General features: G+C 45.0%; 1 protein-coding gene and 1 long non-coding RNA gene across 2 annotated transcripts; both read left to right on the forward strand.

The window, feature by feature from the left end:
- The first annotated feature begins 26969 nt into the window (after positions 1-26969).
- Positions 26970-31339, forward strand: LOC125544168 (ATP binding microtubule motor family protein). The gene is made up of 12 exons (XM_048707759.2): positions 26970-27264; positions 27353-27523; positions 28184-28375; positions 28480-28581; positions 28672-28749; positions 28837-28918; positions 29000-29159; positions 29252-29554; positions 29638-29856; positions 29937-30393; positions 30474-30539; positions 30629-31339. Exons 1-12 carry the CDS (start codon positions 27166-27168, stop codon positions 30806-30808), a joined length of 2109 nt encoding a protein of 702 aa, XP_048563716.2. The 5' UTR covers positions 26970-27165; the 3' UTR covers positions 30809-31339.
- A 2329-nt stretch (positions 31340-33668) lies between these two features.
- On the forward strand, positions 33669-45056 carry LOC147979933 (uncharacterized). The gene is made up of 5 exons (XR_015619057.1): positions 33669-34093; positions 35195-35272; positions 36592-42127; positions 43230-43307; positions 44621-45056. It is a non-coding gene; the product is annotated as an uncharacterized LOC147979933 (long non-coding RNA).
- The last annotated feature ends 27033 nt before the right edge of the window (positions 45057-72089 follow it).

Consider the following 72089-nt stretch of genomic DNA (forward strand, 5'->3'; position numbering starts at 1 on the left):
CATCTTGCAGCATGTAGAAGAGAGCAGAAGGTAAGTTCACCAAGTAACATCGTGTAGCATAATTCTATCCGGCGATCCTCTCCTCGTCGCCCTGTTAGAGAGCGACCACCGGGTTGTATCTGGCACTTGGAAGGGTGTGTTTTATTAAGTATCCGGTTCTAGTTGTCATAAGGTCAAGGTACAACTCCAAGTCGTCCAGTTACCGAAGATCACGGCTATTCGAATAGATTAACTTCCCTGCAGGGGTGCACCACATAACCCAACACGCTCGATCCCATTTAGCCAGACACACTTTCCTGGGTCATGCCCGGCCTCGGAAGATCAACACGTCGCAGCCCTACCTAGGCACAACAGAGAGGTCAGCACGCCGGTCTAAATCCTATGGCGCAGGGGTCTGGTCCCATCGCCCGTTGCACACCTGCACGTTGCGAGGGCGACCGGAAGCAGAACTAGCCCCCTTAATACAAGAGCAGGCTTACGGTCCAATCCGGCGCGCGCCGCTCAGTCGCTGACGTCACGAAGGATTCGGCTGATACCACGACGTCGAGTGCCCATAACTGTCCCTGCGTAGATGGTTAGTGCGTATAGGCCAGTAGCCAGACTCAGATCAAATACCAGGATCTCGTTAAACGTGTTAAGTATCCGCGAACTCCGACCAGGGCCAGGCCCACCTTTCTCCTAGGTGGTCTCAACCTGCCCTGTCGCTTCGCCACAAAGATCCACTCGTGGGTACTCCTACGAGCCGACCCGTCTTTTAGTCACCACATGTATCATGTATAAAGTATATAGTATATACCCGTGATCACCTCCCGAGTGATCATGGCCCGATAGTATAGCATGGCAGACGGACAAGAATGTAGGGCCACTGATGATAAACTAGCATCCTATACTAAGCATTAGGATTGCAGGTAAAGATAACATCAGTAGTAGCAAGGACAGGCTATGCATTAGGATAGGATTGAAGGAAAGCAGTAACATGCTACACTACTCTAATGCAAGCAGTATAGAGGAGAGTAGGCGATATCTGGTGATCAAGGGGGGCTTGCCTAGTTGCTCTGGCAAGAGAGAGGGGTCGTCAACACCGTAGTCGTACTGGGTAGCAGCGGCGTCGGTCTCGGTGTCTAGCGAGAGAAGAGGGGGAAGAAACAATAAATATAATGCAAACAAATGCATGATGATGCATGACATGACAAGGCATGATGCTAGGTGTGCCCTATCGCGGTACGAGGTGGTACCGGTGAAGGGGGAAAACATCCGAGAAAGTATTCCCAGTGTTTCACGTTTTCGGACAAAGGAGCTGGAGGGGGGAAAGTTGCGGGGCTGCTATGCTAGGGATGTGTGGTGGATGAACGGGCTGCGTATCCGGATTCGTCTCGTTGTTCTGAGCAACTTTCATGTTGAAAATATTTTAATCCGAGTTACGGATTAAAAGATATGATTTTCTAAAGATTTTATTAATTTCCGGAATTTAATTAATTATTTAACCTAATTACGAAAATAGATTTATGACATCAGCATGATGTCATGCTGACGTCAACAGTCAACAGGGTTGACTGGTCAACCTGGCCAGTGGGTCCCGTGGGACCCACCTGTCATACACTGTCAAGTTAATTAGGGTTAGGTTAAAATAATTACTGCTTAGTTAGACTAACAGGTTAATTAGATTAATTAAGTAGGATTAATTAACTTAAATAATTATCTTAATTAATTTTAATTAATTAATTATTATTTTTAATTATTATTATTTAATTTCTTTCCTTTTTCATTTTTTTTGCAACGTTCCAGGGGCGTGGGCCCCTGTGGTCAGATGCCCAGGCTAGCCAATCGGGCGCTGGGCGAAACAGGGGGCAGACGTGGGTGTGGGCGCCCATGCCTGAGGCCACGGGCGAGGGGACGCGCCAGCGAGCGCCGGCGCCGGTCGCCGGAAGTAGTTGTGCGGTGAATCGGCAGCGTGCGGCCGCGACGGTTGAGGGCGGCGGCCAGCGACCGGAGGGGCCAAGCAGGTCGCGGCAGGGGATGCGGCGCAGGGGTGGGGAGCACCGTGGGCGCGGTCGGCAGAGGCGAGTCGCGCGCGCATGGGTGGCAGTAGGCACGCGTCCAAGGGCTTGCCGGCGAGAGGGAGCGGGGGCGGCCGAGCGGGAAGGCAGGGTGTGGCCCGCGGCGGTGGCGGTTCGCGGCGCGGGACGGGCGCGGTCGTCGCGTGGCGAGAGCGAGCGCACGCGCAGAGGGGGGGCGGGGGGCGCAGCGACAAGGGGACGCGCGGCCGGAGCGACAGGGGCTCGGCCCCAGGCATGGCGAGGGCGGTCAAGGCCACGGAGCAGGGCAGCGCACGAGCGGGGACGGGTGAGGCGGAGCGGACAGAGAGGAGGGAGGCGCGAGTTCACGGGGCCGGTAGGGTTTGGGCAGCGGTGCTCGGGGCGGTGGTCGGAGACGACGGTGAAGAACGACACAGGCCGTCGAGGTCGTCCTCCAGTGGGGTGGCGATGCGGCGAAGAGGAGGCAGGCCGGTGGGGAAGCTCCGGCGAGGCTCGGGCGGGGAGGGGGCGACGGCATTCGGCGGCGACGTCGGGCGTCGAGGGCGCGGTCACCCTGATCCCGATCCAGATCGGGGGAGCGAGGGGGGAGCGAGTGGGGGGCGAGATGGGGCGACGGGGTGGACGGCTAGGGTTTCGGGGGGGTTAAGGAGAGGGAGTGGGCCGGCTGGGCCTTTGCCCAGTTGGGCCGGTGGCCTGGTGGGCCGAAGCCCAAGGGGCCGGGGGGTCTTTTCTTTTATTTTTGCTTTCTGTTTTGTTTCTTTTCCTTTTCCTTTTATTTATTTTCTTTTACTATTTTAATTAGTTTAAAGCACTTAGGCACTTTGTAAAAATATGTTTATTATACCATAATTAAATATGCGAATTATGGCACTGCCCGAACATTTTTGTTTTAAGTTTTGAAAACTTTTATAATTTAACTTTATTTTAATTTTTGAATTTGACTCGGTTTTGGACTAACGGTAGATTATCAATAGTAACCGTGGTGACGTGGCATGATTAGTGTTGGATTACTGTAGCATGATTATCCGGGCGTTACAAATCTCCTCCACTACAAGAAATCTCATCCCGAGATTTAGGAGGTATGAGGAAACAGTGCGGGGTATTCATCACGCAGGCGGTCCTCGCGTTCCCAAGTGGCTTCGTCTTCAGAGTGATTCGACCACTGGACTTTGAGGAACTTGATCGCCTTCTGACGTGTGCGGCGTTCAGCTTGGTCGAGAATGCGGACCGGATGCTCTTTATAGGAGAGGTCCTGTTGCAATTCGAGCACTTCATGATCCACTGCTTGGATTGGATCCTCGAAGCAACGGCGGAGCTGTGACATGTGGAACACATCGTGAACCTGAGAAAGGTTCGGTGGAAGCTCCAGTTGATATGCCACTTTTCCATGCCTTTCGAGAATAGTGAAGGGACCGATATAGCGAGGAGCTAGCTTGCCCTTGATCCTGAAGTGGTGAGCACCCTTCATTGGTGTAACTCGAAGATAAGCCTTTTCGCCAGGTTGATAGACCATGTCTTGGTGATGACGGTCATACTGAATTTTCTGACGTGACTGAGCAGTCTTGAGATTCTCGCGAATAATGTGAACTTGTTCTTCGGCATGTTGGATAATATCCAGACCGAAGAGTGGACATTCCCCAGTTTCTGACCAGTTCACAGGGGTTCGACACTTTTGTCCATATAGCACTTCGAAGGGGGACATCTTCAGACTAGCTTGATAGCTATTATTATAAGAGAACTCGGCATATGGAAGAGACTCCTCCCGTTTCTTGCCGAAGGAAATTACACAAGCTCGAAGCATCTCTTCGAGAACTTGGTTGACACGTTCAACCTGTCCTTGCGACTGAGGATGAAACGCCATACTGAACGACAGGTGAGTTCCCATAGCTTCTTGGAAACTTGCCAAAATCTTGAAGTGAATAAGCTACCATGGTCTGAACTGATAACCAGTGGAATACCGTGAAGTGAAACAATTCTGGACATGTAGAGGGTAGCAAGCTGACTAGCAGTGATTGTCTCTTTGACCGCCAAAAAATGTGCAACTTTAGAAAGCCGGTCAATGACGACAAGAATAGCATCATTACCTTTCTGCGATTTGGGAAATCCAGTGACGAAGTCCATTTCAACATGGTCCCATTTCCATTCAGGAATAGAGATAGGTTGCAGAGTTCCAGCAGGCCTTTGATGCTCTGCTTTGATATGGTGGCAAACATCACACTCAGCAACATATCGAGCAATGTCTTGCTTCATATTAGACCACCAGAATCTTTGACGAATGTCTTGGTACATCTTTGTACTACCAGGATGAATAGACAAAGGCGTATCATGAGCTTCTTTCATAACCTCTTTAGTCTGATCCAGGTTTTTCCTCGAACGTGGTACCACTAGGCGGCCTTTGAAGTACAAGGCGCCATCATCGGCGATAGAGAAGAAGGAGGGCTTTCCTTCTGCTAGATGACGTTTAATCTTATGGACTTCAGAGTCATAACCTTGAATAGTCTTTATACCAGCTACGAGATCTGGTACGACAGCCAGGGTATTTAGAGAACCCTTAGTAACAACACGAAGATTCATCTTCTAAAACTCTGGGGGAGGGGGAGCGAGTGCACCAGGAGGAACAATATGAAGGTTCAGCTTTCTAAACTCTTCGACAAGCGAGGGCTAAACTTTGTGAACCTGGAGGTGATTGCAGTAAGACTTGCGGCTCAAGGCATCAGCCATTACATTAGCCTTGCCGGGGGTATAGGATATACCCACGTCAAAGTCTGCAACAGTCTCCATCCATCTCTGCTGACGGAGGTTCAGATCTGGCTGAGTAAACAGATACTTCAGACTGGTGGTCGGTGAAGATCTCGCAATGATTACCGAGAAGGTAATGTCGCCACTGCTTCAGTGCATGAATGACAGCAGCAAGCTCGAGGTCGTGAACTGGGTAGTTTTCTTCGTGAGGGCGCAGTTGACGAGAGGCATAAGCAATCACTCTGCGCTCTTGCATTAGGACACAGCCTAATCCTTAATGGGAAGCGTCGCAGTAAATGACGAAGTCCTTCTTAGTATTAGGTGGAGCAAGCACTGGGGCAGAAGTCAACTTGTCTTTGAGCGCCTGGAAACTTTCCTAACACTTGTCTGTCCATTCGAACTTGACACCCTTATGCAACAGATTAGTCAGAGGCCTGGCAATCTTGGAGAAGTTCTCGACGAATCAATGGCAATAGCTGGCAAGACCGAGAAAACTTCGGACTTGCTTGACATTCTTCGAAGGAGTCCAATCGAGAATAGCCTGAACTCGTTCAGGGTTGACGGCAATACCATCCTTGGAGATGACATGCCCAAGATAGGTTACTTCAGGGAGCCAGAATTCACACCTGGAATACTTAGCATACAGTTGATGCTCTCGAAGCTTTTCCAGCACAAGACGAAGATGTTCAACATGTTCTTCCTCGTTCTTGGAAAATACAAGGATATCGTCCAGATAAACCATGACGAACTTGTCGAGGTAATCCATGAATATATAGTTCATCAGACGAGACAAGGTGGCGGGAGCATTCGTTAAGCCGAATGACATGACGGTGTACTCGTATGATCCATACCGAGTCACGAAGGCGGTTTTTGGGATGTCCTCTTCACGAACACGGATCTGGTGGTAACCCAACCTCAAGTCGAGTTTGGAGAACACTGATGACCCAGCCAGTTGATCATAAAGATCATTGATCCGAGGAAGAGGATATTTATTCTGAATGGTAGCTTGGTTTATAGGACGGTAGTCTTGGACTAATTGGTTTGTCCCATCCTTCTTCTTAACAAAGAGAGAAGGTGCTCCCCAAGGAGAGCAACTTGGGCGAATGAAACCTTTGACAAGAGATTTGTCGATTTCCTCCTTAAGCTCAATGAGTTCATGCGGCGGCATCTTGTAGGGTCGTTTAGCTATAGGGGTGGTGCCTGGTTTCAAGTCGATAATGAATTCGACAGCTCTAGCAGGGGGAATCCCTGGAAGTTCTTCCGGAAAGACGTCTTGGAATTCACGAACGATGGGAATGTTTTCAATGCCCTCGAGTGGTGCAGCATTCAACGCATTCAAGGCATAAAGGCATGCCTCAGCGTTCTGAACTAGATGAGCTTGGTAAGCAATTATTTCATCAGAAGGGTGTAGCAGATGGACGACCTTAGTGGCGCCAACTATAGAAGCAGTATGCGCTTTCAACCAATCCATTCCCAAAATGAGGTCGATGCTACAAGACTTCAGTATGATGGGAGAGGCAAGGAATTCCAGACCTTCGATTTCAACGGGGACGTCGTTACAAATCATGGAGGTCCGACATTGGCCCGCGGGAGTGTGTACTAATAGCGAAGTGTCCAGGTCCTCGCTTTTAATGCCATGCATGAATGCAAAATCCTCTGACATGAATGAATGTGATGCACCTGTATCAAATAAAACAGATGCTGGTGCTGAATTTATGAGTGTACCCATCACGGTAGCGGGCTGGTCTAGAACTTCATTGAGATCAACGTGGTTGGCATGAACACGACCATAAGGCTTGGCATTGTTGTTGCGGGGCTGGTTGCTTCCACGGCCAGTTGCTGGGAGGGCCAGTTGATTCTGGTTCTGATTGCAATCCCTAGCACGGTGACCTAGTTGACCACACTTGTAGCTCGGACCATTATTGGGAGTGGGTACAGGAGCTTGGGGTGGCGGAGCTGGGAGCCTTGGCTGCCTAGTTGGAGGAGTAGGCAGACGAGGGGCAGCATAGGACAGCCTTGGGGCAGGTGCAGTTGGCTGGTACATGCTGTTGGGAATCCATATCTTACGCTTCTACGAGGACGGGCCCGAAGATGAGCCCATGTCACGGTTGCGCCTGTGAGAGCTCTGGTATTCCTGCATACCAGTTTCGACATTGATGGCCTTGTTCACCAGGGTGGCGAAATCAGCAAAGTCATGCACTAGAAGTGCGAGCTTGATGTCAGCTTGAAGGCCATCACGGAACTTCTCCTGTCTGCGTGCCTCAGTTGCAATGTCTTCTTCAGCATAGCGGGACAAGTCAAGAAACTCCCGTTGATAAGCTTCAACAGCCTTGTTGCCTTGGGTGAGGCTGCGGAACTCGCGCTTCTAACGGTCCATGACTCCCTAAGGAATGAAGCGGGCACGGAAAGCAGCTTGGAAGTCTGGCCAGGTGATGATTGTTCCAACTGGCAGAGTACGCCTGTGGTTGTCCCACCGTTGAGCTGCGGGTCCCTTCAGGAAGAAGGAAGCAAAGGTGACATAGCTAGCAGGGGCTACATCAGTAGACTCCATCTCATAGGTGATGTCACAGAGCCAGTCATCAGCATCCAGAGGCTGAGTTGAGCTGCGGTACACAGTTGGGTTCAGGCGCATGAAATCCTGCAGAGTTACTGGGGTTGGCTGTTGGTTCATATTGGGGCGAGGAAACTGAGCCATCATATTCTCCATGAACTGGCGATTCATCTCAAGCTGTTGGATCATACCAGCCATGTACTCAGGCGGTGGTGGGGCGTTGCCACCACGACCACGACCACCTGGTCTAACCATCCTGCTAATATATAACAAGGGTAGTTCAGCATTGAGAAATTTGCAAAGACAAGAATCATTCATGATGAAACATGCACAACGAAAGCAGCACGGTAGATACTACATAGTAGTCGGCATATCTTACAAAAGAGATCATGCATAGAGTTCGGCACACAGAGTTCAGTACATAGACTAAGGCATCATAGGCGGCACGCAGGCTCACGGCGAATGCATCTAACACTAACAAGCAAGTCTACATCAGTCCCACGCGGTACTGCGGAGGTAGCTGTAGCCTGAAAGTTGGTAGTGTGGCATCGGGAACTCCACGTCGGCAACCTGGGGTCCGCGGGTACTCTGGTGCAGAACCCGACGCTCAAGTGGCAGAAGAGGACCAAGTGCGAGAGAGTAGCCTCCCACATCTGGCCAACCGACGCCCTGGGGCATCACGGTCCTGGCAGGGTAGATCGCAGAATGCGATAGATCACCAGATCGGACAGAGGGGTGTAACAACGTCAGAGCACGATACAGGCGCTGAAGGGTGGTGTACAACTCGTGGCGAAGAGCTCGCTTAGCTCTATCCATCCCATCAGCATACAGAACCAGGTTCTAATGGTAGAAAGGCTCTCGGGTGACAGTGGAGTAGGCAGTAGTGTAGTATCCCTCCGCACCAATATCGGATGTGATAGCAATGTGCCTGAAGGGGGAGGTGTCCAACTCCAGATACTCTCCACGAAGACGTGTTAGAGCAGCATAAGCAGCATCGTGGACCGCCATATCGATAGTCACTCCAACACCATGAGCAGTGTGCAGCATGGTAGTGGAGTCATACTCCCGAGAGTAGAGATGGACGATGGCATGGTACTGCTCCTGGTTGAAGTCCTGGTACTCGTCATAGACGGTGTACTCAGGGTGCTAGCGATAACCCAAATAGGTCATCATCTCAACCAACACAGCAGGTGATCCTGAGGCACCAATGGCCGTCATGTGGCGCACGACCTATCGCGTGGGTTCCATCTGAAAACAAAGATGTTTCAAAAGAGTCAACTGACAATGTGGATAATGTTCAATACACTACTCTAAAGAATAGCTAGGGCTTATCCAACTTTGGGGTGAACGTGGTCACAGGATCCTAGTGTTAGAGTTAGTAAAATTGTTTAACCCGAGTAGGAGAGAGTTTAGAGTCCCAGAGTAAGGATCGAGGAGTAAAAGATCCTAATACCACCCAGATGGCGACGTGGGCCCGTAAGGCACACAGCCATGTTAGTAAAAGTTTTTGTAATGTCTAGACTCAACTTCGGCCAAGGAGTGTGGAAGGGGGATTCCTACAGGCAGTCGGCTCTGATACCAACTTGTGACGCCCCCGATTCAATCGTACACTACTCATACATGCAAACGTGTACGATCAAGATCAGGGACTCACGGGAAGATATCACAACACAACTCTACAAATAAAAATAAGTCATACAAGCATCATATTACAAGACAGGGGCCTCGAGGGCTCGAATACAAGAGCTCGATCATAGACGAGTCAGCGGAAGCAACAATATCTGAGTACAGACATAAGTTAAACAAGTTTGCCTTAAGAAGGGTAGCACAAACTGGGATACAGATCGAAATAGGCGCATACCTCCTGCCTGGGATCCTCCTAAACTACTCATGGTCGCCGTCAGCGGGCTGCACGTAGTAGTAGGCACCTCCAGTGTAGTAGTAGTCATCATCGACGGTGGCGTCTGGCTCCTGGGCTCCATCGTCTGGTCGCAACAACCGGGTATAGGAAGGGGGAAAGGGGGGGAGCAAAGCAACCGTGAGTACTCATCCAAAGTACTCGCAAGCAAGGAGCTACACTACATATGTATGCATTGGTATCAAATGGAATAAGGCTATCATATGTGGACTGAACTGCAGAAAGCCGGAATAAGAGGGGGATAGCTAGTCCTATCGAGGACTACGCTTCTAGCCACCTCCATCTTGCAGCATGTAGAAGAGAGCAGAAGGTAAGTTCACCAAGTAACATCGTGTAGCATAATTCTACCCGGCGATCCTCTCCTCGCCGCCCTGTTAGAGAGCGACCACCGGGTTGTATCTGGCACTTGGAAGGGTGTGTTTTATTAAGTATCCGGTTCTAGTTGTCATAAGGTCAAGGTACAACTGCAAGTCGTCCTGTTACCGAAGATCGCGGCTATTCGAATAGATTAACTTCCCTGCAGGGGTGCACCACATAACCCAACACGCTCGATCCCATTTGGCCGGACACACTTTCCTGGGTCATGCCCGGCCTTGGAAGATCAACACGTCGCAGCCCTACCTAGGCACAACAGAGAGGTCAGCACGCCGGTCTAAATCCTATGGCGCAGGGGTCTGGGCCCATCGCCCGTTGCACACCTACACGTTGCGAGGGCGACCAGAAGCAGAACTAGCCCCCTTAATACAAGAGCAGGCTTACGGTCCAATCCGGCGTGCGCCGCTCAGTCGCTGACGTCACGAAGGCTTCGGCTGATACCACGACGTCGAGTGCCCATAACTGTCCCCACGTAGATGGTTAGTGTATATAGGCCAGTAGCAAGACTCAGATCAAATACCAGGATCTCGTTAAACGTGTTAAGTATCCGCAAACGCCAACTAGGGCCAGGCCCACCTCTCTCCTAGGTGGTCTCAACATGCCCTGTCGCTTCGCCACAAAGATCCACTTGCGGGTACTCCTACGACCGACCCGTCTTTTAGTCACCACATGTATCATGTATAAAGTATATAGTATATACCCGTGACCACCTCCCGAGTGATCACGGCCCGATAGTATAGCATGTCAGACGGACAAGAATGTAGGGCCACTGATGATAAACTAGCATCCTATACTAAGCATTAGGATTGCAGGTAAAGATAACAACAGTAGTAGCAAGGACAGGCTATGCATCAGGATAGGATTAACGGAAAGCAGTAACATGCTACACTACTCTAATGCAAGCAGTATAGAGGAGAGTAGGCGATATCTGGTGATCAAGGGGGGGGCTTGCCTGGTTGCTCTGGGAAGAGAGAGGGGTCGTCAACACCGTAGTCGTACTGTGTAGCAGCGGCGTCGGTCTCGATGTCTAGCGAGAGAAGAGGGGGAAGAAACAATAAATATAATGCAAACAAATGCATGACATGACAAGGCGTGATGCTAGGTGTGCCCTATCGCGGTACGAGGTGGTACCGGTGAAGGGGGAAAACATCCGGGAAAGTATTCCCGGTGTTTCACGTTTTCGGACAAAGGAGCCGGAGGGGGAAAGTTGCGGGTCTGCTATGCTAGGGATGCATGGCGGACGAACGGGCTGCGTATCTGGATTTGTCTCGTCGTTCTGAGCAACTTTCATGTTGAAAATATTTTAATCCGAGTTACGGATTAAAAGATATGATTTTCTAAAGATTTTATTAATTTCTGGAATTTAATTAATTATTTAACCTAATTACAAAAATGGATTTATGACATCAGCATGATGTCATGCTGACGTCAGCAGTCAACAGGGTTGACTGGTCAACCTGGCTAGTGGGTCCCGTGGGACCCACCTGTCATACACTGTCAAGTTAATTAGGGTTAGGTTAAACTAATTACTGCTTAGTTAGACTAACAGGTTAATTAGATTAATTAAGTAGGATTAATTAACTTAAATAATTATCTTAATTAATTAATTAATATTTTTAATTATTATTATTATTTAATTTCTTTCCTTTTTCATTTTTTGCAACGTTCCAGGGGCCTGGGCCCCTGTGGTCAGAGGCCCAGGCTAGCCAATCGGGCGCTGGGTGAAACAGGGGGCAGGCATGGGCGTGGGCGCCCATGCCCGAGGCCACGGACGAGGGGACGCGCCAGCGAGCGCCGGCGCCGGTCGCTGGAAGTAGCTGTGCGGTGAATCGGCGGCGTGCGGGCGCGACGGTTGAGGGCGGCGGCCAGCGACCTGAGGGGCCAAGCAGGTCGCGGCAGGGGATGCGGCGCAGGGGTGGGGAGCACCGTGGGCGCGGTCGGTAGAGGTGAGTCGCGCGTGCATGTGTGGCAGTAGGCACGCGGCCAAGGGCTTGCCAGCGAGAGGGAGCGGGGGCGGCCGAGTGGGAAGGCAGGGCGTGGCCCGCGGCGGCGGCGGTTCGCGACGCGGGACGGGCGCGGTCGCCGCGCGGCGAGAGCGAGCGCGCGCATGCAGAGGGGGAGCGGGGGGCGCAGCGACAGGGGGACGCGCGGCCGGAGCGACAGGGGCTCGGCCCCTGGCACGGCGAGGGCGGCCAAGGCCACGGAGCAGGGCAGCGCACGAGCGGGGACGGGTGAGGCGGAGCGGACAGAGAGGAGGGAGGCGCGAGCTCACGGGGCAGGTAGGGTTTGGGCAGCGGTGCTCGGGGCGGTGGTCGGAGACGACGACGAAGAACGACGCAGGCCGGCGAGGTCATCCTCCAGCAGGGTGGCGATGCGGCCAAGAGGAGGCAGGCCGGTGGGGAAGCTCCGGCGAGGCCCGGGCGGGGAGGGGGCGACGGCGTTCGGCGGCGACGTCGGGCGTCGAGGGCGCGGTCACCCCGATCCCGATCCGGATCGGGGGAGCGAGGGGGGAGCGAGTAGGGGGGCGAGTGGGGGGAGGGGCGAGTGGGGCGAGTGGGGCGACGGGGTGGACGGCTAGGGTTTCGAGGGGGTTAAGGAGAGGGAGTGGGCCGGCTGGGCCTTTGCCTAGTTGGGCCGGTGGCCTGGTCGGCTGTGGCCTGGTGGGCCGAAGCCCAAGGGGCCGGGGGGTTCTTTTCTTTTATTTTTGCTTTCTGTTTTGTTTCTTTTCCTTTTCCTTTTATTTATTTTCTTTTACCATTTTAATTAGTTTAAAGCACTTAGGCACTTTATAAAAATATGTTTATTATACCATAATTAAATATGCGAATTATGGCACTGCCCAAACATTTTTGTTTTAACTTTTGAAAACTTTTATAATTTAACTTTATTTTAATTTTTGAATTTGACTCGATTTTGGACTAACGGTAGATTATCAACAGTAACCATGGTGACATGGCATGATTAGCGTTGGATTACTGTACGGGCGTTACATCTATCATTTGACATTAAGACAATAATACTTCAAGCATACTAACCAAGCAATTATGTCTTGTCAAAATAACATAGGCAAAGAAAGCTCATCCCTACAAAATCATATAGTCTGGCTATGATCCATCTTCACCACACAAAGCATTCAAATCATGCACAACCCCCATGACAAGCCGAGCAATTGGTTCATACTTTTTAACGCGCTTCAGCCTTTTCAACCCTCACGCAATACATGAGCGCAAGCCATGGACATAGCACTATGGGTGGAATAGAATATGATGATGGAGGTTTGTGTGAGAAGACAAAAAAGGAGAAAGTCTCACATTGACGCGGCTAATCAACGGGCTATATATGGAGATGCCCATCAATTGATGTCAATGTGAGAAGTAGGGATGGCCATGCAGCGGATGCACTAAGAGCTATAAGTGTATGAAAGCTCAAACTGAAACTAAGTGGGTGTGCATCCAACTTGCTTGATCATGAAGACCTAGGGCATTTGAGGAAGCCCATCATTGGAATATACAAGCCAAGTTCTATAATGAAAATTCCCACTAGTATATGAAAGTGATAACTCAAGAGACTCTCTATCTGAAGAACATGGTGCTACTCTGAAGTACAAGTGTTGTAAAAGGGTAGTAACATTGCCCCTTCTCTCTTTTTCTCTCTTTTTTTCTTTTTTTCTTTTTTTGTGGGCTTCTTTGGCCTCTTTTTTTATTTGGGCTTCTTTGGCCTCTTTTATTTTTATAACCTCACATGGGACAATGTTCTAATAATGATGATCATCACACTTTTATTTACTTACAACTCAATATTACAACTCGATGTCTAGAACAAAGATATGACTCTATATGAATGCCTCCGGTGGTGTACCGGGATGTGCAATGATCTAGCATAGCAATGACATCAAAAAACGGACAAGCCATGAAAACATCATGCTAGCTATCTTACGATCATGCAAAGCAATATGACAATAAATGCTCAAGTCATGTATATGATGATGGAAGTTGCATGGCAATATATCTCGGAATGGCTATGGAAATGCCATGATAGGTAGGTATGGTGGCTGTTTTGAGGAAGATATAAGGAGGCTTATGTGCGATAGAGCATATCGTATCGCGGGGTTTGGATGCACCGGCGAAGTTTGCACCAACTCTCGAGGTGAGAAAGGGCAATGCACGGTACCGAAGAGGCTAGCAATGATGGAAGGGTGAGAGTGTGTATAATCCATGGACTCAACATTAGTCATAAAGAACTCATATACTTATTGCAAAATTTTATTAGCCCTCGAAGCAAAGTACTACTACGCATGCCCCTAGGGCTATATATTGGTAGGAAAAGACCATCGCTCGTCCCCGACCGCCACTCATAAGGAAGACAATCAATAAATACCTCATACTCCAACTTCGTTACATAACGGTTCACCATACATGCATGCCACGGGACTTGGAAACCTCAACACAAGTATTTCTCAATTTCACAATTACTCAACTAGCATGACTCTAATATCACTACCTTTATATCACAAAACTATTGCAAGGAATCAAACATATCATATTCAGTGATCTATAAGTTTTATGTAGGATTTTATGACTAACCATGTGAATGACTAGTTCCTGTCATCTCTCTAAATAGATATAAGTGAAGTAAGAGAGTTTAATCCTTTCTACAAAAGATATTCCCATGCTCTAAAAAATATAAGTGAAGCAAAAGAGCATTCTACAAATGGCGGTTTTCTATGTGAAGAGAAACAGGCAATCCAAACTTCAAAAGATATAAGTGAAGCACATGAAGCATTCTATAAATCCATACTCAAAAGATATAAGTGAAGTGCAATGATAATTCTATAAATCAACCATGGACTATCTCATACCAGCATGGTGCATAAAAAATGAAAACTAAATGCAAAAGACGCTCCAAGATTGCACATATCGCATGAACGAAACGAATCCGAAAACATACTGATACTTGTTGAAGAAAGATGGGATGCCTTCCGGGGCATCCCCAAGCTTAGACGCTTGACTCTCCTTGAATATTTACTTGGGGTTCCTTGGGAATCCCCAAGCTTGAGCTCTTGCCTCTCCTTCTTCTCCTCACATCGAGAACTCCTCGATCTTCGAATACTTCATCCACACAAAACTCAACAGAAAACTCGGTAAGATCCGTTAGTATAATAAAGCAAATCACTACTCTAAGTACTGTTGAAAACCAATTCATATTTTGTTTTTGCATTGTAGCTACTGTAATATAACTTTTCCATGGCTTAATCCACTGATATAAATCGATAGTTTCATCAAAACAAGCAAACTATGCATCAAAAACAGAATCTGTCTAAAACAGAACAGTTTGTAATAATCTGAACATTCACCATACCTCTGGTACTCCAAAAATTCTACCAAAATTAGGAAAAATAAACAATTTGTATAGAAATAAATTTCAAAAAGTTTCAGAATCGTTTGACATTCCAGTAAAAAATGTAAAATCGTGCACTACAGCCAAAGTTTCTGTTCTACATCGTACAAACCAACAAGTAATCTAAAACATACTAAAGGCAAACCTTGGCACATTATTTTTTTAATACAATGGAATTTTACAAGGGGATAATTATTTTTGTTGAAAAGTTTCTGTAATCAAGATTCACAAAGTTTCCGTGAGCATGAAGAGAGTTCAAGGAGCTCCCCCACTTCAACAATGCTTGTCTTTCTCACTTTCACTTTTCTTTTTTGAAAAGTTTTGGGTTCCCCTCTTTATTTTTTTGTTTTTAAACTATACAAAAGAACTCAACAGAAATAAATGACTCTCTTAAAAATTCCGGGTTGTCTCCCTGGCAGCGCTTTCTTTAAAGCCATTAAGCTAGGCATATAGTGCTCAAGTAATGGATCCACCCGGATCCCAAGGTATATCAAAGCCAATTTTAATTAACAATGATTTGTAATTTAGTAGTGAGCACAAATTTACATATATCATGTAATGACGAAGTCTAACTCTCTTTCTATGCATCGGCATGTCATAAAAGAACAATTCATGCACACAAAGTAAAGGCCAATGCATAGTATAAACAGTTTCTTGCAATTTTTTTGTGTTGGAAACATAAAGAGGCGGAGATGTGGTTCCTCTCTCATAATAATTGCAAGTAGGAGCAGAAAGCACATGCATATTATATCTATCAAAATCATCATGTGTAATAGTAAAAGGCAACCCATCAATATAATCCTTAATAATGGCAAACATCTCTGATATAGTGTAGTTGGGATAATTCAAAAAGATAATAGGACTATCATGCGTGGGTGCAATAGCAACAATTTCATGTTTAACATAAGGAGCTATAGCAAGTTCATCTCCATAAGCATAATTCATATTGGCATCTTGGCCACAAGCATAGCAAGCATCATCAAAAAGGGATATTTCAAGAGAATCAACGGGATCATAACAGTCATCATAGCAATCATCCTTCGGTAAGCACGAAGGGAAATTACACAATGTATGAGTTGAAGAGTTACTCTCATTATAAGGTGAGCATGGGTGATCAATCCGCTCTTCCTCCTTTTGTTCTTCGCTCTCCTCATCATCTTTTTCATCCAATGAGCTCACAGTTTCATTAATTCCTTCTTCCATAGACTCCTGCAAAATATTAGTCTCTTCTTGGACAACGGAGACTCTCTCAATAAAATCATCAATATAGGAATTGAATTCATAATTCTCATAGCAATATTTAAGGATAGCTAAATTTTCAGGTCTATAAACTGAATCATCAACATTTTCACACTCTTTAAACAAAGATTCAATTTCATAAGCACCCATAAAAGCAACAAATTCTTCTATTTTTGGTTCCACATCATAGTAATCATATATACCATTAGCATAAGAAGCCAAGGTTTTATCAACATTAAATTTGCATGAAAAGGGAAGGTGTGGAGCCTTCATCCTAGAGCAACAAGTATAGTCATATCTCAAGCAAAGTTGCCGAGCATACCAATGCAACATATGAATTTGATCCCATAATAGTTTCCCTTTTTGTGTCAAGCGATAATCCCTAAAGCATTGACGTTGATCCAACTTGTCTCCCATTATATAATTGAATGGGGTTTTCTCAGGATTATCAAAGTAGTACATGGTATCTTTCACATAATGAGCATCGAGGGTTTTAGGAGGTTCCCCATCTCCATGAGTAGCAAGTAAACCTTTTTTTCGTATTTCGTGTTCCATATCCATAACTAAATATAGAGAACAACTTAGAACAGCAAATAAAAATTACTTAGTGACAAAGCAAACAAGCACACACGAGAATATTCACGCCACGCTATTGCTCCCCGACAATGGCGCCAAAAAAGGTCTTGATAACCGACAAGTATAGGGGATCAATTATAGCCTCTTTCGATAAGTAAGAGTGTCGAACCCAGCGAGGAGCTAAAGGTAGAACAAATATTCCCTCAAGTTCTATCGACCACCGATACAACTCTACGCACGCTTAACGTTTACTTTACCTAAAACAAGTATGAAACTAGAAATACTTTGTAGGTGTTTTTGGATAGGTTTGCAAGAATATAAAGAGCACGTAAATAAAAACTAGGGGCTGTTTAGATAAAGAAGCAATAACGTTAGTATAGTGAGTGTGGAAAAGTGGTGGTAGGACTTGCGGAATTGCCCCTAAGCAATTGACTACGTTACTAGACCGATAGCAAGTTTTATGTGGGAGAGGCCACTACTAGCATGTCATCCCTGACTTGGAATTCTATGCACTTATGAATGGAACTATTAGCAAGCATCCGCAACTACTAACGTTCATTAAGGTAAAAACCAACCATAGCATTAAGATATATTGGTCCCCCTTCAATCCCGTATGCATCAATTTCTATGCTAGGTTGAAGCTTCTGTCACTCTTGCCCTCCAATACATAGTCCTATCAACATACAACTAACCCTATGGTGTGATCCACACGCGCGCTCATATGATGGGCACCAAAGGACAGCAACATAACCACAAGCAAATTAAATCAATCATAGCAATTCATCAACCACCGATAGGACAACGAAAATCTACTCAGACATCATAGGATGGCAACACATCATTGGATAATAATATGAAGCATAAAGCACCATGTTCAAGTAGAAGGTACAGCAGGTTGCGGGAGAGTGGACCGCTGTAGGTAGAGGGGGGAAGGTGATGGAGATGTTGGTGAAGATGGCGTAGGTGTTGGTGAAGATTACGGTGATGATGATGGCCCCGGCGGGCGTTCCGGCGCCATCGGAAGCGAGGAGGAGAGAGCCCCCCTCCTTCTTCTTCTTCTTACTTGACCTTCTCCCTAGATGGGAGAAGGGTTTCCCCTCTGGTCCATGGCCTCCATGGCATGGGAGGGGTGAGAGCCCCTCCAAGATTGGATCTGTCTCTCTGTCTCTCTCTGTTTCTGCGTTCTGAGATTCTGCCCTTTCGCCGTTTCTTAAATTCCCGGAGATCCATAACTCCGATTGGGCCGAAATTTTAACAAGATCTCTATCCGGATATTAGCTTTCTTGCGGCAAAAGAAGGGTATCAACCACCTTACGGGGTGGCCACGAGGGCCCAGGGCGCGCCCCCTGCCTCGTGGCCCCCTCGGGCATCGTCTCGCATGGATTTTTCTTCCCCAAAATCACATATATTCCAAAAAAATCTCCGTCAGTTTTTATCCCGTTTGGACTCCGTTTGATATGGATTTACTGTGAAACAAAAAACATGCAACAAACATGAACTGGCACTAGGCACTGGATCAATATGTTAGTCCCAAAAATATTATAAAAAGTTGCCAAAAGTATATGAAAGTTGTATAATATTGGCATGGAACAATCAAAAACTATAGATACGACGGAGACGTGTCACTAACGTAATTGAATCATATAACAATCGCTCAATGTGCAATAAAGGATCACTCCAAAGTTCTTATCAATAGCGGAGAACATAAGATGAAATTATTGTAGGTAGCAATCCACCTCAAAGTTATCTTTTCAATCTATCTATTGAGCCATCCCTATAACTGTCACAAACAACCCTAGAGTTCGTACTACAATAATACCATATGATACGCATCAATCAATTCTCATGTCACCTAGATACTCCAATGTCACCACAAGTATCCATGAATCAATTATTCGATATACGTCAAACAATTTTAGATTCATAATATTCAATCCAACACAAAGAAGTTCAAAGATTACCCCAAAGTTTCTATCAGAGAAAGTAGGACGAAAGCGTGTATCAATCTCTATGTCTACATTACCCAAATGTCACCTCGGGAATCTGCAAGTGATTACCAAAACATATATCAAGTGACTCAATAGAATACCCCATTGTCACCACGGCTATCCACCTGCAAGACATACATCAAGTGATCTCAAATCCAAAATATTCAGTCTGATAATAATGAAACATCAAAGGGCAAGGCTCAATTCATCACAACAAAGATATAGAGGGAAGAACACCATATGATCCAACTATATTAACAAAGCTCATGGTACATCAAGATCGTGCCAAATCAAGAACATGAGAGAGAGGGAGAGAGAAAGGGAGAACACATAGCTACTAGTACATATCCTCAGCCTCAAGGATGAAGTACTCACACATTACCATGATAACGGATGAGAAGTTGGTGGTGATGGTGATGGAGGAGATGTCCCCGGCGGCGTCGCAGTGCCACGAGAGGAGAGGTGGAAGGGCCCCCCTCTTCTTCTTCTTCCTTGGACCTCCAGGGAGAGAGGGATCTCTCCCCTAGATTGCATCTCTCTATTGTCTTCTATTTCTGGTACTGTTTTCGGAGCCCTTCACCATTTTTAATATTCTTGGATATTCGTAGCTACGATTGGGCTGAAATTTTGAGGGGATTTTTATCTGGAAATTATCTTTCTGGCGGGGAAAGAAGGGCTCCAACTGACCTACTATGAGGTGACCACAAGGCAAGGGGCGCGCCTAGGGGGATAGGGCGTGCCATATTGCCTTGTGGAGCCCTCGGGCACCGTCTTGCATTGATTCTTTTCCCCAAAATCACATATATTCCAAAAAAATCCATAAACTTTTATCGCATTTGGACTTCGTTTGGTATGTTTTTCTGCGAAACAAAAAACATGAAAAACAGAATTGACACTGGGTACTAGATTAATAAGTTATTCCATAAAAATAATATAGAAGTGCACCAAAACCATATAAAACCATTGTAAACATTGCATGAATACTTCATAAATTATAGATACGTTGGAGATGTATCAAATATTCATCTTAGAAGACTATGAACCTGCTCACTACAAGTAAGCGATGGCAGCGCCCCGCTCGAAGGAATGGCTTAAAACCATGCACTCCAAAATGAAGTTCATATGACAATTAAGTTTAGAACTTGGTTGATCCTATAAAAGGTATAGAACAGATGGATGTCAAAACTAGTTTCCTAAATGGATAGGATGTATAGATGATACAAGCAGAAGGTTTTGACAATCCTAAGAATACCGGGAATGTGTGAAAGCTTCAAAAGTCTATCTATAGTTTGAAGCAAGCATCAAGGAGCTAGAATCAACATTTTAATAAAATGGTTAAAAGAGTTTAACTTTGTTAAAATGATGAAGAAACTTGTGTATATAAGAAGTTTAGTGGAAGCAGTATAGCATCTCTAATCTTATATGTAAATGAGATAGAAATAATATAAATTTTTTATGGACAATAAAAGATTTCGAAGAATATGTTTCCAATGAAAGTCCAAGGCGAAGCAACTTATTCGTCATGAAGATCTACGTAAGATAGATCACGATGTCTAATTGTACTAAGCCAAAATGTATACATTGACAAGGTTTTAAAAAGGTTTAGAATGGAGAGTGTGTTTTTCTCCCAATGTCACATAACATGATGCTTAGAAGAAATAAATGTCCTAAGACAGTTGATAAGCATGTGCAGCTGAGTGGATTATTGAATCCATCATGAATGTTGTGATATGTATAAGGCCAAATGTTCTTATGTACTAAGTGTTAGTAGCATGTACCAAAGTGATACTGGAATGTCTTACTAGGTAATTGTTAATATAATTAAGTACCTCAGAAGGATAAATGACATGCTCCTTGTCTATAGAGGAGATGAAGAAGATCCTTGTAAATGGTTACATGAACACCAGCTTCATGACTGAAATAAATAATTATTGGGATATGATAAAATAATTGTTTGCAATAGTTTTCAAGCATGAACAATATTGTGGATCCTATAGCGTAAAACTAACATATGTTGAAGCATCACAAGTTTCAAAATAGTCTGGATCAAGAAGTGTCTTGATATAGTTGGTGTGATCCCAAGTGAGAAAATAAATGACGTTGTATTATGAATAGTAGTGCCATTAATTAAAGCAAAATGAATCAATATCTTGCATAAAGATCAGACATGACTAACACAAATATTGCATGGTTTTGAATGTGCCAAAACCGATGACGAGTACTCTACCACAAGCAAGGCATGAGCAACGCCGGATAAGCCTTAGGTGTTAATAGACTATGCAACTAGATTACTGACTCTAGTGCAAGTGGGAGACTGTTGGAAATATGCCCTAGATATTGTACTATTATATTTCCATTTTCATAATTAGGAGTTTATATTTCATGCTATAACTACTATGATCTTGTAATATGGATTTAGTGGAAAACTCATATGCACGTGTGGAATGATAAACAATAAAGATTAGGTTCCTAGTCTTGCCTCTAAGACTGGCTCAAGTTTTGTTGGTGATCATGTTTTCCGGATCTCAGTATATCGTCAAGTGTAATGATAGTCCTACAACAAAATTGAGAGTGTGATGTTAGAAGAACGATCATATTAAATCGACCCAAACTTGTTTGTTATACTTTGATATAATGTCATCTGAAATAAATTGTTATAACACGGAGTGTTAACATGTGTTTTTGTTCCTTAGACCATGAGAGTATCATAGTCACTTCTTACCGTGCGTGCTTTGGGGTTGCTCAAACATCATCTGTAACACAGTGATCATAACGACAACTTAGTCCATTGCAAAGTTTGACAAGGGACTAGATAGCTCGAGAGTGGGATTTGCTCCTTCGGCGATGTAGAGATATTCTTAGGGCCCTCCGGTGTGACAACATCCATCATCGTCTGGCCAGACACAGGTGATTATGTCACGGGGATGCTGGAACATATCAAAAAGAAAGAAGAACAAAACGGGTAACAAGGATAATGGTATAGTGAGCATGTGGATTACTCAAGTGGATACTGATGCATCTCGAGTTTTGTAAAGTATCGTGAATCAAAGGGAACAATACATGATAACCAAAGGTTCGCTCGAATGTCATTCGTGTAATCATTGGCGTCGATATGGACGCCCACGATTCCACTATCGGTCATTGAACAAAGGAGTTCTCGTTCATGTTTATGTTTTACCGAACCCAAAGGGTCACAAGCTTAAGGTAATCATGATCTGCTGAGTGTTAGTAGGGCGAGAGTATCGATGATTTATTTGTGGAATTGTTTCATTAATATTCAAAAAAGTTTCAACGGGAACCGAAAGCGTTTCAGAGTCACCGGAATGGTTTTAGAGTTTATCGGGCAATACCGGGTATTACCAATAAATAATATATAGGTGGAAAATGTTCCTGGTTAATTTAATATCAACGGGCCTTAAAAAGGCCAAGTGGTGGAAGGAGTATTGGGCCACAAGGACCCATGTAGGGGTGTCGCCCCCTTTCCAACTATGGGGAGGTCGAATTGGACAAGGGGGGAGGAACCCTCCTCCCCTAGGGCCGGAGCAAGGGGAGGGGATTCCTTCCCCTTGTGTGGCGCCTCCTCCTCCCCTTTGTGTACTAGAGGCTTTTGCACTATTTATACATACAAGTTTTGGAGCCTCCTCTAGTTCTCTAGTTCTAGTTGGTCCTAGTTGATCAATTAGAGCATGACCTAGATCCTCTAATCCTCATAATTATAAGCCCAATGTGGTTCTAATATCCTCCCTCTAATTCTCCGGTGACGATTAGCTCTAGATGGCGAAGCGCTGCTGGATCGTGAAGACCGTACGCTTGCAACCAAATAGAGGGGGCGTGCTTTTGATCTTCCGTTCGAGGGATCGTTCATGAGTGGTTTGCGGGATCGTTCATCTACGGTTCGAGGGACTCCAACTAAGATCCACACCGACTCATCTACTTCCGCTGTTACTCGAAGTCGGTAACGATCGTGATCCAAACCATTTATGCATCTTCATATTGTTCCTGGGGTGATCGTAGGGTGTTTTTTTTGTTTTCTACTATGTTTCCCGACAAAGTGTTCTCAATATATTGCCCCATTGTCACCACGGGCATCCACAAGGAACACAGTCATCTCAAATCCAAAGTATTCAATCCAACATACAAAACTTCAAAGAGCAAGATTCAATTCATCACAACAAAGGTAGAGAGGGAGGAACACCATATCATCCAACTATATTAACAAAACTCATGGTATATCAAGATCGTGCCCTATTAATATCACGCGCGAGAGAGATCAAACACATAGCTACTGGTACATACCCTTAGCCCCGAGGGTGAACTACCCCCTCCTCGTCATGGAGGCGGCGAGGATGATGAAGATGGCCTCCAGTGATGACTTCCCTCCTCTAGCAAGGTGCCAGAATAGAGCTCCGATTGAGATTGCTTTGGAATAGAGGCTTGCGGCGGCGGAAAAATTCAACTAGGTTAACTTTCGGAGGTTTATGAATATATAGGATTTTTCAACATTGGAATCATGTCAGGAGGGGTCACAAGGGGCCCACAAGGCACTTGGGCGCGCGCCTGCCTTGTGGAGCTCTTGTGGGTCTTCTGGTGCTCCCCCTAAGCTTCTTGGGTCTCTTTCCTTCTAGGAAAAGTTGTCAAAAAGTTTCGTCGTGTTTGGACTTCGTTTAGTATGGATTTTCTGGAAAATAAAAAACAAGCAGAAAACAACAACTGGCACTGGGCACTAGATTAATATGTTAGTCCATAAAAACAATATAAAAGTGCACCAAAACCACATAAAATTATTTTAAACATGGCATGAATACTTCATAAATTATAGATACGTTGGAGACGTATCACCAAGTTGTATCTGTGATGAGATGGAGGTAAAGATAATACAAAATCAATATTATGTCACTTTGCTTATTGCAATGCTTTGTTTTACTTAATACTTTAATATATACGCTGGATAACGGTTTTGGGGTGGATTATTAGTTATAGATGCAGTTCGATAAAGGTCTATGGATATAAGGAAATAATTCCTATAAACAACCATGATATATATAATCATAATCATAAAAAATGCAATTGAATGGATACATGATCGTAATTTGTTCACAACCCCTATGATATGTTCATTTATTCATTTGAGAGATGCCTCTTGTGAAACTATAGATCCCAGTCCATTTATTTCTCATATTTAAAACCTTGATCAAACCCTTTTACTACTCTTTACAATCTAAACCCCTTTTTTTACTTGCTTACAATCATCAATTCCTACCATATGATATGCTTATCCATGTAACTAGAAAGCTAGTGAGATTGACACCCTCACTAGACAAGTTGGGGACCAAGAAAAAGTTCCTAATTAGATGCAGATATTGAAATTACGTTTTAAGCACACCCCACAGATTGATAACATTGATTATTCACAGAGGAAATTTGTTGCTTACTACAAACCCTTACTCTTGAGGGCCCAACAATTCCCTATAAGGATAACTGAAGCACCTACTTGTCCCCAAACTTGCAAAATCAACTATAAACAAATTATCACTTACAGAACTGGCCGTGAGGCCATGGGATTGCTCCATGCTAGCCGCACTACCCCCTGCCCCAATTATCGTTTGCAGTTGCGACACCAAGGGCACAACACCTTCCTAGTCACTAAGACCTTCATTAGAGCCTTGTGGTCCTCTTCGTCATTAGACATCGCCATCTTCCAGTCCTCATCAGCCACAAGATTCATGCGCGTCTTATCCGCCACAACAACTTTCACTTGTTTTTTGTCGTCTGAGATCTGATGAGCTCTCGCCGTCGACTCTAACCTCCAGACCTTTGAGCTGCGCAACAATGTCACACAAAGGGGCTCGGATTCACCACCCCAATCCCCACACGAGAAATTGACCAAGAACTAGTAGATCCGCAAAGGGTACCGATGGTCGCCCCTAAATCGAGACCCTCACCGGAGTAAATGATACTAAAAATCAAAGCAACACCATTGGCAAACACGGTACAGGAATAGCACATGAGCAGAGTGAATCGTTGTAGAATACGATGTCAAAAGGGTACACCCAACTCTCTTTTATGACTAGCACAACTACTACATGAAAGCCAGGGGAAATGTTAGATAGAAGGTGAGCAGAGGCGGTAGAAGCCATAGTTGGGAGGCCCGTCAGTGGGTTGATGATGCTCCCCCTTGAATTTCATGGGAGCGAGACCTAAGAGCAACTCCAATGGGACAACCCATTTCGTCCGTCGTCGTCCGTTTGGGTCGGCGCGGACAAAAGAGGCGGCCCAACGCGCCGACCCATCCCAAATTGCGTCCGCTCCGCATCCACGCCGACGCATTTGCGGCCTAAATTTGCGCATCAAATGCGTCGGCGTGGACATGAAACGGACGCCTTGCGCGCCTTCTCGTTGTTCGCCGTGTCCCCACCTGGTGGCCGTCCAACTTCGACGGTCAACATTATTTATGATGACCACCCACCTTGGGCCCACGCGTCAGTGACGGCGGTCGTCCTTTTTTAAGCCGGGCGTGCGGCGGGGCCGTCCTCATCCACTGTCACTCGCCCCCGTCCCAATTTGGCCACCCCTGCCCCACGCCGGCGACAACCCTAGCCACCGCCAACATGGGCTTCTTCTCCGGCATCGGCAGCAGCGGCACGGGCAAGGCCCCCGCCCGCCATTCCCCCTCCCTCCCCCGCCCTCCCCGCGCTGTCGCGCTCTCCCCGGCAGAGGCAGCGCATCAATGTGCCGGTGCACCAGGCCGAGTGGCACTGGCAGCACCGCGTGCCTCTGCCGCACCCCGATGTGACGCTGCTGCATGACTGGCATTAGGATCCGGAGAGGATCCCAGTGCCGGCAGCGCCGCGGACGGCGAGGGCCCATGCGGAGGAGGTGCGGCGCCGGCGGGCGTTGCTGACGCCGGAGCAGTGCGCCTTACCGCACTACGTCGTCGACTCGCCCTACTGGGCTCGATGGTTCGCCTTCGAGCACGAGGAGGCGAGGTGACGCGGCGTCCGCGGCGTCGACCGCAGCCTGCCGCCGCCCCCGCTCGTCGTCTGCGACGAGGACCAGGAGGTCGAGGCCGCCTATCAGGCAGCCATTAAGGAGAGCGAGGAGGAGGAGCGGTGGAGGGAGGCGGATGAGGCGGCTTTCCAGGCTGCCATGGCGGAGGCCATGGCCCTCTCCGCGACGGGTGACTGCGTCGTGCCGCTGGTGACCCCGCCGTCCCCGCCCAAAGCCGAGCCGGAGGAGCCGGCCCCCCTCGAGTGCTACTCCTGGACCGAAATAGTGCACGAGTGGGTCAGCGCTCCGTCGATCTGGCTCGGGGCGACGGTGAAGCAGGAGGCGGCCTACCTCGACCACTGGCGTCGTGTTCGGCTGACCGAGGAGCGCCGGAGGGCGAGCGCCTGCAGATGCTCGAGCACGAGGCCGAAGAGGAGGCGCGGCAGGCCCAGGCAGCGGCGGCGCAACCCAACATCGCCGCCCTCTGAAACACGGCGTTCCCCTGGGCCGACCCTGCGCCGACGTTGATCGACCTCACCGCCCGACGCAGACGCCGACGAGGACGCCTAGGGCTGCGCGTCGTCTAATTTTTAGTTTTTTTATGTTAATTAATGTAATGTGGACTTTCGCCGGCCTTCGTGGCCGCCTTTTTTGTTTAACTAAATGCATGTTAAAAAGAATTTGGCATGCCGACAAAATGGGTCGGGCCAGCGTTGGGCGCTCGCGTCGATTTAAATACAGAGACGGGCGTTTGTGTCCGCCAGACCGACCCAAATGAAAAAAAGAGGACAAAAGCGCCGTCCGTTTGGGTCGGCCCGTTGGAGTTGCTCTAAAACCATGTAAGTTCCATTTGTCATAGTGTCCACATGGGGAAAACTGGATTATGCACCCTATTAATTGATGTACTCGTAGGACCTAACTCTCATTAAAAATCAGAAATTTTTCACTGTACATATATAGATAAATTAATTAAGCAAAAGGAGGGAAACGAAATCCATACCAACCAGCTCGTGGTGACAGGCCTTGCCTAACCAGAACCGAAAAAGCTGCAGGGACGAAAGAGAAAAGGTCCCCTCGCCCCAAGTCACGGCCCGCTTTCCCCTTCCTACCCGTTCCCTTGGTTTCCACTCCAAATTCAAACTTGGGGCTGAAAGCTTGACGTCAGTCGAAATCTGGGGTGCAAACCGCAAATCCACTCCTCTCCGTCCGAAACGAGAGGCCTTTACTCTACTCCCCTCTACGACTCGCTCCGCCTCCCGTTGTCCCCTGCTCCGCTCCGCTCCTCCCCATTTCCTGCCTTCGTTGCTCCCCAGTCCACAGGGCAGCACCGGAAGCCCGAACCCCACCGCGCCGGTGACTATGAACGCGGGCGGGCGCCGGCGCTACACCTCGGAGCAGCTCCTCTTCGACGTCCCCGCCAATGCCGCAACGGCGGGCGGTGCCGGCAGGTGGACCCAGGTACGGCTAACGATTCCTCGAGATCTGCGTGCAGTACGTTATCTCCGGTTAGCTCATGAGTCTGGATTTGGGGTGATTTTGCGTGCAGCGCGGCGGGTTGCGCCGCGGGGACGGGGAGATCTTCGTGTCGGTGGACCCGGCGACGCCGGCACGGCTGCGCGGAGGGGACGCGGCGGCTGGGGAGTCTCCGGGGCAGAAGCACCAGCTCAGCCCCGGGCTGCTCGACCTCCACGCCTTTGATACCGAGCTTATCCCCGATGTAAGACGAGAGCTGCAGTTTTTATGAGTACTGCTTCTGTTCCGATGATCCCGTGTGGCTGCGTTAGATTATAATATTCTTGATTGTAGGAAGTGTTATTGATCTGACGTTCTGAATCCAGTTGTCGAGGCATGGCCACATGGGTCCTCAGAAGTTTTTTAATTTTCTTTGGATCATCGGTGTATGGAAAGCAAACGAAGAACTGTTTCGTTTTTGTTTTGGCATCAGTCTTGTTTTAGGCGAATTTCAGTTACTTGTGCGAAATTAAATATTTGCTACAGCTTTAGGTAGCTGGTGAGACGTGGCACTGCATCCGTAGGTGTTTTTGTTGGGTCTCATTTTGGTCATGTTCTTGCCAATGCTGCCCCCATGTACTCTGCTTGCAAATATGTGCTTTGGCATCGATGTTAATGAATTTATGGCTGTGTTCAACAGAGGATGCAAATGCCGGGAGGTTTTGACCTTCCTTTTCAGGAAAAGAAAATCCGTACTGTATGGTTCGATATAAGCTATTGATTTGTGTAAGTTAGTTCTTTAGATTAGATGGTATGCTAATGAAGGATCGCTGGTAAACCAAATATTTAATGTTGTAGCAATGGGACATATATTATTGCCCACATTGTAAATTCTATGTTAAATGTAATTCATGTTTATATACAGTTTCAAGTACAAGGAATGTATGATGGTGCTGAAAAGTTTGGTTATGCCAATGGAGAAGGCTTTGATGATTCGGATATGAGCTTTGGTACAGACAAGAAGATGAGCAAGTCCGCTGTTTTTGCTGAAAGTAACTACCTCAAGGCCTTCCCTGAGAAAGAGAAGGCAGCCCCTGTTGCTAAAATCAAAGTGGTGGTATGTTTCTTTGTCTTGCTCCATGATTGAATATTTCTCAATGGCTCATACAAAGCTATGAGGACATCACTTTTTATAGCTTTGATGTGTAATGTTAAATGCAGGTGCGCAAAAGACCTCTGAACAAGAAGGAGATATCAAAGAAAGAAGAAGATATCATAGACATTGAACAAAATTCTTTGACTGTCCATGAGACTAAACTTAAGGTTCATGCCAAGCTTGTTATCTCCATATGATCATAACTTGCTACTGGAAGTCTATTCTCATTGCTTGATACCTGGCACATAATTCTGCAGGTTGACCTCACTGAGTATGTCGAAAAGCATGGATTTGTGTTCGACGCTGTTTTGGATGAGGACGTTTCAAATGATGAGGTGATCAGTTATCCGCGCACTCTATATAATTACAGTATTAGGTATTATAAATTTATTCTCAGCAACCTGGAGCCATTCTATTTACAGGTTTATCGTGAAACAGTGGAACCAGTGGTTCCTGCTATTTTTAATCGTACAAAGGCAACTTGTTTTGCATATGGACAAACCGGTATAGCTCCAACATCCTCTAGATGCATGTCTAAAATTGCAGCAGACTAAAGACAACTCCTAACTTACATTGTCCATGCAGGTAGTGGAAAAACCTACACCATGAGACCACTTCCTCTAAAGGCCTCCCAAGACATTTTGAGATTAATGCACCATACATATCGTAATCAGGGGTTTCAGTTATTTTTTAGTTTCTTTGAGATCTATGGAGGGAAATTATATGATCTGCTTAATGAAAGGAGGTACATTATACCTAAATCTGTTATGTTTATAAATAAAGTCTATGCAGAAAGCCAATTATGTTTCAGTTCTGAACAATGATTACCTCATGTAGTAAACTTTGCATGAGAGAAGATGGAAAACAGAAAGTTTGCATTGTTGGTTTACAAGAGTACAGGGTGTCTGATCTTGAAACTATCAAGGAGTTGATTGAGAGAGGTAATGCCACCAGAAGTACTGGTACAACTGGTGCAAACGAGGAGTCATCACGATCTCATGCCATTCTTCAGCTTGCTATCAAACGGCGTGTTGATGGCAATGAGTCTAAACCACCCAGATTGGCCGGCAAGTTGTCGTTTATTGACCTGGCTGGCAGTGAGCGTGGTGCTGATACAAATGAAAATGATAAACAAACAAGGTTATCTTACAAAACTTTCTATGTAAGGAATATACACTATGTATTTTGCTAACACTGAAATGCTTTAAAAAAATATTATGCAGAATTGAGGGCGCTGAGATCAATAAAAGTTTACTTGCTTTAAAGGAATGCATCAGAGCACTTGATAATGATCAGAGTCATATTCCCTTCCGTGGTAGCAAGTTGACTGAAGTTTTACGAGATTCATTCATTGGAGACTCACGCACTGTCATGATTTCATGCATTTCCCCTAGTTCTGGCTCTTGTGAACATACACTGAACACATTGAGATATGCTGATAGGTAATTATCTTTATTCATTCTTTATGTTGCAGTAGCTGCTTTTTCTCCATGTAACACATGTAACATATTCTCATCTTCAGAGTGAAGAGTCTGTCAAAAGGAAGTAACAGCAAGAAAGATGTGCCTTTGGCCGCTGCACCTTTACGAGAGTCGAGTCCTTCACCATTGGCTTCGGTTGTACCCTCTTTCTCTGCAGCTGAGGTAATGAATGATATCACTGAAAGGGGTAAGTTTGGTTGGCCCAAGCAGCAGTATGCCAAAGAACAGCCATCACCATCGTTTGTGGATAGAATGCCCAAGGGTAGGGAAGACACTGAGTTCAGTTCGGCGAATAGTGGTTATTTCAATGAACAAAGAAGCAGAGGCATTGCGGCAGCAGGTATAGCCGTGGTACCAGATACAATGTACCAGCAAGGAAGGCAACATGCACGGAAGGGTAGAGATCCAGCTTTGGAGAATAATATGAGAAATTCTGTTGCTTACCCAATTAGAAGGGCTGTGCCAGACGAAGATGACCATCTGAATGACCTCCTTCAGGTACAGTATTATTGCTTCTGCACCATTTTGTTGATAGAATATGACCACGGTTAGGTTTTGATGTTTGTTAACTGGTGCAGGAAGAGGAAGATTTAGTGAGTGCTCACAGAAAGCAGGTGGAAGAGACCCTGGATATCATTAAAGAGGTTAGTCGCCTAAAATGGTAAACTGACTCACTGTCATTGGCCGTCATATTATTTTGCCGTAACCTGTGAATGGCCTCTTGTTTCATCAGGAGATGAACTTACTAGATGAAGCAGATCAGCCTGGCAACCAACTGGACGACTACGTTACAAGACTAAGCGGTATCCTCTCACAGAAAGCTGCTGGAATTGTGGATTTACAGGATCGTCTGGCACAGTTCCAGAGGCGCTTAAACGAGAATAGCGTGCTGCTATATTCCGAGTGCCCTTGATCACAAGAGCGGCCTATTCGTCGCTACTCCGTCTCCGAGGGTAATGAGGAAGTTGGGGACAGAGGCAGCAGAGTCGATCTGCCCCCATGAGCTCTGCCCCGATGCGGTCTCGCCTTTGCGAACGCTGGTGCGCCGATGCAGTTCTGAACCCATAGATGCGGCAAATGCAGAACTAGGTGGCTAGTTGACTGCTGCTTGCCGTGGCCGACTCCGTAGCATATTTGGGGCCAGTTCTTTTGGGCTCGCCCCCCTCCCCAGCTTTTCTCAGCATCACTACTCCATATATTTTTTACAATCCTAACTAATTAGATCTTAACTAGATAGGATTGTAAAAAAAAAATGGAGTGGCGATTCTGGGAAAAGTTGGGAAGGGGGGTGATTCTGGAAGAATCGCCGAAAAGAACTGGCCCTTGTACCCGAGTCGTTCCATTGTGTGCGTGTGCTTCGTACTTCCGTTCAATCCATGTGTATGTATATCCGCGTCACATGAGTACCCTGCTATTTGTTCATCAACAAATATGCTGTTTTTTACTATGGTGCATGAAGATTCCGGTATGTCGCTGCATGGCAATTTTTTTCAAACACACATACCTTATTTCTGTGGTTACGAAAGTTGCAAATATATGTTTTGAATATTTTAAATTTTTACTATCAACTTAATATGGACTGAAAAAAATGAACAAAAACGTGTCTCATACATCCGTTTCTGAAAAACTCTCTCCAATCTATATTAATTGATGCACACTCAGTATAATTTGAAGATCTTATATTTGTGAATGGAGGGGTACCTAAACCACATGAAAGGTTTCATCTTATGTTAGTTTTTCTCCCAACCTTTCTTTCGTCATCCTCACCACCATCGATCGTTGTTCGCTTAGGGTGTCTCCAATAGCATACATCAAAAAGGACAATCTGAATCGTCCACGCCTCCATGGACACGTCCCGACGTGACTGCGGACAACGGATAGAGGGCTGACATCCAATTTGGTGCACTATGGGTCCAAGGCTTGTCCATAGTGTGTCCGGGCTCCTTAAGCCACTTCTATGTTTGCTATCGGTTTAACAGAATTCGGACACCTTGCCTGCTCCGCGAAAGTTTGATGTGCCTATACCTGGCCATGGGCTGCCCGGCCCGGTCGGCCCGGCCTGACCTTGTCCATGGGCCGGGCCTGGGCCTAGGTTTTGAGCCCGAACGCTAGGTCGGGCCGGGGCCGGGCCAGTCATATGTGTTGTTTAATGAAGAGGCCCGGCCCGAGGCCCGGTCGGCTTTTGCAGTGACGGGCCGGGCTCGGGCTTGGTTTTTTTGCTTTGGGCTTGGTCAGGCCTGATCCGAAGCTCGGCCCAACCCGGGGGATGGCTAGGTATAGATGTGCCCCATTAAATGACTAAAAGTGTCTGAATCATCCGATCCGGACATTTAGAAGCGATTTGATGTACACCTGTGGAGATGCCCTTAGGCCCTGCACCGCATCCCCTCGCCCGCGTGAAAATATCGGGTGAACTGAATGACTAATCCGCACCACTCCTCATGACCTCCCATAGAAAAATAGGCTGGGTTGCCCACCTCAGCCGCCACGCTGTTGCCCCACACATCACCAACCATGATCGCTCCCTCCCTGTGCAAATGGGGGTAGCATCGCCATAGCCTCCGACACCCGCGTGTGGCTGTTGACGACTCTTCTGCCAACCCCATCGCCCCCGCTCGCCTTCTCCCCTACCGCGGTTGCCTCACCCTAGCTCGTGGGTGCCACGTTAATTGTTTATGCTTACGAGATCACATCCGGCTGTATTTAGTGCCACTCCACCTTTTTTCAATTTTGATCTTTTATGCTTGTGAGATCACATCCAGTTGTATTTAGTGCCACTACATCTTCTTTTGGCTCTTCTATGCTTGTCGTGGGATCACATCCAGCTACTGCGGTCCAAACAATGAATTATTACATCATCAGTATAATATGAATGGGTTGCTTTGCTTTAGATTCTATCGTATTGCTTTCTTTTGACTATTGAGAAACACAAAAGAGTCGAATGTGATTCTGATGTACGTATGCAGATGTGCTACTATGTAGCAGCATCATTCTCTCTAAATTTCTTCGAGACTAATTCGTGTGTTTTGAACTCTTGATGTGTGCAAACCTACCTTAGCGACAAGTTGACATCCGGTGAGCCAAGGCATGGTTCTTTTTTTTCTTTTGCGTGCTTAGCATTTTAGGGTACTTGTTCATACCTATGCTTAACGGGAAGCAACAAGCACTAACACTATGCGTCGGCTTGAGGAAACTTGGAGCATCAACATGGTTACATCAAGGGAGAGAGACGGTGGGGGGTGTAACACCCCAGTATCATGCTACAACGACCTCACCCTAATGGTGCCATGTCATCATGTTTAACTAAGCCAAATTGCCATTTGATAAAAATCAAAGCCATTTTCATATATAAATTATTTTCCAAATAAAATATTCTACAAACTGAAAAAACTAAAATGTTCAAGATGTTGCAAGTATTCACTAAGTAATTATCGTGTAGAAACCAACATCTTTTGAATTTTTAAAATGGCCTTAACCTATTTAAAATAGGGCTAGCGGCATTAAATATACTCACATAAATTCAAAACTGAATTTGAACAACTCCTTTTGGCCCCAAATTTTTTGTTCCATACTAGAAAGTAGCCAAGTATTTTTGTGTTAAATATCGCATCTAACAAAGTTCAAATGGTGACCAAATTAATTGCAAAGCAATAGCTTTTTAAATTACAGATAGATTAAAGAGAAAAGCACATATTGTACACCTAAAGCCTAGTGCTACAGTGTGAAGCCCAACACTTAACTGTATCAGGCCCGGCCCACCTGGCCGGCCTTTTCCCCTACCTCTGGACGAGGCAGAGGCCATGGCACCGAGCACGCACGCACGCCGTCCAGGCCATAGATGACCACCTGTCGACCATCCACCGGTGCCCCGATATGGATAAGCACACCCCTGACTCCCTTGACAAACCCCAGCCCTCATTTTCCCCTCGTTCGCTCGCTCTCGTCAAAATAGTCCTCGCACGAACGGTGCTTGCCATGGTTGCGGTGGTCGTCGCGCCCACTGGCCTCCCCGGCGCCCGGGAGGATGCCCAGGAGCTTCCTCCTCGTCCACTACTTCACCTACGTGCCTTGAATTGAGTCGGACCGCGCCGTACGCTCGCCATCGCCGGTCTTCTTCACCACGGCCGTCGCAACTCGTCATCGGGCTCGACATATCCGGCCACCCCCGCACTCCCTAACCTCGTCCATGAGCTCCACGGTGAGCTTCTCCGCCGATTCCCCTCTTCTCCAACCTCGATTCGGTCGCCGTTTGCCGTCCCCGAGCACATCCGAGCTCGCGTGTACGCGTACATACGTGTGTGCGTGAGCTGCTGCTGCTTAACAGCCATCTGTTGCTGCTCCGTACTGCTGCCACCGCGCGCCCGCCTTGACCTTGCCTCCGCGTGCCGCTGCTCGCCGGCCATCGCCTACTGCCGCCCCTACTGCCGCCCACGGCCTAGCGCTTGCCCTGTTGCTGCCTTCTGCTGCTGCCGTTGCTTAGCTGCTTAGCTTCTGCCGCTGCTGCTATTGCTTAGTTGCTGCCGCTGCTATGCGCTACTTTGCTGCTGCTAATGGCCATGGCGGCCATGCTGTGGGTGTGCACAGCCACACTGGCCGGGCGTGCAAATTAAATTAGGACTAATTGGTAGTACTAGTTAGGTTGGTTGCTACACTATGACGTATGGACCCCATTCGATTAGGTTAATTTTTATATTAGATTAGATATAGCCTTAAGACAGGTGGGCCACCCTCTAATAAGCCTAATTAGAAATTAACTAAACACTGTTAAAATATTACAGGATATGACAACCGGGTCCCACAGGACCTTTGACCGGTCAACCGTGGACCAGTCAACTGCTTGGTCAGCAGTTAATTGGACCCACTGGTCAGCTTCACTAGTGCACCTCTGGTGCACTGCACTGGGTGCACCCAGTTTTTAACTGTTGATTTTCGAAATAAAAAACAAGTAAGAAAATTTAGAAAATCATTTAAAACTTTGAAAAATCATAGAAAATAAACCGTAGCTCGGATAAAAATGTTTTCTACATGAAAGTTGCTCAGAACGACGAGACGAATTTGAATACACGGTCCGTTCGTCCGCTGCACGTCTCTAGCATAGCGAACACATAACTTTCCCCCTTCGATTCATTTATCCAAAAACGCGAAACACCGGGGATATTTTCCCGGATGTTTTCTCCCTTTCACCGGTATCACCTCATACCGTGTTAGGGCACCCCTAGCACCGCTACTTGTCATGTCATGCATCGTATGCATCTGTTTGCATTATATTCATTGTTTCTTCCCCTCTTCTCTCCGATAGACTACGAGACTGACGCCGCTACTGGTGCCCCGATCGACTACGCTGTTGACGACCCCTCTCTCTTGCCAGAGCAACCAGGCAAGCCCCCCCCCCTTGATCACCAGAAATCGCCTATTCATCTCTACTGCTTGCATTATAGTAGTGTAGCATGTTACTGCTTTCCGTTAATCCTATCCTGATGCATAGACTGTCATTGTTGCTATAACTGTTGATACCTTACCTGCAATCCTACATGCTTAGTATAGGTTGCTAGTACTACATCAGTGACCCTACATTCTAGTCCGTCTGCCATGCTATACTATCGGGCTGTGATCACTCGGGAGGTGATCACGGACATATGATATATATTTATACTGTTACATTACTTATGATACTTTTCGGAGATGGGGGCTGAATGGGCAGGTGGCTCCATCCCGGTAGAGGTGGGCCTGGGTTCCCGACGGCCCCCGACTGTTGCTTTGTGGCAGAGCGACAGGGCAGGTTGAGGCCACCTAGGAGAGAGGTGGGCCTGGCCCTGGTCGGCGTCCGTGGTTATTTCAAAATAACACGCTTAACGAGATCTTGGTATTTGATCTGAGTCTGGCTACTGGCCTATACGTACTAACCATCTACGTGGGGACAGTTATGGGCACTCGACGTCGTGGTATTAGCCGAAGCCTTCGTGACGTCAGCGACTGAGCGGCGCGCGCCGGGTTGGACCGCGTAACACAACTTCCTTTGTAATGGAGGTTGCTAGGTCTGCTCTCCGGCCGCGTTCGCAACGTGTAGGTGTGCAAAGGGCGATGGGCCCAGACCCCTGCACCATAGGATTTAGACCGACGTGCTGACCTCTCTGTTGTGCCTAGGTAGGGCTGCGACATGTTGATCTTCCGAGGCCGGGCATGACCCAGGAAAGTGTGTCCGGCCAAATGGGATCGAGCGTGTTGGGTTATGTGGTGCACCCCTGCAGGGAAGTTAATCTATTCGAATAGCCGTGATCTTCGGTAACAGAACGACTTGGAGTTGTACCTTCACCTTATGACAACTAGAACCGGATACTTAATAAAACACACCCTTCCAAGTGCCAGATACAACCCGGTGGTCGCTCTCTAACAGGGCGACAAGGAGAGGATCATCGGTTAGGATTATGCTATGTGATGTTACTTGGTGAACTTACCTTCTACTCTCTTCTCCTGCTGCAAGATGGAGGTTGCCAGAAGCGTAGTCTTCGAAAGGCCTAGCTATCCCCCTCTTATTCCGGCATTCTGCAGTTCAGTCCACATATGATACCCTTAATCCATTTGATACCAATGCATACATATGTAGTGTAGCTCCTTGCTTGCGAGTACTTTGGATGAGTACTCACGGTTGCTTTACTCCCCCTTTTCCCCCTTCCTATACCCGATTGCTGCGACCAGACGTTGGAGCCCAGGAGCCAGACGCCACCGTTGACGACGACTACTACTACTCGGGAGGTGCCTACTACTACGAGCAGCCCGCTGACGATGACCAGGAGTAGTTTAGGAGGATCCCAGGCAGGAGGCCTAGGCCTCTTTCGATCTGTATCCCAGTTTGTGCTAGCCATCTTATGGCAACTTGTTTAACTTATGTCTGCACTCAGATATTGTTGCTTCCGCTGACTCGTCTATGATCAAGCTCTTGTATTCGAGCCCTCGAGGCCCCTGGCTTGTAATATGATGCTTGTATGACTTATTTTATTTGTAGAGTTGTGTTGTGATATCTTCCCGTGGGTCCCTGATCTTGATCGTACACGTTTGCGTGTATGATTAGTGTACGATTGAATCGGGGGCGTCACAAGTTGGTATCAGAATTGACTGCCTATAGGAATCCCCCTTCCACACTCCTTGGTCGAAGTCGAGTCTAGACATTACAAAACTTTTTACTAACATGGCTGTGTGTCTTACGGGCCCACGTCGCCATTTGGGTGGTATTAGGATCTTTTACTCCTCGTCTATACTCTGGGACTTTGATCTCTCTTCTATTCGGGTTAAATGATTTTGCTAACTCTAACTCTAGGTTCCCGTAAATACTTTCTCCCGAAGAGCCCCGTCATTCCAGATGATGGCCTGCTTCACCAGAAGATTCCGAAGATACTCTCCGTTATTATCTCAAGACCTTGTGCCCACCACTTTTGCTATTCCCGACCACCGATAAATCCTTATGGATAATTGCTTACGCTTGTTGTTCTTACCTTTGTTCCTAGTTGCCCCTGTTATTACTTGATACCCTGAAAATTGCTTCGATAATTCAAGAAACCTTTGTGCCCACCGCTTTGCAGCTCTTTGCCGTAGACATACCCTTACGAATAATTTCTTGCACTTATCGAGTATCCGCTCATCCCCAGTTGATTCATGTATTTCACAAAAGTCTTCGAAATACCATTCGATCCTCGAAAATCCTCAACGGCCTATTGCTCTTGAAATTATTGCTTGCTTGCATTATGATTAACCTCATAAGTCTGGTAATCTTATTGGCATCATTATTCATTATCAGTTTGAGTCTGTTGAATCAATATGTTGCGAATGCTCGCATTCCTTAATCAGATCCTTCGTTTCGTCCTTTCGGCTCAGATGTCATTTTAAACATGAGCTGGATCTCAACCAATCAAATTGCCATCGATTGTACCTCTAAGGCTATTCAACTTATCCAGCCCTAATCAGAGCATTGCTTCTGATCCCTTGTCTTAGAATTCATAATTCCTTTGCATTTGAGCTTTGAGTTAGTCAGTTGTTTCTATAATCTGATCCCCTTGCATTCTTTCTTCCTCTGATTGAGTACCGATACTCACATCAGGTCCCTTATGGACCACCAGATCCTTTGTTGGATTTTGTCCGACACCATCCTTCATATTCATTGAACTTGTGAGCCTTTCATCGGATACATAATGCCTTTGGTAAATTGTATCCCTTGCTTTTGTCAACCATGCTCTGCTCCCGAGCTTGAGTTATTCGCTCCTGAAGTTGGTGGTATGTGTTCATAAGATGCCCCGATGGGTTAAACCTATGCCTTCCTTACTCTGTGTGAACCCGAAAGATTTCACGGGTCATAATTATCTAGTATTGCACCAGGTAAAACTTTTGACAACTAATGTCATTTTCGAAAAGCGAGAGGTGAATGGAAGGTTATACATTGAAGGAGTGGGAGTCGACCTTGAACTTTGTGTTCATGCCCACGGACACGATGTATATCCTATCATGGAAACTTCTTGTAATAATAACTATTACCTTAATATAATTTGGTATCTGTAAATTGAGCCTTTGCAATCGTGGTTCCGACCATGATTGTTCTCCTTTGATTCCATTTCTCAGACAAGATGAAGTACTTGTCTTCTGCAGATCATTTAACGTGTCCACCCTCTACTCTGCCCTACCGTCGAGTATTACACTCTGGTATGTCGAGAATATCATGTAACTGCATAACTTCTTATGGGTTCTTCATCAACTGTTATTTCCCATCGATTCCAATTTTCCTGGGTTTTGGGTTGTCGTCAACCGAGAACACCGAATTGTGAATCGAGTTCGCACTTCGATTTGATAACTCTAAGTAATTTTTGTTGCTTACAAGTTTAATAATCCTTCAAGTCATCCCAAGCCTTATCGGCTATATCATCATCGTACTAAATTTTAACTGTGCTACCTGGTCCTTCTTCCCGGAGCACAATTTTTGACGATGAGCTAAGCTTACGTCGATCTTCCTCATCATGCCATTTCGCCTTGAACAACGAACTTGGTTTGGAGTTTGTGTCATACCCTTGGTTACAATAACCTTTCGCTTCACCATTCATTTGACTCGATGTCATCACCGATCGATTACGTCTTGAAATATCTCGACAAATGTGTCATGATCATCATCAACATTCTGAGCTCTTCCAAGATAACTATTGAATTCTTGATGAGAAATATCACCCTTTCCCCTCGATGATCTGTGTTATCATCGACAACATTATTGCCTCCCCTTCGGCACCAACCTGATATTGTTATGGAGCCACTTGCTATCCAGTTTGTGTTATGTTCTATCTTGAAGTATTATTGTCCTTATGTCAAGGATGTTGTAAGGATTGCTCCACCTCTTAATAGTACTTGGTATAGTGATACTTCTCACAAGTACCATTCTTTCTTGGTCCCCGTATTGACTAACCAAGAATACCAACAAGTGAACGGTGCTGTTTGGATTCTGCCCTTCTAGCAACTCTATTGATATGAAGTTAATGGTCAATAGGTTCATTCTAAGTCTTTTGGTTATTGAATCACCATTCCAACATTGATCATGCTACCTAAGCCCATATTTCGGGTGCACCTTTTCAACCAATGTTTAATTGTGTATGTTTTCCTCGAACATACATCATTATATCAGTTGATCTGACAAGTGTTACATCCTTGTTCACATAATTATGGAAATCCATCTTTGGTTAATCTCGATGAATTGTCGCTGACTCCATCAACCACATCCTCATTTCTCCTTGGTTAATGATGAAATTTTGTTTTGGAACCTTCTTCTATAGTTCATTTCCCAAGAATGTTACATTGTCATCTCGTCAATTTGTGTTGCACCTTTTCTTCTCAGACATCCTGACTCTAAGGTATCCTGACACCAATCGGATCAGCTTCTCAGTCAGATATGATGGTTGGGACATATTTCCAAGAGTTATAACATTGGTCCTTATATATCGGTAAGGTGATGTCATGCCTATCACACCTGGCCGGAGGACTGTTGTTATAGTTTCCTGTTTAGCAAGGTTAACCATTCTTCCATGAGGAAATTGTAAGGCTTATTCTATAAGTTGTTCCTGATGAATCCTTTGTGTATCCAAGTCCGACCTTTTCTTGAAGACCATGTTAATGATATCTCGCATGTCTGTGGTACTCCAATTTTCAACAAAGAACATTTGAAGCCCAATGCTAAATGTTTCTTGCTCAATTATTCAAACACCGTTGTATGGGTAATGTCATGAAGTCTATCTCCCCTTACCTAAAGAGTTTTCTACATTATATCCCGTCATGGATATCATGCTCTCCTTGCCCTTGGGAAGGATATACGCCTGAAATATGTGTTTAAAAACATTTTCCTTTCCATTGTTATGTTTAATCTGATGATCACCTTTTCCTTTCCATTATTTTGTTTAATATTTCTTGTGATCTATATGATCTAAGTAGTAATAATTCACTGCTTATGTAAACACCTTGGTGTACTACTCTGTCAATAAGACCCTGTTACTATTGTTGATGACATTCCGGTAGCCATCGATGGACGAGAACCTTGCTTATTGGTCCGCCCCGTTCAACGAGCAGGAAAATGGTTCTCCTTGTCCCTCGCCCTTGGTACCGATGTTGTCGCCGACATAACTGGCAGGCTATCCTCTGACATGCCTTGCTTACATGATCGGGCAAGAGGTCAGCGTCATTTCTACCTTTAACCCACATGGTGGGCCCATAACCCACAGATCCATAGGATCGAAACCTGACTCTCCTGTACAACCTTGATTCTGAAATATTCTTTGCACTTGGCTTCGTATGTAATTCATGACCTAACTTCCTCACCATGTTTCATTCCGGTATCAGAGGCAACATTATTCTTCAATGCTCTGAACCACTTCATCACTTGTTTTAGGCATCAACTGGATGCGTACCTGGTTGAAACTTGTTGGACCACCTTATAGCACTCTTGGTACATTTCCTGGTGCTTCTAAAATCTCTTTCCTTGAGATAACTACCGGATGCCGGTCCTTTGAGACACCCGTCCTTATAGCTTTCCACTTATACCCCATTCGTAAGTACGATAGATTTCCTGAAGAAATGATAACGACTTCATCATGATGGCTTGAAGCGGAGAAATGAAGACATCAACGTAAAGGATCGACCTCTTCGAGAAGAGCAACCAAGACCGACAAGATTCGTTAGAATTTTGTAACCAGATCTTTCCCCCTTATTTCACATCTTAAATCTCGGGACAAGATTTCTTGTAGCGGAGGAGAACTGTAACACCCCCAGTGTCATGCTACAACGACCTCACCCTAATGGTGCCATGTCATCATGTTTAACTAAGCCAAATTGCCACTTGATAAAAATCAAAGCCATTTTCATATATAAATTATTTTCCAAATAAAATATTCTACAAACTGAAAAAACTAAAATGTTTGAGATGTTGCAAGTATTCACTAAGTAATTGTCGTGTAGAAACCATCATCTTTTGAATTTTTAAAATGGCCTTAACCTATTTAAAATAGGGCTAGCGGCATTAAATATACGCACATAAATTCAAAACTGAATTTGAACAACTCCTTTTGGCCCCAAATTTTTTGTGCCAGACTAGAAAGTAGCCAAGTATTTTTGTGTTAAATATCGCATCTAACAAAGATCAAATGGCGACCAAATTAATTGCAAAGCAATAGCTTTTTAAATTACAGATAGATTAAAGAGAAAAGCACACATTGTACACCTAAAGCCTAGTGCTACAGTGTGAAGCCCAACACTTAACTGTATCAGGCTCAGCCCACCTGGCCGGCCTTTTCCCCTACCTCTGGACAGAGGGAGAGGCCATGGCACCAAGCACGCGTGCACGCCGTCCAGGCCATAGATGACCACCTGTCGACCATCCACCGGTGCCCCGATATGGATAAGCACACCCCTGACCCCCTTGACAAACCCTAGCCCTCATTTTCCCCTTGTCCGCTCGCTCTCGTCAAAATAGTCATCGCACGAACGGTGCTTGCCATGGTTGCGGTGGTCGTCGTGCCCACTACCCTCCCCGGCGCCCGGGAGGATGCCCAGGAGGTTCCTCGTCGTCCACTACTTCGCCTACGTGCCTTGAATTGAGTCGGACCGCGCCGTACGCTCGCCATCGCCGGTCTTCTTCGCCACGGCCGTCGCAACTCGTCATCGGGCTCGACATATCCGGCCACCCCCGCACTCCCTAACCTCGTCCATGAGCTCCACGGTGAGCTTCTCCGCCGATTCCCCTCTTCTCCAACCTCGATTCGGTCGCCGTTTGCCGTCCCCGAGCACATCCGAGCTCGCGTGTACGCGTACATACGTGTGTGCGTGAGCTGCTGCTGCTTAACAGCCATCTGTTGCTGCTCCGTACTGCTGCCACCGCGCGCCCGCCTTGACCTTGCCTCCGCGTGCCGCTGCTCGCCGGCCATCGCCTACTGCCGCCCCTACTGCCGCCCACGGCCTAGCGCTTGCCCTGTTGCTGCCTTCTGCTGCTGCCGTTGCTTAGCTGCTTAGCTTCTGCCGCTGCTGCTATTGCTTAGTTGCTGCCGCTGCTATGCGCTACTTTGCTGCTGCTAATGGCCATGGCGGCCATGCTGTGGGTGTGCACAGCCACACTGGCCGGGCGTGCAAATTAGATTAGGACTAATTGGTAGTACTAATTAGGTTGGTTGCTACACTATGACGTATGGACCCCATTTGATTAGGTTAATTTTTTTATTAGGTTAGATATAGCCTTTAGACAGGTGGGCCACCCTCTAATAAGCCTAATTAGAAATTAACTAAACACTGTTAAAATATTACAGGGTATGACAACCGGGTCCCACAGGACCTTTGACCGGTCAACCGTGGACCAGTCAACTGCTTGGTCAGCAGTTGATTGGACCCACTAGTCAGCCTCACTGGTGCACCTCTGGTGCACTGCATCGGGTGCACCCAGTTTTTAACTGCTGATTTTCGAAATAAAAAACAAATAAGAAAATTTAGAAAATCATTTAAAACTTTGAAAAATCATAGAAAATAAACCATAGCTCGGATGAACATGTTTTCTACATGGAAGTTGCTCAGAACGACGAGACGAATTTGAATACACGGTCCGTTCGTCCGCTACACGTCTCTAGCATAGCGAACACGCAACTTTCCCCTTTTGATTCATTTGTCCAAAAACGCGAAACACCGGGAATATTTTCCCGGATGTTTTCCCCCTTTCACCGGTATCACCTCATACCGCGTTAGGGCACCCCTAACACCGCTACTTGTCATGTCATGCATCACTATGCATCTGTTTGCATTATATTCATTGTTTTTCCCCCTCTTATCTCCGATAGACTACGAGACTGACGCCGCTGCTGGTGCCCCGATCGACTACGCTGTTGACGACCCCTCTCTCTTGCCAGAGCAACCAGGCAAGCCCCCCTTGATCACCAGATATCGCCTATTCATCTCTACTGCTTGCATTAGAGTAGTGTAGCATGTTACTGCTTTCCGTTAATCCTATCCTGATGCATAGACTGTCATTGTTGCTACAACTGTTGATACCTTACCTGCAATCCTACATGCTTAGTATAGGTTGCTAGTACTACATCAGTGGCCCTACATTCTAGTCCGTCTGCCATGCTATACTATCGGGTTGTGATCACTCGGGAGGTGATCACGGGCATATGATATATACTTATACTGTTACAGTACTTATGATACTTTTCGGAGATGGGGGCTGAAGGGGCAGGTGGCTCCATTCCGGTAGAGGTGGGCCTGGGTTCCCGACGGCCCCCAACTGTTACTTTATGGCGGAGCGATAGGGCAGGTTGAGGCCACCTAGGAGAGAGGTGGGCCTGGCCCTGGTCGGCGTCCGTGGTTATTTCAAAATAACACGCTTAACGAGTCTTGGTATTTGATCTGAGTCTGGCTACTGGCCTATACGCACTAACCATCTACGCGGGGACAGTTATGGCACTCGACGTCGTGGTATCAGCCGAAGCCTTCGTGACGTCAGCGACTGAGCGGCACGCGCCGGGTTGGACCGCGTAACGCAACTTCCTTTGTAATGGAGGTTGCTAGGTCTTCTCTCCGGCCGCGTTCGCAACGTGCAGGTGTGCAAAGGGCGATGGGCCCAGACCCCTGCGCCATAGGATTTAGACCGGCGTGCTGACCTCTCTGTTGTGCCCAGGTAGGGCTGCAACGTGTTGATCTTCCGAGGCCGGGCATGACCCAGGAAAGTGTGTCCGGCCAAATGGGATCGAGCGTGTTGGGTTATGTGGTGCACCCCTGCAGGGAAGTTAATCTATTCGAATAGCCGTGATCTTCGGTAACAGGACGACTTGGAGTTGTACCTTGACCTTATGACAACTAGAACCGGATACTTAATAAAACACACCCTTCCAAGTGCCAGATACAACCCGGTGGTTGCTCTCTAGCAGGGCGACGAGGAGAGGATCATCGGTTAGGATTATGCTATGCGATGTTACTTGGTGAACTTACCTTCTACTCTCTTCTCCTGCTGCAAGATGGAGGTTACCAGAAGCGTAGTCTTCGAAAGGCCTAGCTATCCCCCTCTTATTCCGGCATTCTGCAGTTCAGTCCACATATGATACCCTTAATCCATTTGATACCAATGCATACATATGTAGTGTAGCTCCTTTCTTGCGAGTACTTTGGATGAGTACTCACGGTTGCTTTACTCCCCCTTTTCCCCCTTCCTATACCCGATTGCTGCGACCAGACATTGGAGCCCAGGAGCCAGACGCCACCGTCAACGACTACTACTACTACTACTCGGGAGGTGCCTACTACTACGAGCAGCCCGCTGACGACGACCAGGAGTAGTTTAGGAGGATCCCAGGCAGGAGGCCTGTGCCTCTTTCGATCTGTATCCCAGTTTGTGCTAGCCATCTTATGGCAACTTGTTTAACTTATGTCTGTACTCAGATATTGTTGCTTCCGCTGACTCGTCTATGATCGAGCTCTTGTATTCGAGCCCTCGAGGCCCCTGGCTTGTAATATGATGCTTGTATGACTTATTTTATTTGTAGAGTTGTGTTGTGATATCTTCCCGTGGGTCCCTGATCTTGATCGTACATGTTTGCGTGTATGATTAGTGTATGATTGAATCGGGGGTGTCACAGGGGGTTAGGGGGAGAGGGAAGAGTTTATAGTGACGGGGCTTACACAATCAATGTGGTGGAAGGGGGTTTTGAGCTGGATGCACCAATGATAGCTATGGTGAGCTTTGATTGTGAACACGGGGGCCGGGGGGGGGGGGGGAGGGTGAATAAGAGTGCTTTATAAATTCCAAAGGTATATGAATGCATGGATAATTAACTATTACCTCGGTCCCAAAATGCTCGTCTTAGATTCTTTTGGATACGAATGTATCTAAACACTAAAACATGTCTATATATCTCTATATCTAGACAAATCTAAGACAAGTAATTTGGGACGGAGGGGGTACTAAACAAAAAAGGGAAAAGAATGTCATCCCGACCGACGTTCACCACTCACCCCTGGACTGAGGCTCTGTGTTCTGGTCTGGCTGATGTGCACACCCAACCTTCAACGTCGTTTGCATCCACGCACGTTGAGGCCCAGTTGGTCTAAAAGCCGTCAGGCCTTTATCTACTTGCAGAATCCCGTGAAGCATGGGAGCAACGAGGGCGGGCAGCGGGGGGGGGGGGGGGGGGGGGTTGGTGCGGTGACTACCACATGTTACGCGTTCTGTGCATATTTTCCTGCACATGTTTTTTCATTTTTTGGATTTTCCAGCATAGGTCGGCAGGAACAATGATGGCCAGGATAGAGTGGTGCTGGGAATGGTAAGAGAGAGTGTTGACGGGGACGACGGTGAAGTTTTTCATTGTGGAGTTGTAGTAAACAATTAATTATAAAAAGTCGTGAACAAAGAAATACTAACCAGCAGGAAAATGAAGGTCTAATAATAGACTACACAGACCGGTCAAATATAGGGACCGATTAGTGATTATCTTCAGTCCCTTTGATCATCAGGACAAGCTATCATTGACCGGCCAGTTTTAGACCGGTCCACGATGACCATCTTCCATCCCAAAAGTTGACATCACTGATGCCCCGGGAGAGGTGATACGTCCATTTTGCATCATGTTTATTACTGTTATTTATGATGTTTTTATCCATAATAATGCTTTTTGGAGTAATTATAATGCCTTTTCTCTCATAATATGCAAGGTATACACAAAGAGGGAGAATTCCGGCTGCTGGAAATCTGGACCTGGAAAAGCTACGTCAGGCCACCTATTTTATACAACTCCAAACAAGCTGAAATTTCACAGAGATTTTTTATCAAATATATGACGAATATTGGAGAAAATAACTACAATAGGGGGCCCACCAGGTAGGCACAACCCACCTGGGCGCGCCAGGGAGCCCAAGCGCGCCCTGGTGGGTTGTGCTCACCCAGGCCCACCTCCGATGTCCATCTTCTGGTATATAGGTCGTTTTGACCTAGAATAAATAAGGCGATGACTTTTGGGAAGGAGCGCCGCCGTCTCGAGGCGGAACTTGGGCAGGAGCACTTTTGCCCTCCGGTGGAGCGATTCCGCCCTGGGAACTTCCCTCCCGAAGGGGGAAATCATCGTCATCATCATCACCAACAACTCTCCCATCTTGGGGAGGGCAATCTCCATCAACATCTTCAACAACACCATCTCATCTCAAACACTAGTCCATCTCTTGTGTTCAATCTTGTTACCGGAACTATAGATTGGTGCTTGTGGGTGACTAGTAGTGTTGATTACATCTTGTAGTTGATTACTATATGGTCTATTTGGTGGAAGATTATATATTCATATCCAATATGCTATTTAATACCCCTCTGATATTGAGCATGATTATCATTTGTGATTAGTTACTTATGTTCTTGAGGTCACGGGAGAAATCATGTTGCAAGTAATCATGTGAACTTGATATGTGTTCGATATTTTGATAGTATGTATGTTGTGATTCCCTTAGTGGTGTCATGTGAACGTCGACTACATGACACTTCACCATATTTGGGCCTAAGGGAATGCATTGTGGAGTAGCAATTAGATGATAGGTTGCGAGAGTGACAGAAGCTTAAACCCCAGTTTATGCGCTATTCTGTAAGGGACCGATTGGATCCAAAAGTTTAATGCTATGGTTAGAATTTATTCTTAATACTTTTCTCGTAGTTGCGGATGCTTGCGAGAGGGTTAATCATAAGTAGGAGGTTTGTACAAGCAAGAACAACACCTAAGCACCGGTCCACCCACATATCAAATTATCGAAGTACCGAACACAAATCAAACCAATATGGTGAAAGTGACTAGATGAAAATCCCGTGTACCCTCAAGAACACTTTGCTTATCATAGGAGACCGTTTTGGCCTGTCGTTTGTCTCAAAAGGATTGGGCTACCTTACTCCACTTTTGTTACTACTATCGTTACTTGCTCGTTACAAATTGCCTTGCTATCAAACTACTCTGCTACTTATAATTTCAGCACTCGCAGACATTACCTTGCTGAAAACCACTTGTCATTTCCTTCTGCTCCTCGTTGGGTTCGACACTCTTACTTATCGAAAAGAGCTACAATTGATCCCCTATACTTTTGGGTCATCAAGGCTATTTTCTGGCACCATTGCCGGGGAGTGAATCGCCTTTGGTAAGTGGAATTTGGTAAGGAAACATTTATATACTGTGCTGAAATTTATTGTCACTTGTTACTATGGAAAACAATCCTTTGAGGGGTTTATTCGGGGTATATTCACCTCTACCGGAACTACAATTAGCTACCCCTCAACCTACTGCACCTACTACAAATATTGAATATGAAATTCCTTCGGGTATGATAGAACAACTGCTAGCTAATCCTTAGGCAGGAGATGGAACTAAACATCCTGATATGCACTTGATATATGTAGAACAAATTTGTGGATTGTTCAAGCTTGCAGGTTTACCTGAGGATGAAGTTATGAAAAAGGTTTTCCCTTTATCTTTGAAGGGAAAAGCATTGGCATGGTATAGGCTATGCGATGATATTGGTTCTTGGAATTGGAATCGTTTGAAATTGGAGTTCCATCAAAAAATTCATCCTGTGCATCTAGTTCATCGTGATCGAAATTATATATATAATTTTTGGCCTCGTGAAGGAGAAATTATCGCTCTAGCTTGGGGGAGGCTAAAGTCAATGTTATATTCATGCCCCAATCATGATCTCTCAAGATAAATTATTATCTAGAACTTTTATGCTCGACTTTCTTGTAATGATCAAACCATGCTTGATACCTCTTGTGCTGGTTCTTTTATGAAGAATACTATTGAATTCCGGTGGGATCTTTTGGAAAGAATTAAACACAACTCTAAAGATTGGGAACTCGATGAAGGTAAAGAGTCGGGTATTAAACTTAAGTATGATTGTGTTAAATCTTTTATGGATACCGATGCTTTTCAAAAGTTTAGCACTAAATATGGACTTGACTCTAAGATAGTAGCCTCCTTTTGTGAATCCTTTGCTACTCATGTTGATCTCCCTAATGATAAATGGTTTAAATATCACCCACCTATTAAAGAAGAAATCAAAGAACCGGTACCAGTTAAAGAAGAAACTATACTTTACAATGTTGATCCAGTTGTTCCTTCTGCTTATATTGATAAACCACCTTTCCCTGTTAGGATAAAGGAACATGGTAAAGTTTCAACTGTGGTCAACAAAGGCTATATTATAACACCTAAACCTGATGAACAAATTAAAGTAGAACCTAGTATTGCTATGGTTAAGGATCTCTTGGAAGAAAATGTGGATGGGCATGTTATTTACTTCTGTGAAGAAGCTGCTAGAATTGCCAAACCTGATAAAAAGGATAAACATAGACCTGTTGTTGGCATGCCCGTTGTTTCAGTTAAAATAGGAGATCACTGTTATCATGGTTTATGTGACATAGGTGCTAGTGTGATTGCTATTCCTTACACCTTATATCAAGAAATTATGAATGAAATAGCACCTGCAGAGATAGAAGACATAGATGTTACTATTAAACTTGCTAATAGAGACACTATATCACCAATTGGGACTGTTAGAGATGTTGAAGTCTTGTGTGGGAAAATAAAATACCCTACTGATTTTCTTTTCTTGGTTCCCCACAAGATGACATTTGACCCATTATCTTTGGTAAACCCTTCTTGAACACCGTTAATGCTAGAATAGACTGTGAGAAACAAACAGTCAGTGTTAGTTTTGATGATGAGTCTCATGAGTTTAATTTTTCCAAGTTTAGTAGAATGCTTCATGAAAAATAATTGCCTAGTGAGGATGAAATAATTGGTATGGCTTCTATTGCTGTACCACCTACTAATCCTTTAGAACAATATCTGCTAGACCATGAAAATGATTTACTTATGCATGAAAGAAATGAAATAGATAAGATTTTCTTTGAACAATGTCCTCTGCTTAAACACAATTTGCCTATTGAAACTCTAGGAGGTCCTCCTCCACCTAAAGGTGATCCTGTGTTTGAATTAAAACAATTTCCTGACACTTTTAAATATGCTTATCTTGATGAAAAGAAGATATATCCTGTTATTATCAGTGCTAACCTCTCAGAACATGAAGAAGAAAGATTATTGAAAGTTCTAAGGAAGCACCGAGCTGCTATTGGATATACTCTTGATGATTTAAAGGGCATTAGTCCGACTCTATGTCAGCAAAAAAAATATGGAACCTGATGCTAAACCCGCTATTGGTCACCAACGTCGCTTAAACCCGAAGATGAAAGAAGTGGTAAGAACGGAAATATTAGAACTTTTGGAAGCAGGTATAATCTATCCTATAGATGATAGTAAATGGGTGAGTCTTTTTCATTATGTCCCGAAGAAAGGAGGTATAATTGTTGTTCCTAATGATAAGAATGCACTTATTCCACAAAGAATTCTTATAGGCTATAGAATGGTAATTGATTTTGGAAAATTAAACAAAGCAACTAGAAAAGATCATTACCCTCTACCTTTTATTGATCAAATTCTTGAAAGATTGTCTAAGCACACACATTTTTGCTTCCTTGATGGATATTCTGGTTTTTCACAAATACATGTTTCTCAACCTGATCAAGAAAAGACCACTTTTACTTGTCCCTTTGGAACCTATGCTTATAGACGTATGCCTTTCGGTTTATGTAATGCACCTGCTACATTCAAATCTGTATGACTGCTATATTCTCTAACTTTTGTGAAAAGATTGTTGAGGTTTTCATGGATGACTTCTCAGTTTATGGGAAGTCTTTTGATGATTGTTTAAGCAATCTTGATCGAGTTTTGCAGATATGTGAACAAACAAATCTTGTCTTGAATTGGGAGAAGTGCCACTTTATGGTTAATGAAGGCATTGTCTTGGGTCATAAAATTTCTGAAAGAGGTATTGAAGTGGACAAAGCTAAGGTTGATGCAATTGAGAAAATACCATGTCCTAAAGATATAAAAGGTATTCGTAGTTTCTTAGGTCATGCTGGCTTCTATAGGAGATTTATCAAAGACTTCTCTAAAATTTCTAGGCCTCTTACGAATCTTTTGCAAAAGGATATTCCTTTTGTTTTTATGATGATTGTTTAGGAGCCTTTGAAACACTCAAGAAAGGTTTAATTTCTGCACCTATTGTTCAACCACCTGATTGGAACTTGCGTTTTGAAAGTATGTGTGATACTAGTGATTATGTTGTTGATGATGTTCTAGGACAAAGAGTTGATAAGAAATTGGATGTTATTCATTATGCTAGTAAAACTCTAGACAGTGCTCAACGAAACTATGCTACTACTGAAAAAGAATTCTTAGCAGTGGTGTTTGCTTGTGATAAATTTAGACATTATATTGTTGATTCTGAAAGTGCGTTATATCGACTAGAGGGGGGGTGAATAGGCGATTTTTATGACAGTCTTCAAAACTTGGGAGTTATGAAGACAAACAGTGAAGATTATGCCTATTACTATGCAGCGGAAGTTAGATTACACAAGGCAAGCCATGGTCAAGTATTCAATATAGTGAAAGCACAGTGACACACAGCTTCAGTGTAATAAGGATCAGGTGGGAAGAAGTTATGAAGCCAAACAACTCATACAGTCACGTTGTGAAGACAAAAGATAGAGCAAGCATGCAATGGCTTCACAATGAATAACAGTAAGTCAAAGGAAGTGAAGATGAAACCAGTGACACGTTGAAGACAATGATTTGTTGGACCAGTTCCAGTTGCTGTGACAACTGTACGTCTGGTTGGAGCGGCTAGGTATTTAAACCAAAGGACACACAGTCCCGGACACCCAGTCCTGAACACGCAGCTCAGGACACCCAGTCCTCACCGTTTTCTCCTTGAGCTAAGGTCACTTAGTCCTCGCCCAATCACTCTGCTAAGTCTTCAAGGTAGACTCCCAAACCTTCACAGACTTCGTTCACTGGCAATCCACAATGTCTCTTGGATGCTCTGAACGCGATGCCTAACCGTCTGGAGGATTCACAGTCCTCAAGTGTAATAAGTCTTCAGATCACACAGACAAGAAGACTTAGGTGATTCCCAATTTACTCTGGATCTGGGTGGTTAGGGCTTTTCTCCTCGCTAGGAATTTTCTCTCAAAGGCTTCGAGGTGGGTTGCTCTCAAACGACAAAAGCCGTGCACTGAAATCTGAGCAGCCAACCGTTTATGGTTGTGGGGGTGGGCTATTTATAGCCACTTGGCAACCCGACCTGATTTGTCCGAAATGACCCTGGGTCACTAAGGAACTGACACGTGTCTCAACGGTCAGATTTTGAACTCTCATGGCAACTTTACTTGGGCTACAAGCAAAGCTGACTTGTCCGGCTCTGGACAAGATTCGCTCTCATTGTCTTCACTCGAAGACATAGGTTTTTTGATTTAGGCATCACTTCAGTCATTCTGACTGGTTCTCCTGGACCCCACTTAACAGTACGGTGGTTCCTATGACTCAACAAGAATAAAAAGAACTACGAAGGATCTAAGTCTTCGAGTTCCATAGGCTTCATAACGTGTCTTCTGTTGTCATAGTCTTCAATGTGAATATCTTCATATACCACCTTTGTCTTTAATGTCTTCATACATTTTTAGGGGTCATCTCTAGTAGTAAAACCGAATCAATGAGGGACTTCTACCTGTGTTTTCCTGCAATTCTCACAAACACATTAGTCCCTCAACTAGGTTTGTCGTCAATACTCCAGAACCAACTAGGGGTGGCACTAGATGCACTTACAATCTCCCCCTTTTTGGTGATTGATGACAAACTAGTTGAAGTTTTCAACGGGGAATATAAAGTGTGAAGTTTGTAAAGGAATTGTCATCATAAGTTGCAAGTGCTCCCCCTGAAGATGTGCATATAAGTTAATTTGCTTTTGGAATGCAAATGCACATGGCAGGTTGTACTTGTGGAGATCAGCTTCAGCTTATGATGACAATCTACTATGCATGTGAAAGTATATGAATATAATAACATGCATAATGGGAAATGGACGTCTGCAGAATGAGATGAGTGCGGAATTTATCGTCGCACATGCGGAATTTATCTTCGCAAAAGGAGTGGTAAACCAAGTAGCAGACGACCATCGAGTTTTCGTGTTTACAGCTCAAAAGAACCAAATGAAGCAAAACAAGAGTTGCAAACACGAAGCAAGTATAACAAAACAAGGCACCCGCCCATATTGACCCGCTTGAAGACTATAAACATCATATGCTTCTCCCCCTTTTGTCAGGAATGACCAAAAAGGTTTGAAGACATAGAGTTTTCTACGCGTTCCCAGGCGCAGCAGGGTCGGTGGAGTTGTGTGGCGGTGCTGAGCTTTGAGGTGCTGAAGCGGGTGGTGGTGAAGTAGCATCATCATCTTCATCAATGATCCTCGCAGTGACGGTGGCAGCAGATGAGGAATACTCAGAGTCTTCAAGTGACGGTGTGTTGCGCATCACAGCCCTCCTAGGAGGTGTGGTGTCAAATTTGAAGCGCTCTATGAAGCCATCCTCTTCAAGTTCAGCTTCAGTGCAGATCATTGAGAGCCCTTTCCACGTACGACGGCAAGTCTCATGCGTAACGAAGGCATTCTTGGTGGCCAGGTTTCGAAGACGATTGACATCCACCAAGAGGCTCTTCATCTGACGTTTCAGCCAGTCGTGATGCCTATCTTGCTTTTGGTGAAGGGCTACAAGAAGCTCTCGGTCATTGAGTGCATGAGCGCGCTTCTTGGGTCTTGGAGCGTTTGTGCTATCTGTGGCTTCAGTTGATGCTGGTGCACGTGTAGTGCTAGCCATAGGATAGACTCTTGAGATGGCTTCAACACCTTCGACATTCTGAGTGAAGCTCTGGTGTTCGGCATTCTGAAGACTTATTGGTTGCTTGGCAGGCTCAGGGTATATTGCTTCAGCAGAGGTGTCCACATCTGGCAAGAAGATCCGATGGTTGCGGGCTGAGGGCTGATATGAAGTTGCAGAGTGAATCTTGATCAGCCTCATAACCCAAGGAGCATAAAACTTCAAACTAAAGAGATCTGAGCCGGATGCTGCAAGTTGGCGTATAAAGAGATCCTGTGCGTTGAAGCATTTGCCATGCAGAATACAGAAGATGAGAGTCTTCATTGCACCTTCAACCTTGGCATATGGAGAGTGCCCCTTAATGGGCCATAGAGTCCGCCTGACGATGTGATATATGGTTCTGGGCAGGTACTCTAAGTCTTCAACGAAGAACTCAATTGGATAGGGTGCATCATGAGGCAATGGCTTCATCATTGAGAGCATCTGGCTCATATTTGGCTCAGGACGCTGAAATATGCTCTCAATTGCTTCAGCATGGGGTTGGCAGCCTTCTTCGAAGAATTCGCCAGGAGTGGGAAGGCCGGTAAGCTCAGTGATATCGAAAGCATTGGCTTCATGATGGACATTGCCGGTCATCCACTCCAGGACCCAAGTCTTTGGATCTCTGTTGTAGCCTTTGATATGCAGGGTGGCATAGAACTGGAGCAGAAGCTCTTCATTCCAGTGCTCTTCATCGGTGATAAACGGCAGCAGACCCACTTGCTTGAAGCAATCCAGTGCGTCTTCCAGGCTAGGCAGGCCAGCAATAGCTTCAACCTCAAGGCGCTTGTGAGGAAAGATGCGGCCTTGGTTGTATAGGATGCATGAATAATAGCTGCGCTGTTGATAGCTCCAGAACCTATCTGATACAATCCGTTCCCTTAAATAAGGGTTCTTGGAGCTATTGAAAAACGTGTTGTCTGCCCTGAAGCTGTTGATGTTGAAGGAGCCAGGAGCTGATGCAGAACCTGGGAACCTTGGCAGTCGTGGGATCGGCTTCTGGACCTGGGGCCTATGCGCAACATGATAGTTGAATTGGGGACCGGCAGCAGACTCAGGCACAGAAGGTTCAGGAGCAGTAGCTTCAGTTTCTTCTGAAGCTGTTGTTGGGGAGGGCTCCACATTTGCTTCGGCGTTGTTTGTGGCAGCCTCAACATTTGCAGCCTCCACACGTGTAGTGGGAGGGACGAACTCAGGCACGTTCTCCTGGAGAACTGCTTCTTGTTGGTGCGGGGGAGTTGGAGCTTGTGGTACTTCTGCATGCTCTTCGGCTGATGCAGCCGGAATGTCGTCAGCAGCCTGAGCCCTTGGCTCTTTGCGAAGCCTACGAAATGTAGGCGACGCCGGTGGAGTTGCAGTGGGCTGGGGCTCATTATCTTCCTCCTGTGAGCGATCTGCCCACGATGCATCTTGTGTGATTGGCGTCAATGGACGACCAATGCTGATCAGTTCGCTTGTCTCAAGCCGAGGAAGGGCTGCATCACCTTGGACATTGTCTTGGAGACCAATGTCTTCAGCAGCATTGGGGTCGGCTGCTGGAATGTCTTCAGCGTGCGGAGCCTCTATGAAAGCAGGCTCATGCACTGTTAACTGACGATCTGCGTCAGGATAGCGGACGGAGAGGGGTTCAACTATCAAGGGCTCTGTGGGAGCAGCCCGAGATTTCTTGGTCTTGCGCTTCTTGATGGTGGGGTCAGAAGGAGAGGCTTCAGAGTGTTTCCTCTTCCTAGCTTCAGCCTCTGCAGTCCGTGTCTTCTTGAGCTCTGAGGGGGTTGATCGACTCTTTGGCTTCGAGCCAGTCGTTGCAGTGGGGAAGACAATCGGAGCAGTTTCTGACCTTGGTGCCTCTGGTTCAGGCACAGCAGGCTTCTTTTTCTTCTTCGCGGCCATCTTGGGGTCGATGCCTGGACGCCCAAGTGCCTTGCGCTTCTCGGCCTCATTGTAGGCCTGCACGCAGCGATCAGCCAGAGTCTTCATGCGCTCTCGCGAGCCTTGAGCTTCAGCACGCGTCTTCAGAAAGTTCTCTTTCAGTTTGTGCATCATGATCTTGAAGTTTTTCACTTCTTGCACGCTGAGCTTGGCCACGTGCTTCTTGAACTGAGCCTTTTCAAAATCAATTTTCTGCTTCAGTTCAACAATGCGCTGGGCTATTGCAAGTTCTGAAGCAATTGCGCCTTGAAAGGCGACGCTGAGTCCAACAGGCAGCTGCAGATCATCGAAGCTTATATCTGGTGTGTCAAACCATTCATCGATGAAGCTGTGGATGATGGCGACATCAAACAGAGGCAGATTGTTGAAGATTTCAGCCTCTTCCTTGCTCTTGATGAGCTGCTCAAGAGCGTCATCTCCAAGATCTTCATCGCTTGATAGATCAATGGTTTCGCAGCGCAGAATGGCAGCAGCTGTGAGCTCTTTGCCTGTGTGTTGCTGAGGCTTCTTGGCTTCTTGGGGCTTGGAGATGCGGGATACATCTTCAGACTGCACACTGACTTCAGGAGGTGCAGTTTTCAATGGCTTCGCCCTTGAGTTTTGGGAGAAGCGGCTGGTTTTGAAGCTTTTGGCTTCTTCTGCTTTGGCTTCGGCGCAGCAGGGGCGTCATCAGACTCAGTATCTGCTGGAGGGTCATTCACGGCAGTCCCTTGGACTAGGATGCGGGTGATGAGGCCTGCAAGATTGGCATACGGCCCGATGATATTGGGATCGGCGTCGCGTGTGCCATCTGCCCTTGGTTCAGAGGGACCAGGGTTGAAGTCTAATCCCAGCTTCTTCTTGTTTTGCTTTGCAGAGTTCTGAGCAAATTGGAAGTTGCGCTTGAACAGATTGTCATCGCGACACTAGAGAAGTGATGACGGATGTGCTTCAGCTGGCTGTGGTCCTCTCACCATGCATGGATAGAAGCCTTGAGCAATGGCTTCGTCTCTGGACCTGGGTATGAGATTTTTGTATAATACGTCTCCCCACGATCTCTTGATGGCGCACTTTTCGGCATATTCCTGAGTGACGAAGCGGTATTGAAACCATTGCTCTGCCCAATATCTTCGAATCCATTGGATTCGTGTCTTGCGCTGACCATAGCTTTCTTCAGGATCAGTTTTGTACATTTCTGCCAATTCATCAGGCAGATCTTTGGACGTTCCACCACGTCTCTGTCTGCCTCCCTTCCTTGCTCCTGTTTCTGAAGCCATGAATCTTAACTTGGAAGGCTTCAAGATGTTCAAAGTCTTCAACGGCTTCCTTTTGCTTGACCAACAAGAACTGGCTTCAAGAGAGTTGATGTGATGCTGCAAGTACTCACACTGGAACTGCTAGACGAAATGGGAGTTGAGGCCGAGTAGTTCGATCCTCCGTGCCCTAACTTGGTGACGGAAAACACCTACGGTGACGGCGGAGAGGACGATGTCCGCGGTCGGCGTGAGGACGGCGTTGGAGAGGTTGCGGCAGCGAAGCGCTTCGTCTCCGGCGTCGTCGAGTGCTAGCGGTGGCGCTAGGGTTCATGCGAGGATGGAAGAAGGAGATAATGACTGCGGTAAGTGTGAATTTATAGACTCAGAGGCGGCACTGTGCTATTATGCAGGTGCCCCTGGCGGTTCGCATTTGAGGCATGCGTGGCCAGTTAGCGGAGGTTTGGGGTTTGTTCCACGTCCCACGCACGCCTAAATTGTCGGGCGGTCGTTCCTGCTTCTCCGGATCTTATGTGGAGGAGTGAGCATTAAAAACGGACTTTTATGGTTGTTTTTATGTCTTCAGCTGACAAGGATGCAGAGAAGACATTCGACAGTTTCAATAGAATGCATACGACTTGGAGAGATATAGTTTGAGGTAGAAAGCATGGAGAGGTTAGGGTCCGATCACATTCACTTAGTTCAAAAGATTCAAACAAGAAGACATAGCTATAAGTGAATGCTGTAGAGGACAGAACACCAGTACATATATGTATATCTATATAATCAACGCAGTGAAGATAATCATGAAGACATATTGAGATTGAAGCCAAACCAAATGTGAAGACATTGTGAGGTAACGCCATGAGTGAAACACTTCAAAATAGAACGTTTGGTGGTGGCGTTACCCACCGTATAGGAAGTATTAGACCCAGACACGGCGCACAATTATCGTGGCGCTCCGAAGTCAAATTCCACATTAATCTATTCACACTTAGAATGTATGTCTTCATTGATTGAAGATATACGTTACTTCGTGTGTTGCACATCTAAATCATCAATATGCATAAGTGTTAGGATGTGTGCCTGATCACAGGACATTTGAGGATTCCAAGATATTTAGCTCGCACCGTAACTTGCAAAACCTCTTCTCATCCAAGGGCTTGGTGAAGATATCTGCCAATTGCTCTTCAGTGTTGACGTGTATGATATCAATGTCTTCCTTCACAACATGATCTCTGAGAAAGTGATGGCGAATTTCAATGTGCTTTGTCTTCGAGTGCTGAACTGGGTTGTTGGCAATCTTGATGGCGCTTTCGTTGTCGCAGTAAAGTGGCACTTGCTTCAGATGAATGCCATAATCCTTGAGTGTTTGCTTCATCCACAGAAGCTGAGCGCAGCAAGATCCAGCAGCAATGTATTCAGATTCAGCAGTGGAGAGAGATACACAGTTCTGCTTCTTTGAAGACCAACATACAAGTGATCGTCCCAGAAAATGACATGTGCCTGATGTAGACTTGCGATCAACTTTGTCACCAGCATAATCAGCATCCGAAAATCCAACCAAATCAAACTCTGAGCCCTTTGGATACCATAATCCTAGAGTTGGGGTGTGAGCCAAATATCGAAGAATTCGCTTCACAGCTAAGTGATGCGACTCCTTTGGTGCCGCTTGAAATCGAGCACACATGCAAACACTAAGCATGATATCTAGCCTAGATGCACATAAATAAAGCAAAGACCCAATCATGGAGCGGTATACCTTTTGATCGAACTCTTTACCATTGTCGTCAGGACCTAGATGATGTTTGGCTGGCATTGGTGTTGTGAAGCCTTTGCAGTCTTGCATACCAAACTTCTTCAGGCAATCTTTGAGATACTTCTCTTGAGATATGAAGATGCCATTGCGCTGTTGTCGGATTTGAAGACCAAGAAAGAACTTCAGCTCCCCCATCATGGACATCTGATATTGCTCTTGCATCATATATCCAAACTCTTCACTATACTTCTGATTGGTGCAGCCGAAGATAATATCATCCACATATATTTGGCACACAAACAGTTCACCATCGTATGTCTTCGTGAAAAGAGTGGGATCCAGGGAACCAGGTATGAAGCCTTTGCTCTTCAGAAAGTACTTGAGTGTATCATACCAGGCCCTAGGGGCTTGTTTGAGGCCATACAGTGCCTTGTTGAGCTTGTATACCATATCAGGATGTTTTGGATTTTCAAAGCCAGGTGGTTGTGCAACATACACTTCTTCTTCAATCTTGCCATTGAGAAAGGCACTTTTCACATCCATTTGATATAGAAGTATGTTATGATGATTTGCATAGGCCAGCAGTATGCGTATGGCTTCAAGCCTAGCCACAGGAGCAAATGTTTCATCGAAGTCAATGCCCTCCACTTGAGTATATCCTTGAGCAACGAGACGAGCTTTGTTTCTGACAACTTGACCATGCTCATCTTGCTTGTTGCGGTATATCCATTTGGTGCCTATTATGTTGTGCTTCCCTGGATCAGGACGCTGAACCAGTTCCCATACATTATTCAGCTCAAACTGTTGAAGCTCTTCTTGCATAGCTTGAATCCATTCAGGTTCCATGAAGGCTGCTTCAACTTTCTTTGGTTCTGATATTGAGACGAATGCGAAATGCCCACAGAAGTTTGCTAGCTGAGTTTCCCTTGAACGAGTGAGTGGACCAGGTGCATTGATGCTGTCAAGTATTTTGTCAATCTGTACTTCATTTGCAACACGAGGATGTATAGGGCGAAGACTTTGCTCTTGCTGATCTGCGTTGTTGTTTGGAGGAATGTCTTCATGCTGAGCATTGTCTTCATGTTGATCAGGTGCTGAGATGATGAGTTCTTCTTCAGGATGAGCTTCAGAAGGCATAATCTCTCCAGTTCCCATAAGCTTGATTGATTCACTAGCTGGGACTTCATCTAGCACATTTGGCAGTTGCTCTCTTTGTGAACCATTTGTTTCATCAAACCGTACATCCACTGTTTCGACCACTTTGTGATGGAAGAGATTGAAGACTCTGTAGGAGTGTGAATCCTTTCCATATCCAAGCATGAAGCCCTCATGTGCTTTTGGTGCAAACTTTGAGGTGTGGTGTGGGTCCTTGATCCAGCATTTTGCACCAAATACTCTGAAGTAACTGACATTTGGCTTCTTGCCAGTTAGGAGTTCATAAGATGTCTTGTTCAGAAGCTTGTGAAGATAAACACGATTGATTGTATGGCATGCAGTATCAATGGCTTCAGTCCAGAATTTTCTTGGAGTCTTGTATTCATCTAGCATTGTTCTGGCCATCTCAATGAGTGTTCTGTTCTTGCGTTCGACGACGCCATTCTGCCGTGGCGTGTATGGAGCTGAGAATTCATGTGAGATGCCCAAGGTATCTAGATATGTATCAAGGCCAGTGTTCTTGAATTCAGTGCCATTGTCACTTCTGATGTGCTTTATCTTGGCGCCAAAATTGTTCATAGCTCGATTTGCGAAGCGTCTGAAGACATCCTGCACTTCAGTCTTGAAAAGGATTATGTGCACCCAAGTATATCTAGAATAATCATCAACAATGACGAAGCCATAGAGGCAAGCAGTAGTAGTAAAAGTTGAGTAGTGAGTGGGACCGAAAAGATCCATGTGGAGCAGTTCAAAGGGTTGTGTAGTAGTCATGATTGTCTTCGAAGGATGTTTTGCCCTTGTCATCTTCCCTGCTTCACAGGCACCGCATAAATGATCTTTCTTTAACTTGACGCCCTCGATGCCTATGATGTGCTTTTTCTTCGCAAGGGTGTGGAGGTTCCTCATGCCAGCATGCCCAAGCCTTCGATGCCAAAGCCAGCATTCTGAAGCTTTTGCAAGAAGACATACTACAAGTTGTGGTCCTGCTGAGAAATCTACCACGTACAAATCACCTTTCCGATACCCTTCAAACACTAGAGATTTGTCAGATTCCATTAGCACCAGGCAACGATATTTTCCAAACATTACAATCATATTCAAATCGCAAAGCATTGAGACAGACATTAAGTTGAAGCCAAGGGATTCAACAAGCATGACTTTATCCATGTGTTGATCCTTTGAGATTGCAACTCTACCTAGACCCAATACCTTACTTTTACCAGTGTCAGCAAATGTGATGTGGCTCTTGTCGGATGGACGTAAAGTTGAGTCCATAAGAAGGCTTCTTCTGCCAGTCATATGATTTGTACACCCACTGTCAATAATCCATTCTGAAGACTTTGAAGTCGCTGGTGTCGTACCCTACAGTGCAGTTAGGGGGATAGGCTTCACGAAGAGAATTGTGAAGCATAAACATTTGACGAACCAGTGGGTTATGAAAACTTAGATCCAGATTAGGACTAATAGGGAGAGTAGCATGCGATTCAGGAGCAAAGTACATAATGATGCCATTCGGGCATTTTATCTTGCGCCCTACAAGATTTTTAAGGTCCCCAGCAATAGCATCAGAAGATTTTGTTTTTCTGCTGGAGACCTTTCCCTGCAAAAGAGAGTTAAGCTTTCTTAACCACCCACATCTTCAAGGGTGGCTTAGAAGCAATAAGTATAAGTGCAGCATCTGAGAACTTTGGCTTTGGAGCCCTAGCAAACAGTCTAGCAGGGGGACAATAGTAATCATAAGAATAGGCAGAATAGTTCTTATTCATATGAACATGGCGGTTTGATGAACCGTTCTCATTTTCATATGCCTGAGTATGGTTTCCCTGCAAAACATTTGCATTAGTGCGACTCTGGTGAGTCCTCTGTCTGTATGAAGCCTTTGGACCATATGAAGCCTTTGGTCTGAGGTTTGTCTTCTTCAAGTGAGGTGTCAAGAAGACATTCACAGGAAGATTTTCCAGACATGTTTTCGGAACCCAGATCTTCTTCAAAGGCAGTCCATTCCTGCAGTTAGTACCAATGTACCTGGCAAATACTTCACCATTCTGACTCTTAAACAGTTTGTAGTTTGCATCAAAGGATTCATCAATGATAATGGGGTTAGCACAAGTGAAGCCAAATAGATTGGATGGATCTGCTGAGGATTCCTTTGCAGCAACCCATGTGGTTTTGGGGTACTGCTCAGGTTTCCAGTAAGAGCCATCTGCATTAATTTTCCTCACGAACCCAACACCCTCTTTCCTAGGGTTTCGGTTCAGAATCTGCTTCTTAAGGACATCACATAGTGTCTGATGCCCTTTCAGACTTTTGTACATCCCTGTTTCAAGCAATGTCTTCAACCTAGCATTCTCATCAGCAATAGCAGTGGTATCCTCAGTAGAGGGGTTAGTTACCACGTCAACAGTTGAAGATATTGCAACGGCAGTAGCAGTGGAACATTCAGCAACAGAATTAGCATTATCATGCTCAATGCATTTAAGACATGGTGGTTCAAATCCTTCCTGAGCGGAACTGATCTGTTCGGCTCGAAGTGACTCATTTTCCTTTTGAAGATCTTCATGATCCGCTCTCAACTTCTCAAGATCTTGCTTCTTTTGAAGATAATCATAGGAAAGCTTTTCATGAGTAGTTGAGAGAGTCTCAAGACGATCTTCAAGTTCCTGATACTTAACGTGAAGATTTTTTATGTCTTCAATTAAGGATTCAGAACGAGTCATTTCAGCACCCAACAGATCATCGCTTCTGTCTAACAGTTTTTGAATATGTTCCATAGCTTTCTGTTGTTCAGTTGCAATTTTAGCAAGTGTTTTGTAGCTAGGTTTTGAATCACATTCAGAGTCATCGTCACTAGATGTTTCATAGCGAGTAGTGCGTGTGTTTACCTTGGCACCGCGTGCCATGAAGCAGTAGGTAGGAGTGGAGTCGTTCTTGTCATTTGCGTCGGTGTCGGTGATGCAGTCATTGTCTTCAGTGTTGAAGATGGACTTGGCGACGTATGCTGTAGCCAGACTCGCAATGCCAGAATCAGACTCCTCCTCAGACTCCACCTCTGCCTCCTCAGATGCGGACTCCTCCTCTGAATCCATCTCCTTTCCAACAAACGCACGTGCCTTGCCAGATGAGCTCTTCTTGTGTGATGAAGACTTTGATGAAGATTTGGAAGAAGACTTTGAGTATTTCTTCTTCTTCTTGTCGTCAGAATCATATTCCTTGCTCTTCTTCTTCCTTCTGTTCTCATTGTCCCACTGAGGACACTCAGAGATGAAGTGTCCAGTTTTCTTGCACTTGTGACATGTTTTCTTCTTGTAGTCATGAGCAGAAGCTTCATCATTCCTTGAGCTTGATCGTGAAGATTTTCTGAAGCCTTTCTTCTTGGTGAATTTTTGGAACTTCTTCACTAGCATTGCAAGTTCTCTTCCAATGTCTTCAGGATCATCAGAACTGCAGTCAGATTCTTCTTCAGATGAGGAGACAGATTTTGCCTTCAAGGCGCGAGTTCGCCCATAGTTTGGACCATAGATATCTCTTTTCTCAGAAAGCTGAAACTCATGTGTGTTGAGCCTCTCAAGTATGTCAGATGGATCGAGTGTCTTGAAATCAGGACGTTCTTGAATCATCAGGGCCAGGATGTCAAACAAGCTATCAAGTGATCTCAGCAGCGTCTTGACGATTTCATGTTTGGTGATCTCAGTGGCGCCGAGGGCTTGAAGCTCGTTTGTGATGTCAGTGAGTCTGTCAAATGTGTGCTGGACATTCTCATTGTCATTTCGCTTGAAGCGGTTGAAGAGATTGCGAAGGACACTGATTCTTTGATCTCTCTGGGTTGAGATGCCTTCATTAACTTTGGAGAGCCAGTCCCAGACCAGTTTGGATGTCTTCAAGGCACTCACATGGCCATACTGTCCTTTGGTCAGATGACCACAGATGATGTTCTTGGCAGTAGAGTCCAGTTGAACAAATTTCTTGACATCAGCAGCAGTGACACCTTCTCCAGCCTTGGGAACGCCGTTCTCGATGACATACCATAGGTCGACGTCAATGGCTTCAAGATGCATGCGCATCTTATTCTTCCAGTAGGGATATTCAGTTCCATCAAAGACGGGGCACGCAGCGGAGACTTTGATTATCCCTGCAGTCGACATAGCTAAAACTCCAGGTGGTTAAACCGAATCACACAGAACAAGGGAGCACCTTGCTCTGATACCAATTGAAAGTGCGTTATATCGACTAGAGGGGGGGTGAATAGGCGATTTTTATGACAATCTTCAAAACTTGGGAGTTATGAAGACAAACAGTGAAGATTATGCCTATTACTATGCAGCGGAAGTTAGATTACACAAGGCAAGCCATGGTCAAGTATTCAATATAGTGAAAGCACAGTGACACACAGCTTCAGTGTAATAAGGATCAGGTGGGAAGAAGTTATGAAGCCAAACAACTCATACAGTCACGTTGTGAAGACAAAAGATAGAGCAAGCATGCAATGGCTTCACAATGAATAACAGTAAGTCAAAGGAAGTGAAGATGAAACCAGTGACACGTTGAAGACAATGATTTGTTGGACCAGTTCCAGTTGCTGTGACAACTGTACGTCTGGTTGGAGCGGCTAGGTATTTAAACCAAAGGACACACAGTCCCGGACACCCAGTCCTGAACACGCAGCTCAGGACACCCAGTCCTCACCGTTTTCTCCTTGAGCTAAGGTCACTTAGTCCTCGCCCAATCACTCTGCTAAGTCTTCAAGGTAGACTCCCAAACCTTCACAGACTTCGTTCACTGGCAATCCACAATGTCTCTTGGATGCTCTGAACGCGATGCCTAACCGTCTGGAGGATTCACAGTCCTCAAGTGTAATAAGTCTTCAGATCACACAGACAAGAAGACTTAGGTGATTCGCAATTTACTCTGGCTCTGGGTGGTTAGGGCTTTTCTCCTCGCTAGGTATTTTCTCTCAAAGGCTTCGAGGTGGGTTGCTCTCAAACGACAAAAGCCGTGCACTGAAATCTGAGCAGCCAACCGTTTATGGTTGTGGGGGTGGGCTATTTATAGCCACTTGGCAACCCGACCTGATTTGTCCGAAATGACCCTGGGTCACTAAGGAACTGACACGTGTCTCAACGGTTAGATTTTGAACTCTCATGGCAACTTTACTTGGGCTACAAGCAAAGCTGACTTGTCCGGCTCTGGACAAGATTCGCTCTCATTGTCTTCACTCGAAGACATAGGTTTTTTGATTTAGGCATCACTTCAGTCATTCTGACTGGTTCTCCTGGACCCCACTTAATAGTACGGTGGTTCCTATGACTCAACAAGAATAAAAAGAACTACGAAGGATCTAAGTCTTCGAGTTCCATAGGCTTCATAACGTGTCTTCTGTTGTCATAGTCTTCAATGTGAATATCTTCATATACCACCTTTGTCTTCAATGTCTTCATACATTTTTAGGGGTCATCTCTGGTAGTAAAACCGAATCAATGAGGGACTTCTACCTGTGTTTTCCTGCAATTCTCACAAACACATTAGTCCCTCAACTAGGTCAGATTCCAAAGTAATTGTTCACACTAATCATGCTGCTATTAAATATCTCATGGAAAAGAAAGATGCTAAACCTAGACTTATTTGATGGGTTCTCTTGTTACAAGAATTTGATTTACATATCATTGATACAAAAGGAGCCGAGAACCCCGTAGCTGATAATTTATCTAGGCTTGAAAATTTGCTTGATGACCCACTACCTATTGATGATAGTTTTCCTGATGAGCAGTTAGCTGCAATAAATGTTGCTCATAGTACTCCTTGGTATGCTGATTATGCTAATTACATTGTTGCTAAATATTTACCACCTAGCTTTACATACCAACAAAAGAAAAAAGTCTTCTATGATTTAAGACATTACTTTTGGGATGACCCACATCTTTATAAAGAAGGAGTAGATGTTATTATTAGACGTTGTGTACCTGAGTATGAACAGGGACAAATCCTATGGAAATGTCACTCCGAAGCTTATGGAGGACGTCATGCCGGAGATAGAACAGCCCACAAGGTATTGCAATCTGCATTTTATTAGCCTACTCTCTTCAAGGATGCCCGTAAGTTCATCTTATCTTGTGATGAATGTCAAAGAATAGGTAATATCGGTAAGCTCAAGAAATGCTTATGAACTATTCACTTGTTGTTGAACCATTTGATGTTTGGGGATTTGATTACATGGGACCTTTTCGTTCCTCTAATGGGTATACACATATTTTGGTTGCTGTTGATTATGTTACTAAATGGGTAGAAGCTATTCCAACCAGTAGTGTTGATCACAACACCTCCATTAAAATGCTTAAGGAAGTTATTTTCCCAAGGTTTGGAGTCCCTAGATATTTAATGACTGATGGTGGTTCACACTTTATTCATGGTGCTTTCCGTAAAATGCTTGCCAAGTATGATGTTAACCATAGAATTGCATCACCTTATCATCCTCAGTCTAGTGGTCAAGTTGAACTTAGCAATAGAGAAATAAAATTAATTTTGTAAAAGACTGTCAATAGGTCCGGGAAGAATTGGTCTAAGAAATTAGATGATGCACTTTGGGCTTATAGAACAACATATAAAAATCCTATGGGTATGTCTCCTTATAAAATGGTTTATGGAAAAGCTTGTCATTTGCCTCTTGAGTTAGAACATAAAGCATATTGGGCCATCAAAGAGCTCAACTATGATTTTTAACTTGCTGGTGAAAAGAGGTTATTTGATATTAGTTCTTTAGATGAATGGAGAACCCAAGCTTATGAAAATGCAAAATTATTCAAAGAAACAGTTAAAAGATGGCATGACAAAAGAATCCAAAAGTGTGAGTTTAAAGTCAGAGAATATGTTCTTTTGTACAACTCTTGTTTCATATTCTTTGCAGGAAAACTCCTCTAAAAATGGGAAGGCCCCTACGTTATCGAGGAGGTTTATCGGTCTGGAGCTATCAAAATAAATAATGTCAAAGGTACTAACCCGAAGGTTGTCAATGGGCAACGAATAAAACATTATATCTCAGGTACGCCCATTAATGTTGAAAGTAATATTATCCAAACTTTGACACGGGAAGAACACATAAAAGAGTCCTTCCAGAACACTCCAAAATCGTGAAAATAAGGAGGTATGTGATACGGTAAGTAAAGGAACTCTGAAAAATCCACAAAAATATTTTTGTCAGTTTTGGAATATCTAGAAAAATAGGAAAATAAGAAACTTCCAGGAAGCATATCCTGGTGGGCACAAGACACCTTCCGGACCCTGTTTTTCTACATTTTGCTTGTCCCCCAAGATAAAAAATCTCTCTCTCTTTCTCTCTCTCTCTCTCTATATATATATATATATTCCCCGAACTTGTTGATCACCGTATCGTGGAGAAATCCTTTGTTCTTTTTTCTTGTTATTTTCTGTGCAGTTCTGAAAATATGTCGTCCCAAGACTCCGACGGAGAGAGCTATGTCTCACATCTCATTGCTGACCCAAAGACCTATGGAGACCTATCTCCTTGTGGTCGAGCTATAAATGACGAGGAGGATGCTCACTTGATGAGGATCGATGATTCAAGATCTCAGGAGGAGGATGTTCCTCTACCTCAACCTGGGGATATGCACGTGGAGTTCAAGAAGTCAAGTCTCCCTAAGAGAGATAACCGGTCTAAAAACCAATCTATTCCTTTTCATTTTCGGCAGAAAAGCAAGGGGATTTATGTGACAAGATCTTGAAGCTGGAGCTGGAAGTCGATGATTTAAAGGAGGAAATTTCTCTCCTCAACTACAATATGAAAAAGTTGAAGGCACAATTTCCATCACCACCATCATCTTCTTCACCACCAAATGAGAATTGAGTATTGGGTTGTTGGGTAACGCAGTAATTTAAAAAAAATTCCTATGCACACGCAAGATCATGGTGATGCATAGCAACGAGATGGGAGAGTGTTGTCCATGTACCCTCATAGACTGTAAGCGGAAGTGTTATGACAACGTGTTGACGTAGTCGTACGTCTTCATGATCGACCGATCCTAGTACCGAAAGTACGGCACCTCCGTGATCTGCACACGTTCGGCTCGGTGACATCCCACGAACTCTCGATCCAGCTGAGTGTTGAGGGTGAGCTTCGTCAGCACGACGGCGTGATGATAGTGATGATGATGCTACCGGAACAGGGCTTCGCCTAAGCACCGCTACGATATGACTGAGGTGGATTATGGTGGAGGGGGGCACCGCACACGGCTAAGGGATCAATGATCAACTTGTGTGTCTATGGGGTGCCCCCTCCCCCGTATATAAAGGAGTGGAGGAGGGGGGATGGCCGGCCCTCTATGGCGCACCCTGGAGGAGTCCTACTCCCTCCGGGATTAGGATTCCCCCCTTCCCTAGTTGGACTAGGTGAGAAGGAAGGGGGAGAGAGGGAGGAAGGAAAGGGGGGGCGCCGCCCCCTTCCTAGTCCAATTCGGACCAGAGGGGGAGGGGGCGCGCGGCCTGCCCCGGCTACCTCTCTCTCTCTCCACTAAAGCCCATTAGGGCCCATATACTATGAGAACCCAGAATTATCTTCCAGATCCTCCTGTGTTTGAGTGTCAACCCCAGGATCATTGTTGACAACACAGTGAAATGGTATCATTGCACAATACGTAAAAGTATTACAAGTAGTATATTTTTCACAAGACATACCTAGTGAAATGTCTCATGACATTTATTACAACGAGAAAACAACGGAAAGTAAAATGCGCAGCGACTCCATCTCAGCCACAGGCAGTCGATGTAGTCCACGTGACCTCACTCCTACGGATCGCCATAGTAGTCGTAATCATCACCTTCGTCTTCATGGAACTCTGTTGTCAACAAAATTATTGCCATGAGTACATTACGTACTCAACATGCCTCCCTCGGAGAGGACCGAATAGCTACATGTGGCTTCAATGGAAGGCTGTATGGCTCATTTGTGCAAAGCCAATTTTGTTTAACAAATAAAGTAGTTGGATGAAAGCAGTTTTAGATGAAAACATGTTTTATCTCCAGAACAACATTCATCAAGTGAGGATCCTCGATCAACTCACGTCCTTCACAGGTTTAAATAATAGGGGCAAAGAGGGAATAAGCAAGACAGGTCCTATATGTCAAGAAAGATTCATGTGTTGTCCTTGACCGTGGACACGACTATTCGAATAGTTTTACACTCTGCAGAGGTTGTACACTTTACCCACACGACACAATCCCGACTTGTTGCCACTAGCCGTCGCTAGTGTAGTACACCATCTGGTATACCGGCAGGGAGATTGTGACGAGGTCTTTCATTAGACCAAACTTACTGTGCCAAGCCCACTAGGTTTCAACACGGAAGTAACCGCAGTTCACAGTCCGGGCCCCCCTTTTGTGCCGAGGATACTCCTCGCAAGGCAGCTATCCCATCTGCGGTACGGCAATGATGACAATAAGAGTGAACTAACTAATTAACCAAGCCAGTGCCCACATAGCATGTGGCTGTACTGTTATCACAATCTTCAAATCCAAGACTTATTAGGCCTCATGCGGCACGAACGACTGATTGCCCCCTTCAACTCGTGAAGGGCGGCCAATCGCTCCTTCAATCCTTGATTCAGCTGTCGCCCACGCCAGTATTCAAATGGTAAGTTTCACCCAGAGTAGAAGAGGATAGAGAAGGTCAACAAGGGCCAACTGGCCTAGCTCAGTGATAAGTTTCAACTGTCAATGACTCAGAGGTCATTCAACAAAGCACCTATAGGGTGATAAGCATGGCTAAGCATTTCTACTCCACCAGAATACTATAATTCTACTCAGGTGTCAAGTGAATGGGCGACAAGCGGATCAAGGTAATGTGTCAATCGACACGCTATCTACAAGAATGAAAATAGCATGCATATAGTAACCATAAAGCACAATGCAATTTTGTAAAGCATAGGATAAGTATGATCAAAGAAGGAGGCATGCCTTCGTTGTTGAGTCCTTCGGTAACCTGATTCTGTCCTTGTCCAACATCGTCGTCACTCCCTACTCATCATAACGTTACCAAAGGAAAAACAATAAATACCAAAGCAATAGGAAATCCAAATAACATCGAAAACAAATTAAGAATGGATGGATAGCAAGATACTGATCAAGATGGAGATTCCAAAAGGAGATAACATGACTGGAAGGTAAGTAGAGGACTCGATGAATTGACAGGGTTTAGTTGATGATGGATAATCAAGGCTTGCCAACAATACTAACATTCTAATACAAACTATGGTAGTAACCATTAGCAGTGCCTACTACACATCTCAACTTACTATATAGGAAACTGTTACAAACAAACCAAATTGCATGAACATACATGGAATAATCCATCCGATGCATTTCAACTACTCGATCATAACATGACATGATATAATGGTCAATTGCAACCAAACATATACAACAACTATATAATCAAACAAAAGCAAGTATTCTATAAGACAAGTAAACCAACATTACAAACTATTCCAGTCAAGCAATGAAACATCATACAACAATATGAAATGAAATGATCTCAGTCTAGTCCTAAAATGTTATTAAAAGGAAATAGAATCAACTGCATCATATCAAACTAATTCATTTGTCAAAGAATTAACAAGAACTACACAACACATTGAACAAATGGATGCACATCTATCCTAGGCATGATATGATTAAGAGTAACAATCAACCAAGAATAAATATTTGGATGAATCCAAATACTTATAATGGTTAACAACAATCAAAGACTAAACATAAATCATAAAAACTATTAGCAAGCATATCTATAAAAGAAGACAAACCAATACTAATTAAGGTAGAAACTAATTAAACAACTTAATAATAACACACATCTCACACAATACATGTGAGTATAGATTCACTAGATGTCTAAGCAAATAACACAAGCATGACACGTACGAGTGATCATGATAAGATACTAAACTAGAATCTGGTCTTACTACTAAAGAACAACTAATACTCAAGTAACCACTAGCAATAAGATTACCACTTCATGCTTACATAATAGATCAAACTATGCACACTAAGCATATGAGGAAGATACAACTCAACTAACATGAAAGGCAAACTATCTTAAGCATGTGCTAAACTATCGCAACAAGACCCAACACTCACGAGGCTATCATAAGACCAAAGTGATCATCCATAAGAATGCACGAGAGACTAAGTACTCAATTATAGCACATAGACAAAATAAGACATGAAAGATCACTTGCATAAGTGACAACTAGACATATAACAATGCTTCAACTAGACAAAGTAGATATGAAGAAGTCTAGGCATACACCAATGTAATAGTGCGGTAGACTAGATATAATGCTAAGCATGGATGATCATGACACAAGATGCCAAACTATGATATCAATAGAATACAACTTATAACTACGACATAACTTAGTTGATATCAACTAACATGACTATCCGGAATGGCATTAGCACACAACACTATCATGCTAGTTGCGACTTATAAGCAAAAGGGAAAAGCATACTAAGCAGGTACACATCTAGGTCATGGCATCAATCACATCAAGCAATGTGCTATACTAGCATGAATGACATGAAGGCATGTATTTCTACCTAGTACAACCTAGACTTGCTAATCCATAACTAGACAACCTAGGCATCATAGAACACACGGGTCATTACACACATGTTATGCAATCTATTTATACAATCCCAACAACATGGCATAGTATTGATCAAGCAAGAAGTTGCTCAATAAAAGAATGTACAAGACCAACAAACTACTATAATGTAAATCAAGGCTAACCATATGTGTAGTCATACAATGCAAACTAGAAATGATATAGTACATGGTACGCATACAACCAAACATGCATTCTATTGTAAGCAATTTTTAACACGACATGGTAATAAACTAATATAAATAAACACACATGATAATTAACAATATGCAATAAACTAGTTTTATTCCATCAGAATGATTCTATATAGCAATACAAATATGAATGACATAAAGCATCCACCCATGAAATCATGGATAACAAACATCTAGAAAGAAGAGGAACAACTTGGGAATTATATTCTACGCAACAAACTATAATGCACTCATTTCCAAACAGCAAGGCATTTTATTTGACATCTAGCATAAAGGAACTATGCAACAACACGTACAAACATCCATCATAGATATGACAATGATTTCAAACCAATAAAACAACACGTGACATGGATGGAAATGAATATGTGAACCATATCTAAGATATATCCATGCTAAGAAAAAAATTAAAATAATCAAGACATAAAGTAATCCATGATTCAATGAACAAAGCAAAGCCTAGAATAGTCCTACGGAATTATAAGCATTGCGAACATTCAACAAAAAATTTATGAATGCATAAGATAGCGCTACATGCTACGCAAAAATATCACACGAGACAACATACAAGTATATAATAAATAAATAAAAGAAATACTTATAATAAATCCATTCAATCGCATCTAACTCCTAGAATTTATGGAATAATTAGGAGCGACTCCTAGGCATATAACAAACATACAAATATCATATTAACATAAAAGTTCACCGATCAACTACTATGCGTGTTAATAAATCGCAAGAACTAATGTGAAACAAAAGTGTAACACACTGCTACAATTAGGCATGCTTTATATACATGAAACCATAGAAAACTATATTAAAATCTATCGACATGTCTAACACAAGACAATAACAATACAAACAAAATATTATCTACTTGCGACAATAAAAACTATAATCGGTAAACAAATAAATCTATAAGTCATT

The sequence above is a fragment of the Triticum urartu genome, chromosome 3A (genome assembly GCF_056163025.1).
Source record: "Triticum urartu cultivar PI428250 chromosome 3A, HENAU_Tu73, whole genome shotgun sequence".
Taxonomy (NCBI): domain Eukaryota; kingdom Viridiplantae; phylum Streptophyta; class Magnoliopsida; order Poales; family Poaceae; genus Triticum; species Triticum urartu.

What these genes read in the sequence shown, in the direction of transcription:
- LOC125544168 (XM_048707759.2), top strand. Translation starts at nt 27,166, where the DNA reads ATGAACGCGGGCGGGCGCCGGCGCTACACCTCGGAGCAGCTCCTCTTC. An exon ending in GATCTGCTTAATGAAAGGAG is followed by an intron (nt 29,160 to 29,251) that starts GTACATTATACC and finishes TACCTCATGTAG; the next exon opens with TAAACTTTGCATGAGAGAAG. An exon ending in ACATTGAGATATGCTGATAG is followed by an intron (nt 29,857 to 29,936) that starts GTAATTATCTTT and finishes TCTCATCTTCAG; the next exon opens with AGTGAAGAGTCTGTCAAAAG.